Consider the following 72,089-nt stretch of genomic DNA (forward strand, 5'->3'; position numbering starts at 1 on the left):
TTGATTTCATTTGTTTGTTATTTTCTTCAATGTTTCTCATTCTAACACTTTTCATCGTATTGCATAGGGACGAAAGCTTGACACACGTGTCTAAGGAAACCACTTTGGTATAAGGAACTGTTCTTATTCCCTTCTTTTTGTTTAATGAACAATTATCCAAGTAAGCCGTTCCACATTGTTGATTTTCTTGGGCTCGGATGTCACGCAGGTAGCTGTAATCTCCCACGTGGTAAGGTCAATTGCTGCTGTAACCACGAATGCACGACTGACTTCTGTTGTTGATTTCATTTGTTTGTTATTTCCTTCTATGTTTCTCATTCTAACACTTTTCATCGTATTGCACAGGGACGAAAGCTTGACACACATGTCTGAGAAAACCACTTTGGTATGAGGGACTGTTCTTATTCCCTTTTTTTTGTTTAATCAACAATTATCCAAGTGAGCCATTCCACATTGTTGATTTTCTTGGACTCGGATGTCACGCATGTAGCTACAATCTCTCAATTGGTAAGGTCAATTGCTGCTGTAACCAAAACTGGACGGCTGACTTCTGTTGTTGATTTCATTTGTTTGTTATTTCCTCCAATATTTCTTATTAAGCCATTCCACATTTTTGATTTCCTCCCACGTGGTAAGGTCAATTGCTGCTGTAACCAAAACTGGACGTTTGACTTCTGTTGTTGATTTCATTCGTTTGTTATTTCCTTCAATGTTTCTTACTCTAACACTTTTTGTCGTATTGCTGAGGGATGAAAGCTTGACACACGTGTCTAAGGAAACCACTTTGGTATGAAGGACTGTTCTTATTTCCTTTTTTTTGTTTAATCAACAATTATCCGAGTAGGCCATTCCACATTGTTGATTTTCTTGGACTCGGATGTCTCGCAGGTAGCTATAATCTCCGACGTGGTAAGGTCAATTGCTGCTGTAACCACAAATGCACGAATGACTTCTGTTGTTGATTTCATTCGTTTGTTATTTTCTTCAATGTTTCTCATTCTAACACTTCTCATCGTATTGCACAGGGACGAAAGCTTGACACACGTGTCTATGGAAACCACATTGGTATAAGGGACTGTTCTTATTCCCTTCTTTCTGTATAATGATCAATTATCCAAGTAAGCCATTCCACATTGTTGATTTTCTTGGACTCGGATGACACGCAGGTAGCTATAATCTTTTACGTGGTAAGGTCAATTGCTGCTGTAACCACAAATGCACGACTGACTTCTGTTGTTGATTTGATTTGTTTGTTATTTCCTTCAATGTTTCTCATTCTAACACTTCTCATCGTATTGCACAGGGACGAAAGCTTGACACACGTGTCTATGGAAACCACATTGGTATAAGGGACTGTTCTTATTCCCTTCTTTCTGTATAATGATCAATTATCCAAGTAAGCCATTCCGCATTGTTGATTTTCTTGGACTCGGATGACACGCAGGTAGCTATAATCTTTTACGTGGTTAGGTAAATTGCTGCTGTATCCACAAATGCACGACTGACTTCTGTTGTTGATTTCATTTGTTTGTTATTTCCTTCTATGTTTCTCATTCTAACACTTTTCATCGTATTGCACAGGGACGAAAGCTTGACACGCGTGTCTAAGGAAACCACATTGGTATAAGGGACTGTTCTTATTCCCTTCTTTCTGTATAATGATCAATTATCCAAGTAAGCCATTCCACATTGTTGATTTTCTTGGACTCGGATGACACGCAGGTAGCTATAATCTTTTACGTGGTTAGGTAAATTGCTGCTGTATCCACAAATGCACGACTGACTTCTGTTGTTGATTTCATTTGTTTGTTATTTCCTTCTATGTTTCTCATTCTAACACTTTTCATCGTATTGCACAGGGACGAAAGCTTGACACGCGTGTCTAAGGAAACCACTTTGGTATAAGGGACTGTTCTTATTCCCTTCGTTTTGTTTAATGAACAATTATCCAAGTAAGCCATTCCACATTGTTGATTTTCTTGGACTCGGATGTCACGCAGGTAGCTATAATCTCCCACGTGGTAAGGTCAATTGCTGCTGTAACCACATACCTCCATATTCAAACAATTAACTATTTAAACATGAAACTTTCCACTAGAAATATCACTTCAACAACTGTTTAAGAAGTAACTCTTGGAAGAATGTTCGCTGAACTGAGGTTACTTACAATTTGTCAACCTGGCATGGTTGACAAGCATAGAATATTTTTCTTCTTCTTAACTATGTACAGGTCGAGCCATATACCTAATATTAGGGGCAAGTTGCACCATTTGCCTAAACATTGATTAAAATTTAAACATTGATTAATTTCTGATTTCTCTTGAGAAATCATAGAGTAATAAACGTTTAAATTTTTAATTAATGTTTAGGCAAATGGTGCAACTGGCTCTTTGTCTATTGGGTGAAATATAGAAGTGCGCGTGCGCCGCATATTTTTTTGGTCATTCAGTCAATTTTACGTAGATATAAAAAGAGAGGGGTCTCAAGCAAATTCTTTACTTAAGGAGTTTTCGAGGAAAAACTCCAACTAAGGAAAACTGCAATTTCTCATTGAATGGAGTAGTCTATGACTTCCAGAAAACATGAAAAGAAACTCAAAAGTCGAAATTTCATGAATTGTAATAAATTTTTCGTTATGATGGTGGAAAATCCATTAACCAATAAAAAAAAACTAACTACATGAAATATAACTGATATTTGAAAATATTCGAATAAATTGAAACAAACCTAAGCTAGTATTAAAAAAATTACCCCCATATTCAAACAATTTTTTTTTTAAACATGAAACTTTCCACTAGAAATATCACTTCAACAACTGTTTATAAAGTAACTCTTGGAAGAATCTTCGCTGAACTGAGGTTACTTGTCAACCCGGCATGGTTGACGAACATAGAATATTTTTCTTCGTCTTAACTATGTACAGGTCGAGCCATATACCTTATATTAGGGGCCAGTTGTACAATTTGCCTAAACATTGATTATAATTTAAACATTGATTAATTTCTGATTTCTCTTGAGAAATCATAGAGTAATCAACGTTTAAATTTTTAATTAATGTTTAGGCAAATGGTGCAACTTGCCCTTAGTCTATTAGGTAGAATATAGAAGTACGCGTGCGCCTCATATTAAATTTCAATAATAATATATATAATAATAATAATAATTTTCAAACAGATAATTTTTAAACTGTGCTCGAAATAAAAAATTCCAATCCCACAAAATTATCTGTATTTCGTTTCTTCATTTCCAGCTTAATTTTATTGTAATCTATGGTCCACAGTTCGCATTGAAAAAGTGTCCAGCGGACAGGATAAATAGAAGGCGCTAGTGTAGCTAGAGGGAATATTTGTATTTTGTGGTTTCTGTAATCTGCATTCCGTGGTTTCAGTAGGAGGAAGTAGTGGTGGAAGTAGGAGAACGTAACGCCGCTGAACACAGGGGAAAATTATAAAGTTTGGTCAAGTTTTTTTTCATTATATTGAGCGAAATTCACCTGATTTCAAGAGCAAAGAAAAAAGAATAAAGAGTCCAAAGTCCTGAAATAGCTAATACTGTTTAATTTTTAATTTTTTCAAGTTTTTAATTTTTAGTTTCTTTTCATGTTTTCTGGAAGTCATAGACTACTCCATTCAATGAGAAATTGCAGTTTTCCTTAGTTGAAGTTTTTCCTCGAAAACTCTTCAAGTATAGAGTTTGCTTGAGGCCCCTCTCTTTTTATATCTACGTAAATTTGACTGAATGAATAAAAAAATAAAGATTTTTCCGAAAAACTTTTCATTAGATATCTATAGGAATCTCTTCAACTTATGAACTGTTCAGCTTATACTCAAGTATTGCCATATTGCTGAAATTATCATCAACCAAGCTATCTGATAATGCACTAATATACTGGGTGTGCCGTTTGAAATAAGAAGGTAGTAATCTGAAATTGATTAAATTTTCAGCACAAAATTATTATTAGTTTTCCATTAACAATAAGCCATCGCGGTGAATCACTCTGTACATCATTATCATTCAGCCTTCTGCTTCCACTAAGGGATATAAATTTCGCCTTACTGGTTTATGACTGTTTTGTATATATATATATATATATATATATATATATATATATATATATATATATATATATATATATATATATATATATAACATTGTATAGTCAATTTATCATATTCTCCCGAAATACAATTCATGGCATCACTCATGAAACAACAGAAAAATATTTCAATGTTCAGCATCCTTAAATCTAATCTGTACAAATTAAAAACTTTATCAATGAATCTTCACACTTCACACCGTATCACTCCTTCGATAAAATAATAAATAAGGAACTCTATCTCCTTGACGTTTAAGAACATCTTCTTCCGTAACTCTGTTTATTTTAGAGTCATCAAACCTCAACCATGTATTATACCCCGAATGGAAAGTATCTGCTATATAATGCCCATAGCTGGCCTCCTTTCCTACATGGTATACTACAGATATTAATTTATATTGTCTCTCCGCTGAAGTATTCGTCCTTCCAGATAATATTTTAGAATCAATCTGCAGATTGATGGGAAATTCTATAGTCTTCATTATTTCAGTGCAGCCATTCATTCTGTATTCGAAGCATTTCAAATGTAATACTAAAACTACAGGCAACTTCTCTATCATCACTTGCTGCCATGCTTCAACCGTTTCTTTCGTTTTCGATGATGTTAGACCCTCTAGTTTGTTCTTGGTTGTAAGGCCTTCTAATGCTTCAGCTATGTTATTTGCTTTCTTAATATTTAATGGCAATGTTAGGAATGGTTCAATATTTTCTGAAGTTTCGTCTCCGGTTTTATGGATTCTTGAACAGAGAAGTCCTCCGAATATATCACTAATCGGTGTCTTGTCCATTTGTATTTCTCTTGTTACATTCCCTTCGTTCCTAGGACCAATAACTTTCCAATCATCCACATCTATTATCACTTCTTTTTTAGCTGCTTGAATATTTTCGTCATGGCTAATCAATTTCATTATTCCCATCATTTCATCATTGAGTCCATTCAACAGAAGGCCCAAGAATTCTTCGGCGTCTTCTTGTCGGCCTTCAACAAGGAAAGAATCGCTACGTGTTCCGTTTAGCATCGTATAAAACGATGAGGCCTCAAACGAATTGCCATTGTCTATATTGACGAAAGTTTGCTTCTTGTTCTTCTTCTTTGAACGTGACTTGCGTCTTACATTGGGCAGATTATCGAAGTTATTCATAAATTTACACCTGGATTAGTTGAATAATGAAAATACATATATAAAATTGTTATTCAACCAAAGTTGCAAATTATATTAATTTATACTTACATATTTTCACTCATTGTTATTGATTTCAGTGCATTATTGTGAGTGAAGTTCTCTGAAAGCCGTTTGAGGAGATTACAAAGTGGTGGGCAAGCAAGTAAGGCTTGTAATATTGAGTTTATATAACAAAAAATACTTTTATTTCGTAAACACCTGGATTTAAAACTGGTTTGCGTCCCAGCAATTTAATAGTTCTTTAGAAATTCTGAAAATTTAAAAATATTACTAACCATGATGGAAACTTGAATTTTCACTGATATCTGTAGGTGAAAACCAAAGCATTCCACTTTTCATCGAGTAAAATGGGTTCAACTAAGTAAAATAATTATCTACTGTAGATGTAAGCAAATTGTTAGTTGAAAGTAAGATAAATATATAAAAAAAGATATGGTTTTGAACTCACCTCCTAACATATGAGTGGCTGAATCTATTTTTTTGACTACTTTTGTATGTTTTAAAGATGTTACATGTGGATCATTAATTTTATTGTCTATTTTCTCATTCGATATTGTTTAAACATCTTTATCAAATAGACTAGCCCATGATTTTTTCCATACATTTACTGTGGGCTCCTCAATTTTAGATTCATTTTCATTCGAGATGCTACTTTCAATTTTTTCAATTGTCCTATTGGAAATTGTATCATTTTTGATTATCTCTGTATTATCTCCTGCAATAATTTCAACTGTTTTTACAGCTGAACTAGGGGGAGTTGAAGGTTTCGAATGTTTTCCTGTCATCTCATTCTGGATAAAAGGTTTTGTAATTGATAATCCATTGTAATTGATTACAGATTTTCTACACTCATTTTCTGAAAAAGTTGATATTAGTTGACTCATTATTATATTACATATTCATATTGACCATGAATAATTCTTTTAAGATCTCTATACTTACTTGCAGAAATTTTTTGTTTAACTCTACAGGGTAATTTGTATTCACTAGAATTGGTAAATAATATATTATTAATAATACCTCTTCTTCTTCTAACTGAGTTAACTCCAAGAAATGTAGATTCTGAAAAAAAAAATAACAATATAATAGTGGAAATCATTTTGGAAATTATAATATTTCTGTATATAGTATATCCAAAGTCCCTTGAAATAGTCTATAAAAACGCTTGGCCAGAGATAATTGCAAAACAGTCATAAACCAGTAAGGCGAAATTTATATCCCTTAGTGGAAGCAGAAGGCTGAATGATAATGATGTACAGAGTGATTCACCGCGATGGCTTATTGTTAATGGAAAACTAATAATAATTTTGTGCTGAAAATTTAATCAATTTCAGATTACTACCTTCTTATTTCAAACGGCACACCCAGTATATTAGTGCATTATCAGATAGCTTGGTTGATGATAATTTCAGCAATATGGCAATACTTGAGTATAAGCTGAACAGTTCATAAGTTGAAGAGATTCCTATAGATATCTAATGAAAAGTTTTTCGGAAAAATCTTTATTTTTTTATTCATTCAGTCAAATTTACGTAGATATAAAAAGAGAGGGGTCTCAAGCAAACTTTATACTTGAAGAGTTTTCGAGGAAAAACTTCAACTAAGGAAAACTGCAATTTCTCATTGAATGGAGTAGTCTATGACTTCCAGAAAACATGAAAAGAAACTAAAAATTAAAAACTTGAAAAAATTAAAAATTAAACAGTATTAGCTATTTCAGGACTTTGGACTCTTTATTCTTTTTTCTTTGCTCTTGAAATCAGGTGGATTTCGCTCAATATAATAAAAAAAAACTTGACCAAACTTTATAATTTTCCCCTGTGTTCAGCGGCGTTACGTTCTCCTACCTCCACCACTACTTCCTCCTACTGAAACCACGGAATGCAGATTACAGAAACCACAAAATACAAATATACCCTCTAGCTACACTAGCGCCTTCTATTTATCCTGTCCGCTGGACACTTTTTCAATGCGAACTGTGGACCATAGATTACAATAAAATTAAGCTGGAAATGAAGAAACGAAATACAGATAATTTTGTGGGATTGGAATTTTTTATTTCGAGCACAGTTTAAAAATTATCTGTTTGAAAATTATTATTATTATTATATATATTATTATTGAAATTTAATATGAGGCGCACGCGCACTTCTATATTCTACCTAATAGACTAAGGGCAAGTTGCACCATTTGCCTAAACATTAATTAAAAATTTAAACGTTGATATCTCTATGATTTCTCAAGAGAAATCAGAAATTAATCAATGTTTAAATTTTAATCAATGTTTAGGCAAATGGTACAACTGGCCCCTAATATAAGGTATATGGCTCGACCTGTACATAGTTAAGACGAAGAAAAATATTCTATGTTCGTCAACCATGCCGGGTTGACAAATTGTAAGTAACCTCAGTTTAGCGAATATTCTTCCAAGAGTTACTTTATAAACAGTTGTTGAAGTGATATTTCTAGTGGAAAGTTTCATGTTTAAAAAAAAAATGTTTCAATATGGGGGTAATTTTTTTTATACTAGCTTAGGGTTGTTTTAATTTATTCGAATATTTTCAAATATCAGTTATATTTCATGTAGTTAGTTTTTTTTATTGGTTTATGGATTTTCCACCATCATAACGAAAAATTTATTACAATTCATGAAATTTCGACTTTTGAGTTTCTTTTCATGTTTTCTGGAAGTCATAGACTACTCCATTCAATGAGAAATTGCAGTTTTCCTTAGTTGAAGTTTTTCCTCGAAAACTCCTTAAGTAAAGAATTTGCTTGAGACCCCTCTCTTTTTATATCTACGTAAAATTGACTGAATGACCAAAAAAATATGCGGCGCACGCGCACTTCTATATTTCACCCAATAGACAAAGAGCCAGTTGCACCATTTGCCTAAACATTAATTAAAAATTTAAACGTTTATTACTCTATGATTTCTCAAGAGAAATCAGAAATTAATCAATGTTTAAATTTTAATCAATGTTTAGGCAAATATTGCAACTTGCCCCTAATATTAGGTATATGGCTCGACCTGTACATAGTTAAGAAGAAGAAAAATATTCTATGCTCGTCAACCATGCCAGGTTGACAAATTGTAAGTAACCTCAGTTCAGCGAACATTCTTCCAAGAGTTACTTCTTAAACAGTTGTTGAAGTGATATTTCTAGTGGAAAGTTTCATGTTTAAATAGTTAATTGTTTGAATATGGAGGTAATTTTTTTAATACTAGCTTAGGGTTATTTTCATTTATTCGAATATTTTCGAATATCAGTTATATTTCATGTAGTTATTTTTTTTTTATTGGTTTATGAATTTTCAACTTTCTTAACGAAAAATTTATTACAATTCAAGAAATTTCGACTTTTTAGTTTCTTTTCATGTTTTCTGGAAGTCATAGACTACTCCATTCAATGAGAAATTGCAGTTTTCCTTAGTTGAAGTTTTTCCTCGAAAACTCTTCAAGTATAGAGTTTGCTTGAGACCCCTCTCTTTTTATATCTACGTAAAATTGACTGAATGAATAAAAAAATATAGATTTTTCCAAAAAACTTTTCATTAGATATCTATAGGAATCTCGTCAACTTATGAACTGTTCAGCTTATACTCAAGTATTGCCATATTGCTGAAATTATCATCAACCAAGCTATCTGATAATGCAATAATATACTGGGTGTGCCGTTTGAAATAAGAAGGTAGTAATCTGAAATTGTTAAAATTTTCAGCAGAAAATTATTATTAGTTTTCCATAAACAATAAGCCATCGCGGTGAATCACCCTGTACATCATTATCATTCAGCCTTCTGCTTCCACTGAGGGATATAAATTTCGCCTTACTGGTTTATGACTGTTTTGCAATTATCTCTGGCCAAGCGTTTTTATAGACTATTTCAAGGGACTTTGGATATACTATATACAGAAATATTATAATTTCCAAAATGATTTCAACTATTATATTGTTATTTTTTTTTTCAGAATCTACATTTCTTGGAGTTAACTGCGTTAGAAGAAGAAGAGGTCCGTATTATAAATAATATATCATTTACCAATTCTAGTGAATACAAATTACCCTGTAGAGTCAAACAAAAATTTTCTGCAAGTAAGTATAGAGATCTTAAAAGAATTATTCATGGTCAATATGAATATGTGATATAATAATGAATCAACTTATATCAACTTTTTCAGAAAATGAGTGTAGAAAATCTGTAATCAATTACAATGGATTATCAATTACAAAACCTATTATCCAGAATGAGATGATAGGAAAACATTCGAAACCTTCAACTCCCCCTAGTTGAGCTGTAAAAACAGTTGAAATTATTGCAAGAGATAATACAGAGATAATCAAAAATGATACAATTTCCAATAGGACAACTGAAAAAATTGAAAGTAGCATCTCGAATAAAAATGAAACTAAAATTGAGGAGCCCACAGTAAATGTATGGAAAATATCATGGGCTAGTCTATTTGATAAAGATGTTAAAACAATATCGATGGAGAAAATAGACAATAAAATTAATGATTCACATGTAACATCTTTAAAACATACAAAAGTAGTCAAAAAAATAGATTCAGCCACTCATATGTTAGGAGGTGAGTTCAAAACCATATCTTTTTTCATATATTTCTCTTACTTTCAACTAACAATTTGCTTACATCTACAGTAGATAATTATTTTACTTAGTTGAACCCATTTTACTTGATGAAAAGTGGAATGCTTTGGTTTTCACCTACAAATATCAGTGAAAATTCAAGTTTCTATCATGGTTAGTAATATTTTTTAATTTTCAGAATTTCTCAAGTACTATAAAATTGATGGGACCCAAACCAGTTTTGAACCCAGGGGTTTACGAAACAAAAGTAACTTTCGTTATATAAACTCAATATTACAAGCCTTACTTGCTTGCCCACCACTTTGTAATCTCCTCAAACGGCTATCAGAGAACTTCACTCACAATAATGCACTGAAATCAATAACAATGAGTGAAAATATGTAAGTATGAATTAATATAATTTGCAACTTTGATTGAATAACAATTTTATATATGTATTTTCATTATTCAACTATTCCAGGTGTAAATTTATGAATAACTTCGATAATCTGCCCAATGTAAGACGCAAGTCACGTTCAAAAAAGAAAAACAAGAAGCAAACTTTCGTCAATATAGACAATGGCAATTCGTTTGAGGCCTCATCGTTTTATACGATGCTAAACGGAACACGTAGCGATTCTTTCCTTGTTGAAGGCCGACAAGAAGACGCCGAAGAATTCTTGGGCCTTCTGTTGAATGGACTCAATGATGAAATGATGGGAATAATGAAATTGATTAGCCATGACGAAAATATTCAAGCAGCTAAAACAGAAGTGAAAATAGATGTGGATGATTGGAAAGTTATTGGTCCTAGGAACGAAGGGAATGTAACAAGAGAAATACAAATGGACAAGACACCGATTAGTGATATATTCGGAGGACTTCTCTGTTCAAGAATCCATAAAACCGGAGACGAAACTTCAGAAAATATTGAACCATTCCTAACATTGCCATTAAATATTAAGAAAGCAAATAACATAGCTGAAGCATTAGAAGGCCTTACAACCAAGAACAAACTAGAGGGTCTGACATCATCGAAAACGAAAGAAACGGTTGAAGCATGGCAGCAAGTGATGATAGAGAAGTTGCCTGTAGTTTTAGTATTACATTTGAAATGCTTCGAATACAGAATGAATGGCTGCACTAAAATAATGAAGACTATAGAATTTCCCATCAATCTGCAGATTGATTCTAAAATATTATCTGGAAGGACGAATACTTCAGCGGAGAGACAATATAAATTAATATCTGTAGTATACCATGTAGGAAAGGAGGCCAGCTATGGGCATTATATAGCAGATACTTTCCATTCGGGGTATAATACATAGTTGAGGTTTGATGACCCTAAAATAAACAGAGTTACGGAAGAAGATGTTCTTAAACGTCAAGGAGATAGAGTTCCTTATTTATTATTTTATCGAAGGAGTGATACGGTGTGAAGTGTAAAGATTCATTGATAAAGTTGTTAATTTGTACAGATTAGATTTAAGGATGCTGAACATTGTAATATTTTTCTGTTGTTTCATGAGTAATGCCATGAATTGTATTTCGGGAGAATATGATAAATTGACTATACAATGTTATATATATATATATATATATATATATATATATATATATGTATATAAAAAATGAATATTATATTTTAATAAACGAACTTTGTATAAATGTAAAATTTTGTTTGTTTTTTTGAAGAAATTTCTTTTCCTAAAACTTGAATTAAATTTTTGCAGGAACTACGATCTCAGAAAGGAAAAGAAGGTCGTCTTCGTGAAAATTCCAATAAACCATTAACAGTATTAGCTATTTCAGGACTTTGGACTCTTTATTCCTTTTTCTTTGCTCATGAAATCAGGTGAATTTCGCTCAATGTAATAAAAAAAAACTTGACCAAACTTTATAATTTTCCCCTGTGTTCAGCGGCGCTACGTTCTCCTACTTCTGTAACCTAGATAAATGAGGATATTTTGGAAGATCGTACCTCATGCACTCGAATCATGTAATTTTTTTTTGTTTCACAAAAATCACAAATATACCTGTCATGAACTCTGAATTAACCTATATCTATAATGACCCAAAACAAAACACTCATTAATTTCCGTTTTATAACCTATTATTCTTTTTTCTGGGTCAGAACAATTTTTTTGGAGAATTCTCGTCTCTGATTACTATAAAATTTCTTTCTTCTATTGGTCCTCTAATTCACTTGGAAATCAAAACTTAGTTGAATAATTACTCAAAAAAAAGTTCTGTCCAAGGTCAAATTGGATTTATTTGAATTTTATCATCCTGGATATTAGACATGAGAACTCAGAATATATTGAATTTCTCTCTTACTACAGTTAAAGGTCTGTGCTTATAATTTACATCTGGTGTACGCTAATAGTTTCGATTGTCTGGGATACCAACTATTCAATGGCATAGGCCTCGATTTGGTAACATTTTGGATGTTCCACCATTTACTAATGTACATGCCTAAAACCTCTAGAATTTGCTTCTGAATAAGGATTGGTCAAGTCTATTCAATTCTTTTACATTTTTAGACCTCAGATTTAAAAGAATAGAAAAATTCGTCGTTTCGAAATTCAGAATCAAACAATGAATAATTGACCAATGAAATAGAGTGATGTCTAGAAATGACAATGCATATGGAATATGAAAGCAAGGTTTCAAATGAATGAACTCTGCAATCGATTAAAAAGACGGCATTGAATTTCGGATGTAGAATCTTATATTGTCATTATTAGAACTCTTTATTGCTAAATTCATATGTTAGAATATCATATTCAAATTTTATATTTTTTTATTTATAAAATCCCAATTCTATTCATGTTTCTTCGGACGAATACCAGTTTCTAGTATGAAATGAATAATAACAATTCAATTGTATCTATCAATTTCAACATATGTGATCTCCAATTTCAATATCTTTTTTCAATTATTCCTGAAAAGTGATCATTCAAACTTTCATTCGTAACTTCACAAATAATTAATTACTCAACTATCTAATCATCATCAGTGAATAGTAACGAATATTCATAAATATCAACTACTCACTGAATAGAAAACTATTCACTGAATAGCTAGAAGGCTAATTTCTTAGAGTATATTCTATGTTCTAAGGTAAATTTCATAGAAAACTTCAAAAAGGATGAAAGTGTGGCGGCTTCTCATAAAGCTCCACATAGCAACAATAAACACAGCATTCGGTAGCCTAGACGTTAAGAGGTAGACTCACTCACCGAGATGCGACAAGGTGCCGGGTTCGAGTCCCGGCGGCTCCCGATAATAATAAATTCCCCAAGCGTCTGTGACACGGCACACACAATTATACCAAAGTCACACTGATGAGTCCGGTGTGTGTGCCAGGGACGAAACGCATGAGTAGGCATATGTGCTATCCAACAAAAGTATGTTCGCTTTCTTGGGTTGGCAGATCGAATGTCCCTATTTTCGGGAACAAAAAATAATTTCGGAAATTTGTACTTTAGTCGGGAGACACAAAAATAATATTAAAGTAAATATAATAATTTAACATAATTGTTATATTCCACTAAAGATCGAAATGTCGAAATATCAACAGACAATGGTTTTCTCATTACCTATGTTATAATTATCAACAGAATTTAATATTTATTTTTCAGCTTGCCACATCTATCAGAATCAATTATAACCACATATAAGGGGTACATTTGTATTTATCTATGAATATAACCACGCTTAAAATGAAACCACGGAATGCAGATTACAGAAACCACAAAATACAAATATACCCCTAGCTACACTAGCGCCATCTATTTATCCTGTCCGCTGGACACTTTTTCAATGCGAACTGTGGACCATAGATTACAATAAAATTAAGCTGGAAATGAAGAAACGAAATACAGATAATTTTGTGGGATTGGAATTTTTTATTTCGAGCACAGTTTAGAAACTATCTGTTTGAAAATTATTATTATTATTATATATATTATTATTGAAATTTAATATGAGGCGCACGCGCACTTCTATATTCTACCTAATAGACTAAGGGCCAGTTGCACCATTTGCCTAAACATTAATTAAAAATTTAAACATTGATTACTCTATGATTTCTCAAGAGAAATCAGAAATTAATCAATGTTTAAATTTTAATCAATGTTTAGGCAAATGGTGCAACTGGCCCCTAATATTAGGTATATGGCTCGACCTGTACATAGTTAAGAAGAAGAAAAATATTCTATGTTCGTCAACCATGCCGGGTTGACAAATTGTAAGTAACCTCAGTTTAGCGAACATTCTTTCAAGAGTTACTTTATAAACAGTTGTTGAAGTGATATTTCTAGTGGAAAGTTTCATGTTTGAATAGAAAAATGTTTGAATATGGAGGTAATTTTTTTAATACTAGCTTAGGGATATTTTCATTTATTCGAATATCTTCAAATATCAGTTATATTTTATGTAGTTATTTTTTTTCATTGTTTCATGAATTTTCAACTTTCTTAACGAAAAATTTATTACAATTCAAGAAATTTCGACGTTTTAGTTTCTTTTCATGTTTTCTGGAAGTCATAGACTACTCCATTCAATGAGAAATTGCAGTTTTCCTTAGTTGAAGTTTTTCCTCGAAAACTCTTCAAGTATAGAGTTTGCTTGAGACCCCTCTCTTTTTATATCTACGTAAAATTGACTGAATGAATAAAAAAATATAGATTTTTCCAAAAAACTTTTCATTAGAAATCTATAGGAATCTCTTCAACTTATGAATTGTTCAGCTTATACTCAAGTTTTGCCATATTGCTGAAATTATCATCAACCAAGCTATCTGATAATGCAATAATATACTGGGTGTGCCGTTTGAAATAAGTAGGTAGTAATCTGAAATTGTTAAAATTTTCAGCAGAAAATTATTATTAGTTTTCCATAAACAATAAGCCATCGCGGTGAATCACCCTCTACATCATTATCATTCAGCCTTCTGCTTCCACTGAGGGATATAAATTTCGCCTTACTGGTTTATGACTGTTTTGCAATTATCTCTGGCCAAGCGTTTTTATAGACTATTTCAAGGGACTTTGGATATACTATATACAGAAATATTATAATTTCCAAAATGATTTCAACTATACTATTGTTATTTTTTTTTTCAGAATCTACATTTCTTGGAGTTAACTCAGTTAGAAGAAGAAGAGGTCCGTATTATAAATAACATATTATTTACCAATTCTAGTGAATACAAATTACCCTGTAGAGTTAAACAAAAATTTTCTGCAAGTAAGTATAGAGATCTTAAAAGAATTATTCATGGTCAATATGAATATGCAATATAATAATGAATCAACTAATATCAACTTTTTCAGAAAATGAGTGTAGAAAATCTGTAATCAATTACAATGGATTATCAATTACAAAACCTATTATCCAGAATGAGATGACAGGAAAACATTCGAAACCTTCAACTCCCCCCAGTTGAGCTGTAAAAACAGTTGAAATTATTGCAAGAGATAATACAGAGATAATCAAAAATGATACAATTTCCAATAGGACAATTGAAAAAATTTAAAGTAGCATCTCGAATAAAAATGAATCTAAAATTGAGGAGCCCACAGTAATTGTATGGAAAAAATCATGGGCTAGTCTATTTGATAAAGATGTTAAAACAATATCGAATGAGAAAATAGACAATAAAATTAATGATTCACATGTAACATCTTTAAAACATACAAAAGTAGTCAAAAAAATAGATTCAGCCACTCATATGTTAGGAGGTGAGTTCAAAACCATATCTTTTTTTATATATTTATCTTACTTTCAACTAACAATTTGCTTACATCTACAGTAGATAATTATTTTACTTAGTTGAACCCATTTTACTTGATGAAAAGTGGTATGCTTTGGTTTTCACCTACAAATATCAGTGAAAATTCAAGTTTCTATCATGGTTAGTAATATTTTTTAATTTTCAGAATTTCTCAAGAACTATAAAATTGATGGGACCCAAACCAGTTTTAAACCCAGGGGTTTACGAAACAAAAGTAACTTTCGTTATATAAACTCAATATTACAAGCCTTACTTGCTTGCCCACCACTTTGTAATCTCCTCAAACGGCTATCAGAGAACTTCACTCACAATAATGCACTGAAATCAATAACAATGAGTGAAAATATGTAAGTATAAATTAATATAATTTGCAACTTTGATTGAATAACAATTTTATATATGTATTTTCATTATTCAACTATTCCAGGTGTAAATTTATGAATAACTTCGATAATCTGCCCAATGTAAGAGGCAAATCACGTTCAAAAAAGAAAAACAAGAAGCAAACTTTCGTCAATATAGACAATGGCAATTCGTTTGAGGCCTCATCGTTTTATACGATGCTAAACGAAACACTTAGCGATTCTTTCCTTGTTGAAGGCCGACAAGAAGACGCCGAAGAATTCTTGGGCCTTCTGTTGAATGGACTCAATGATGAAATGATGGGAATAATGAAATTGATTAGCCATGACGAAAATATTCAAGCAGCTAAAAAAGAAGTGAAAATAGATGTGGATGATTGGAAAGTTATTGGTCCTAGGAACGAAGGGAATGTAACAAGAGAAATACAAATGGACAAGACACCGATTAGTGATATATTCGGACGACTTCTCTGTTCAAGAATCCATAAAACCGGAGACGAAACTTCAGAAAATATTGAACCATTCCTAACATTGCCATTAAATATTAGGAATGCAAATAACATAGCTGAAGCATTAAAAGGCCTTACAACCAAGAACAAACTAAAGGGTCTGACATCATCGAAATGTAAGAAACGGTTGAAGCATGGCAGCAAGTGATGATAGAGAAGTTGCCTGTAGTTTTAGTATTACATTTGAAATGCTTCGAATACAGAATGAATGGCTGCACTAAAATAATGAAGACTATAGAATTTCCCATCAATCTGCAGATTGATTCTAAAATATTATCTGGAAGGACGAATACTTCAGCGGAGAGACAATATAAATTAATATCTGTAGTATACCATGTAGGAAAGGAGGCCAGCTATGGGCATCATATAGCAGATACCTTCCATTCGGGGTATAATACATGGTTGAGGTTTGATGACTCTAAAATAAACAGAGTTACGGAAGAAGATGTTCTTAAACGTCAAGGAGATAGAGTTCCTTATTTATTATTTTATCGAAGGAGTGATACGGTGTGAAGTGTAAAGATTCATTGATATAGTTGTTAATTTGTACAGATTAGATTTAAGGATGCTGAACATTGTAATATTTTTCTGTTGTTTCATGAGAAATGCCATGTCTTGTATTTCGGGAGAATATGATAAATTGACTATACAATGTTATATATATATATATATATATATATATATGTATATAAAAAATGAATATTATATTTTAATAAACGAACTTTGTATAAATGTAAAATTTTGTTTGTTTTTTTGAAGAAATTTCTTTTCCTAAAACTTGAATTAAATTTTTGCAGGAACTACGATCTCAGAAAGGAAAAGAAGGTCGTCTTCGTGAAAATTCCAATCAACCATAAACAGTATTAGCTATTTCAGGACTTTGGACTCTTTATTCCTTTTTCTTTGCTCTTGAAATCAGGTGAATTTTGCTCAATATAATAAAAAAAACTTGACCAAACTTTATAATTTTCCCCTGTGTTCAGCGGCGCTACGTTCTCCTACTTCTGTAACATAGATAAATGAGGATATTTTGGAAGATCGTACCTCATTCACTCGAATCATGTAAATTTTTTTTGTTTCACAAAAATCACAAATATGCCAGTCATGAACTCTGAATTAACCTATATCTATAATGACCCAAAACAAAACACTCATTAATTTCCGTTTTATAACCTATTATTCCTTTTCCTGGGTCAGAACAATTTTTTTGGAGAATTCTCGTCTCTGATTATTATGAAATTTTTTTTTTCTATTGGTCCTCTAATTCACTTGAAAATCGAAACTCAGTTGAATAATTACTCAAAAAAAAGTTCTGTCCAAGGTCAGATTGGATTTCTTCAAATTTTATTATCCTGGATATTAGACATGAGAACTCAGAATATATTGAATTTCTCTCTTACTACAGTTGAAGGTCTGTGCTTATAATTTACATCTGGTGTACGCTAGTAGTTTCGATTGTCTGGGATACCAACTATTCAATGGCATAGGCCTCGATTTGGTAACATTTTGGATGTTCCACCATTTACTAATGTACATGCCTAAAACCTCTAGAATTTGCTTCTGAATAAGGATTGGTTAAGTCTATTCAATTCTTTTACATTTTTAGACCTCAGATTTAAAAGAATAGGAAAATTCGTCGTTTCGCAATTCAGAATCAAACAATAATTGACCAATGAAATAGAGTAATGTCTAGAAATGACAATGCATATGAAATATGAAAGCAAGGTTTCAAATGAATAAACTCTGCAATCGATTAAAAAGACGGCATTAAATTGCGAATGTAGAATCTTATATTGTTATTATTAGAACTCTTCATTGCTAAATTCATATGTTAGAATCTTATATTCAATTTTTATATTTTTTTATTTATAAATTCCCAATTCTATTCATGTTTCTTTGGACGAATACCAGTTTCTACTATGAAATGAATAATTACAATTCAATTGTATCTATCAATTTCAACATATGTGATCTCCAATTTCAATATCTTTCTTCAATTATTCCTGAAAAGTTATCATTCAAACTTTCATTCTTAACTTCACAAATGATTAATTACTCAACTATCTAATCATCATCAGTGAATAGTAACGAATATTCATAAATATCAACTACTCACTGAATAGAAAACTATTCACTGAATAGCTAGAAGGCTAATTTCTTAGAGTAAATTCTATGTTCTAAGGTAAATTTCATAAAAAACTTCAAAAAGGATGAAAGTGTGGCGGCTTCTCATAAAGCTCCACATAGCAACAATAAACACAGCATTCGGTAGCCTAGACGTTAAGAGGTAGACTCACTCACCGAGATGCGACAAGGTGCCGGGTTCGAGTCCCGGCGGCTCCCGATAATAATAAATTTCCCAAGCGTCTGTGACACGGCACACACAATTATACCAAAGTCACCCTGATGAGTCCGGTGTGTGTGCCAGGGACGAAACGCATAAGTAGGCATATGTGCTATCCAACAAAAGTATGTTCGCTTTCTTCGGTTGGCAGATCGAATGTCCCTATTATCGGGAACAAAAAATAATTTCGGAAATTTGTACTTTGGTCGGGAGACACAAAAATAATATTAAAGTAAATATAATAATTTAACATAATTGTTATATTCCGCTAAAGATCGAAATGTCGAAATATCAACAGAAAATGGTTTTCTCATTACCTATGTTATAATTATCAACAGAATTTAATATTTATTTTTCAGCTTGCCACATCTATCAGAATCAATTATAACCATATATAAGGGGTACATTTGTATTTATCTATGAATATAACCACGCTTAACATGAAACCACGGAATGCAGATTACAGAAACCACAAAATACAAATATACCCCTAGCTACACTAGCGCCATCTATTTATCCTGTCCGCTGGACATTTTTTCAATGCGAACTGTGGACCATAGATTACAATAAAATTAAGCTGGAAATGAAGAAACGAAATACAGATAATTTTGTGGGATTGGAATTTTTTATTTCGAGCACAGTTTAGAAACTATCTGTTTGAAAATTATTATTATGATTATATATATTATTATTGAAATTTAATATGAGGCGCACGCGCACTTCTATATTCTACCTAATAGACTAAGGGCCAGTTGCACCATTTGCCTAAACATTAATTAAAAATTTAAACGTTGATTACTCTATGATTTCTCAAGAGAAATCAGAAATTAATCAATGTTTAAATTTTAATCAATGTTTAGGCAAATGGTGCAACTTGCCCCTAATATTAGGTATATGGCTCGACCTGTACATAGTTAAGAAGAAGAAAAATATTCTATGCTCGTCAACCATGCCAGGTTGACAAATTGTAAGTAACCTCAGTTTAGCGAATATTCTTCCAAGAGTTACTTTATGAACAGTTGTTGAAGTGATATTTCTAGTGGAAAGTTTCATGTTTAAATAGAAAATTGTTTGAATATGGAGGTAATTTTTTTAATACTAGCTTAGGGTTGTTTTAATTTATTCGAATATTTTCAAATATCAGTTATATTTCATGTAGTTGGTTTTTTTTTTATTGGTTTATGGATTTTCAACCATCATAACAAAAAATTTATTACAATTCATGAAATTTCGACTTTTTAGTTTGTTTTCATGTTTTCTGGAAGTCATAGACTACTCCATTCAATGAGAAATTGCAGTTTTCCTTAGTTGAAGTTTTTCCTCGAAATCTCCTTAAGTATAGAATTTGCTTGAGACCCCTCTCTTTTTATATCTACGTAAAATTGACTGAATGAACAAAAAAATATGCGGCGCACGCGCACTTCTATATTTTACCCAATAGACAAAGGGCCAGTTGCACCATTTGCCTAAACATTAATTAAAAATTTAAACGTTGATTACTCTATGATTTCTCGAAAGAAATCAGAAATTAATCAATGTTGAAATTTTAATCAATGTTTAGGCAAATGGTGCAACTTGCCCCTAATATTAGGTATATGGCTCGACCTGTACATAGTTAAGAAGAAGCAAAATATTCTATGTTCGTCAACCATGCCGGGTTGACAAATTGTAAGTAACCTCAGTTTAGCGAACATTCTTCAAAGAGTTACTTTATAAACAGTTGTTGAAGTGATATTTCTAGTGGAAAGTTTCATGTTTAAATAGTTAATTGTTTGAATATTGAGGTAATTTTTTTAATACTAGCTTAGGGATATTTTCATTTATTCGAATATTTTCAAAAATCAGTTATATTTTATGTAGTTAGTTTTTTTTTATTGGTTTATGAATTTCCAACTTTCTTAACGAAAAATTTATTACAATTCAAGAAATTTCGATTTTTTAGTTTCTTTTCATGTTTTCTGGAAGTCATAGACTACTCCATTCAATGAGAAATTGCAGTTTTCCTTAGTTGAAGATTTTCCTCGAAAACTCTTCAAGTATAGAGTTTGCTTGAGACCCCTCTCTTTTTATATCTACGTAAAATTGACTGAATGAATAAAAAAATATAGATTTTTCCGAAAAACTTTTCATTAGATATCTATAGGAATCTCTTCAACTTATGAACTGTTCAGCTTATACTCAAGTATTTCCATATTGCTGAAATTATCATCAACCAAGCTATCTGATAATGCAATAATATACTGGGTGTGCCGTTTGAAATAAGTAGGTAGTAATCTGAAATTGTTAAAATTTTCAGCAGAAAATTAATATTTGTTTTCCATAAACAATAAGCCATCGCGGTGAATCACCCTGTACATCATTATCATTCAGCCTTCTGCTTCCACTGAGGGATATAAATTTCGCCTTACTGGTTTATGACTGTTTTGCAATTATCTCTGGCCAAGCGTTTTTATAGACTATTTCAAGGGACTTTGGATATACTATATACAGAAATATTATAATTTCCAAAATGATTTCAACTATTATATTGTTATTTTTTTTTCAGAATCTACATTTCTTGGAGTTAACTGCGTTAGAAGAAGAAGAGGTCCGTATTATAAATAATATATTATTTACCAATTCTAGTGAATACAAATTACCCTTTAGAGTTAAACAAAAATTTTCTGCAAGTAAGTATAGAGATCTTAAAAGAATTATTCATGGTCAATATGAATATGTAATATAATAATGAATCAACTAATATCAACTTTTTCAGAAAATGAGTGTAGAAAATCTGTAATCAATTACAATGGATTATCAATTACAAAACCTTTTATCCAGAATGAGATGACAGGAAAACATTCGAAACCTTCAACTCCCCCTAGTCGAGCTGTAAAAACAGTTGAAATTATTGCAAGAGATAATACAGAGATAATCAAAAATGATACAATTTCCAATAGGACAATTGAAAAAATTGAAAGTAGCATCTCGGATAAAAATGAATCTAAAATTGAGGAGCCCACAGTAAATGTATGGAAAAAATCATGGGCTAGTCTATTTGATAAAGATGTTAAAACAATTTCGAATGAGAAAATAGATAATAAAATTAATGAATACCATACAAAAGTAGTCAAAAAAATAGATTCAGCCACCCATATGTTAGGAGGTGAGTTCAAAACCATATCTTTTTTTATATATTTATCTTACTTTCAACTAACAATTTGCTTACATCTACAGTAGATAATTATTTTACTTAGTTGAACCCATTTTACTTGATGAAAAGTGGAATGCTTTGGTTTTCACCTACAAATATCAGTGAAAATTCAAGTTTCTATCATGGTTAGTAATATTTTTTAATTTTCAGAATTTCTCAAGAACTATAAAATTGATGGGACCCAAACCAGTTTTAAACCCAGGGGTTTACGAAACAAAAGTAACTTTCGTTATATAAACTCAATATTACAAGCCTTACTTGCTTGCCCACCACTTTGTAATCTCCTCAAACGGCTATCAGAGAACTTCACTCACAATAATGCACTGAAATCAATAACAATGAGTGAAAATATGTAAGTATAAATTAATATAATTTGCAACTTTGATTGAATAACAATTTTATATATGTATTTTCATTATTCAACTATTCTAGGTGTAAATTTATGAATAACTTCGATAATCTGCCCAATGTAAGACGCAAGTCACGTTCAAAAAAGAAAAACAAGAAGCAAACTTTCGTCAATATAGACAATGGCAATTCGTTTGAGGCCTCATCGTTTTATACGATGCTAAACGGAACACGTAGCGATTCTTTCCTTGTTGAAGGCCGACAAGAAGACGCCGAAGAAATCTTGGGCCTTCTGTTGAATGGACTCAATGATGAAATGATGGGAATAATGAAATTGATTAGCCATGACGAAAATATTCAAGCAGCTAAAAAAGAAGTGAAAAAAGATGTGGATGATTGGAAAGTTATTGGTCCTAGGAACGAAGGGAATGTAACAAGAGAAATACAAATGGACAAGACACCGATTAGTGATATATTCGGAGGACTTCTCTGTTCAAGAATCCATAAAACCGGAGACGAAACTTCAGGAAATATTGAACCATTCCTAACATTGCCATTAAATATTAAGAAAGCAAATAACATAGCTGAAGCTTTAGAAGGCCTTACAAGCAAGAACAAACTAAAGGGTCTGACATCATCGAAAACGAAAGAAACGGTTGAAGCATGGCAGCAAGTGATGATAGAGAAGTTGCCTGTAGTTTTAGTATTACATTTGAAATGCTTCGAATACAGAATGAAGGGCTGCACTAAAATAATGAAGACTATAGAATTTCCCATCAATCTGCAGATTGATTCTAAAATATTATCTGGAAGGACGAATACTTCAGCGGAGAGACAGAAATACAAATGGACAAGACACCGATTAGTGATATATTCGGAGGACTTCTCTGTTCAAGAATCCATAAAACCGGAGACGAAACTTCAGAAAATATTGAACCATTCCTAACATTGCCATTAAATATTAAGAAAGCAAATAACATAGCTGAAGCATTAGAAGGCCTTACAACCAAGAACAAACTAGAGGGTCTGACATCATCGAAAACGAAAGAAACGGTTGAAGCATGGCAGCAAGTGATGATAGAGAAGTTGCCTGTAGTTTTAGTATTACATTTGAAATGCTTCGAATACAGAATGAATGGCTGCACTAAAATAATGAAGACTATAGAATTTCCCATCAATCTGCAGATTGATTCTAAAATATTATCTGGAAGGACGAATACTTCAGCGGAGAGACAATATAAATTAATATCTGTAGTATACCATGTAGGAAAGGAGGCCAGCTATGGGCATTATATAGCAGATACTTTCCATTCGGGGTATAATACATAGTTGAGGTTTGATGACCCTAAAATAAACAGAGTTACGGAAGAAGATGTTCTTAAACGTCAAGGAGATAGAGTTCCTTATTTATTATTTTATCGAAGGAGTGATACGGTGTGAAGTGTAAAGATTCATTGATAAAGTTGTTAATTTGTACAGATTAGATTTAAGGATGCTGAACATTGTAATATTTTTCTGTTGTTTCATGAGTAATGCCATGAATTGTATTTCGGGAGAATATGATAAATTGACTATACAATGTTATATATATATATATATATATATATATATATATATATGTATATAAAAAATGAATATTATATTTTAATAAACGAACTTTGTATAAATGTAAAATTTTGTTTGTTTTTTTGAAGAAATTTCTTTTCCTAAAACTTGAATTAAATTTTTGCAGGAACTACGATCTCAGAAAGGAAAAGAAGGTCGTCTTCGTGAAAATTCCAATAAACCATTAACAGTATTAGCTATTTCAGGACTTTGGACTCTTTATTCCTTTTTCTTTGCTCATGAAATCAGGTGAATTTCGCTCAATGTAATAAAAAAAAACTTGACCAAACTTTATAATTTTCCCCTGTGTTCAGCGGCGCTACGTTCTCCTACTTCTGTAACCTAGATAAATGAGGATATTTTGGAAGATCGTACCTCATGCACTCGAATCATGTAATTTTTTTTTGTTTCACAAAAATCACAAATATACCTGTCATGAACTCTGAATTAACCTATATCTATAATGACCCAAAACAAAACACTCATTAATTTCCGTTTTATAACCTATTATTCTTTTTTCTGGGTCAGAACAATTTTTTTGGAGAATTCTCGTCTCTGATTACTATAAAATTTCTTTCTTCTATTGGTCCTCTAATTCACTTGGAAATCAAAACTTAGTTGAATAATTACTCAAAAAAAAGTTCTGTCCAAGGTCAAATTGGATTTATTTGAATTTTATCATCCTGGATATTAGACATGAGAACTCAGAATATATTGAATTTCTCTCTTACTACAGTTAAAGGTCTGTGCTTATAATTTACATCTGGTGTACGCTAATAGTTTCGATTGTCTGGGATACCAACTATTCAATGGCATAGGCCTCGATTTGGTAACATTTTGGATGTTCCACCATTTACTAATGTACATGCCTAAAACCTCTAGAATTTGCTTCTGAATAAGGATTGGTCAAGTCTATTCAATTCTTTTACATTTTTAGACCTCAGATTTAAAAGAATAGAAAAATTCGTCGTTTCGAAATTCAGAATCAAACAATGAATAATTGACCAATGAAATAGAGTGATGTCTAGAAATGACAATGCATATGGAATATGAAAGCAAGGTTTCAAATGAATGAACTCTGCAATCGATTAAAAAGACGGCATTGAATTTCGGATGTAGAATCTTATATTGTCATTATTAGAACTCTTTATTGCTAAATTCATATGTTAGAATCTCATATTCAAATTTTATATTTTTTTATTTATAAAATCCCAATTCTATTCATGTTTCTTCGGACGAATACCAGTTTCTAGTATGAAATGAATAATAACAATTCAATTGTATCTATCAATTTCAACATATGTGATCTCCAATTTCAATATCTTTTTTCAATTATTCCTGAAAAGTGATCATTCAAACTTTCATTCGTAACTTCACAAATAATTAATTACTCAACTATCTAATCATCATCAGTGAATAGTAACGAATATTCATAAATATCAACTACTCACTGAATAGAAAACTATTCACTGAATAGCTAGAAGGCTAATTTCTTAGAGTATATTCTATGTTCTAAGGTAAATTTCATAGAAAACTTCAAAAAGGATGAAAGTGTGGCGGCTTCTCATAAAGCTCCACATAGCAACAATAAACACAGCATTCGGTAGCCTAGACGTTAAGAGGTAGACTCACTCACCGAGATGCGACAAGGTGCCGGGTTCGAGTCCCGGCGGCTCCCGATAATAATAAATTCCCCAAGCGTCTGTGACACGGCACACACAATTATACCAAAGTCACACTGATGAGTCCGGTGTGTGTGCCAGGGACGAAACGCATGAGTAGGCATATGTGCTATCCAACAAAAGTATGTTCGCTTTCTTGGGTTGGCAGATCGAATGTCCCTATTATCGGGAACAAAAAATAATTTCGGAAATTTGTACTTTAGTCGGGAGACACAAAAATAATATTAAAGTAAATATAATAATTTAACATAATTGTTATATTCCACTAAAGATCGAAATGTCGAAATATCAACAGACAATGGTTTTCTCATTACCTATGTTATAATTATCAACAGAATTTAATATTTATTTTTCAGCTTGCCACATCTATCAGAATCAATTATAACCACATATAAGGGGTACATTTGTATTTATCTATGAATATAACCACGCTTAAAATGAAACCACGGAATGCAGATTACAGAAACCACAAAATACAAATATACCCCTAGCTACACTAGCGCCATCTATTTATCCTGTCCGCTGGACACTTTTTCAATGCGAACTGTGGACCATAGATTACAATAAAATTAAGCTGGAAATGAAGAAACGAAATACAGATAATTTTGTGGGATTGGAATTTTTTATTTCGAGCACAGTTTAGAAACTATCTGTTTGAAAATTATTATTATTATTATATATATTATTATTGAAATTTAATATGAGGCGCACGCGCACTTCTATATTCTACCTAATAGACTAAGGGCCAGTTGCACCATTTGCCTAAACATTAATTAAAAATTTAAACGTTGATTACTCTATGATTTCTCAAGAGAAATCAGAAATTAATCAATGATTAAATTTTAATCAATGTTTAGGCAAATGGTGCAACTGGCCCCTAATATTAGGTATATGGCTCGACCTGTACATAGTTAAGAAGAAGAAAAATATTCTATGTTCGTCAACCATGCCGGGTTGACAAATTGTAAGTAACCTCAGTTTAGCGAACATTCTTTCAAGAGTTACTTTATAAACAGTTGTTGAAGTGATATTTCTAGTGGAAAGTTTCATGTTTGAATAGAAAAATGTTTGAATATGGAGGTAATTTTTTTAATACTAGCTTAGGGATATTTTCATTTATTCGAATATCTTCAAATATCAGTTATATTTTATGTAGTTATTTTTTTTCATTGGTTTATGAATTTTCAACTTTCTTAACGAAAAATTTATTACAATTCAAGAAATTTCGACTTTTTAGTTTCTTTTCATGTTTTCTGGAAGTCATAGACTACTCCATTCAATGAGAAATTGCAGTTTTCCTTAGTTGAAGTTTTTCCTCGAAAACTCTTCAAGTATAGAGTTTGCTTGAGACCCCTCTCTTTTTATATCTACGTAAAATTGACTGAATGAATAAAAAAATATAGATTTTTCCAAAAAACTTTTCATTAGAAATCTATAGGAATCTCTTCAACTTATGAATTGTTCAGCTTATACTCAAGTTTTGCCATATTGCTGAAATTATCATCAACCAAGCTATCTGATAATGCAATAATATACTGGGTGTGCCGTTTGAAATAAGTAGGTAGTAATCTGAAATTGTTAAAATTTTCAGCAGAAAATTATTATTAGTTTTCCATAAACAATAAGCCATCGCGGTGAATCACCCTCTACATCATTATCATTCAGCCTTCTGCTTCCACTGAGGGATATAAATTTCGCCTTACTGGTTTATGACTGTTTTGCAATTATCTCTGGCCAAGCGTTTTTATAGACTATTTCAAGGGACTTTGGATATACTATATACAGAAATATTATAATTTCCAAAATGATTTCAACTATACTATTGTTATTTTTTTTTTCAGAATCTACATTTCTTGGAGTTAACTCAGTTAGAAGAAGAAGAGGTCCGTATTATAAATAACATATTATTTACCAATTCTAGTGAATACAAATTACCCTGTAGAGTTAAACAAAAATTTTCTGCAAGTAAGTATAGAGATCTTAAAAGAATTATTCATGGTCAATATGAATATGCAATATAATAATGAATCAACTAATATCAACTTTTTCAGAAAATGAGTGTAGAAAATCTGTAATCAATTACAATGGATTATCAATTACAAAACCTATTATCCAGAATGAGATGACAGGAAAACATTCGAAACCTTCAACTCCCCCCAGTTGAGCTGTAAAAACAGTTGAAATTATTGCAAGAGATAATACAGAGATAATCAAAAATGATACAATTTCCAATAGGACAATTGAAAAAATTTAAAGTAGCATCTCGAATAAAAATGAATCTAAAATTGAGGAGCCCACAGTAATTGTATGGAAAAAATCATGGGCTAGTCTATTTGATAAAGATGTTAAAACAATATCGAATGAGAAAATAGACAATAAAATTAATGATTCACATGTAACATCTTTAAAACATACAAAAGTAGTCAAAAAAATAGATTCAGCCACTCATATGTTAGGAGGTGAGTTCAAAACCATATCTTTTTTTATATATTTATCTTACTTTCAACTAACAATTTGCTTACATCTACAGTAGATAATTATTTTACTTAGTTGAACCCATTTTACTTGATGAAAAGTGGTATGCTTTGGTTTTCACCTACAAATATCAGTGAAAATTCAAGTTTCTATCATGGTTAGTAATATTTTTTAATTTTCAGAATTTCTCAAGAACTATAAAATTGATGGGACCCAAACCAGTTTTAAACCCAGGGGTTTACGAAACAAAAGTAACTTTCGTTATATAAACTCAATATTACAAGCCTTACTTGCTTGCCCACCACTTTGTAATCTCCTCAAACGGCTATCAGAGAACTTCACTCACAATAATGCACTGAAATCAATAACAATGAGTGAAAATATGTAAGTATAAATTAATATAATTTGCAACTTTGATTGAATAACAATTTTATATATGTATTTTCATTATTCAACTATTCCAGGTGTAAATTTATGAATAACTTCGATAATCTGCCCAATGTAAGAGGCAAATCACGTTCAAAAAAGAAAAACAAGAAGCAAACTTTCGTCAATATAGACAATGGCAATTCGTTTGAGGCCTCATCGTTTTATACGATGCTAAACGAAACACTTAGCGATTCTTTCCTTGTTGAAGGCCGACAAGAAGACGCCGAAGAATTCTTGGGCCTTCTGTTGAATGGACTCAATGATGAAATGATGGGAATAATGAAATTGATTAGCCATGACGAAAATATTCAAGCAGCTAAAAAAGAAGTGAAAATAGATGTGGATGATTGGAAAGTTATTGGTCCTAGGAACGAAGGGAATGTAACAAGAGAAATACAAATGGACAAGACACCGATTAGTGATATATTCGGACGACTTCTCTGTTCAAGAACCCATAAAACCGGAGACGAAACTTCAGAAAATATTGAACCATTCCTAACATTGCCATTAAATATTAGGAAAGCAAATAACATAGCTGAAGCATTAAAAGGCCTTACAACCAAGAACAAACTAAAGGGTCTGACATCATCGAAATGTAAGAAACGGTTGAAGCATGGCAGCAAGTGATGATAGAGAAGTTGCCTGTAGTTTTAGTATTACATTTGAAATGCTTCGAATACAGAATGAATGGCTGCACTAATATAATGAAGACTATAGAATTTCCCATCAATCTGCAGATTGATTCTAAAATATTATCTGGAAGGACGAATACTTCAGCGGAGAGACAATATAAATTAATATCTGTAGTATACCATGTAGGAAAGGAGGCCAGCTATGGGCATCATATAGCAGATACCTTCCATTCGGGGTATAATACATGGTTGAGGTTTGATGACTCTAAAATAAACAGAGTTACGGAAGAAGATGTTCTTAAACGTCAAGGAGATAGAGTTCCTTATTTATTATTTTATCGAAGGAGTGATACGGTGTGAAGTGTAAAGATTCATTGATATAGTTGTTAATTTGTACAGATTAGATTTAAGGATGCTGAACATTGTAATATTTTTCTGTTGTTTCATGAGAAATGCCATGTCTTGTATTTCGGGAGAATATGATAAATTGACTCTACAATGTTATATATATATATATATATATATATATATATATATATGTATATAAAAAATGAATATTATATTTTAATAAACGACCTTTGTATAAATGTAAAATTTTGTTTGTTTTTTTGAAGAAATTTCTTTTCCTAAAACTTGAATTAAATTTTTGCAGGAACTACGATCTCAGAAAGGAAAAGAAGGTCGTCTTCGTGAAAATTCCAATCAACCATAAACAGTATTAGCTATTTCAGGACTTTGGACTCTTTATTCCTTTTTCTTTGCTCTTGAAATCAGGTGAATTTTGCTCAATATAATAAAAAAAACTTGACCAAACTTTATAATTTTCCCCTGTGTTCAGCGGCGCTACGTTCTCCTACTTCTGTAACCTAGATAAATGAGGATATTTTGGAAGATCGTACCTCATTCACTCGAATCATGTAAATTTTTTTTGTTTCACAAAAATCACAAATATGCCAGTCATGAACTCTGAATTAACCTATATCTATAATGACCCAAAACAAAACACTCATTAATTTCCGTTTTATAACCTATTATTCCTTTTCCTGGGTCAGAACAATTTTTTTGGAGAATTCTCGTCTCTGATTATTATGAAATTTTTTTTTTCTATTGGTCCTCTAATTCACTTGAAAATCGAAACTCAGTTGAATAATTACTCAAAAAAAAAGTTCTGTCCAAGGTCAGATTGGATTTCTTCAAATTTTATTATCCTGGATATTAGACATGAGAACTCAGAATATATTGAATTTCTCTCTTACTACAGTTGAAGGTCTGTGCTTATAATTTACATCTGGTGTACGCTAGTAGTTTCGATTGTCTGGGATACCAACTATTCAATGGCATAGGCCTCGATTTGGTAACATTTTGGATGTTCCACCATTTACTAATGTACATGCCTAAAACCTCTAGAATTTGCTTCTGAATAAGGATTGGTTAAGTCTATTCAATTCTTTTACATTTTTAGACCTCAGATTTAAAAGAATAGGAAAATTCGTCGTTTCGCAATTCAGAATCAAACAATAATTGACCAATGAAATAGAGTAATGTCTAGAAATGACAATGCATATGAAATATGAAAGCAAGGTTTCAAATGAATAAACTCTGCAATCGATTAAAAAGACGGCATTAAATTGCGAATGTAGAATCTTATATTGTTATTATTAGAACTCTTCATTGCTAAATTCATATGTTAGAATCTTATATTCAATTTTTATATTTTTTTATTTATAAATTCCCAATTCTATTCATGTTTCTTTGGACGAATACCAGTTTCTACTATGAAATGAATAATTACAATTCAATTGTATCTATCAATTTCAACATATGTGATCTCCAATTTCAATATCTTTCTTCAATTATTCCTGAAAAGTGATCATTCAAACTTTCATTCTTAACTTCACAAATGATTAATTACTCAACTATCTAATCATCATCAGTGAATAGTAACGAATATTCATAAATATCAACTACTCACTGAATAGAAAACTATTCACTGAATAGCTAGAAGGCTAATTTCTTAGAGTAAATTCTATGTTCTAAGGTAAATTTCATAAAAAACTTCAAAAAGGATGAAAGTGTGGCGGCTTCTCATAAAGCTCCACATAGCAACAATAAACACAGCATTCGGTAGCCTAGACGTTAAGAGGTAGACTCACTCACCGAGATGCGACAAGGTGCCGGGTTCGAGTCCCGGCGGCTCCCGATAATAATAAATTTCCCAAGCGTCTGTGACACGGCACACACAATTATACCAAAGTCACCCTGATGAGTCCGGTGTGTGTGCCAGGGACGAAACGCATAAGTAGGCATATGTGCTATCCAACAAAAGTATGTTCGCTTTCTTCGGTTGGCAGATCGAATGTCCCTATTATCGGGAACAAAAAATAATTTCGGAAATTTGTACTTTGGTCGGGAGACACAAAAATAATATTAAAGTAAATATAATAATTTAACATAATTGTTATATTCCGCTAAAGATCGAAATGTCGAAATATCAACAGAAAATGGTTTTCTCATTACCTATGTTATAATTATCAACAGAATTTAATATTTATTTTTCAGCTTGCCACATCTATCAGAATCAATTATAACCATATATAAGGGGTACATTTGTATTTATCTATGAATATAACCACGCTTAACATGAAACCACGGAATGCAGATTACAGAAACCACAAAATACAAATATACCCCTAGCTACACTAGCGCCATCTATTTATCCTGTCCGCTGGACATTTTTTCAATGCGAACTGTGGACCATAGATTACAATAAAATTAAGCTGGAAATGAAGAAACGAAATACAGATAATTTTGTGGGATTGGAATTTTTTATTTCGAGCACAGTTTAGAAACTATCTGTTTGAAAATTATTATTATGATTATATATATTATTATTGAAATTTAATATGAGGCGCACGCGCACTTCTATATTCTACCTAATAGACTAAGGGCCAGTTGCACCATTTGCCTAAACATTAATTAAATTTTAAACGTTGATTACTCTATGATTTCTCAAGAGAAATCAGAAATTAATCAATGTTTAAATTTTAATCAATGTTTAGGCAAATGGTGCAACTTGCCCCTAATATTAGGTATATGGCTCGACCTGTACATAGTTAAGAAGAAGAAAAATATTCTATGCTCGTCAACCATGCCAGGTTGACAAATTGTAAGTAACCTCAGTTTAGCGAATATTCTTCCAAGAGTTACTTTATAAACAGTTGTTGAAGTGATATTTCTAGTGGAAAGTTTCATGTTTAAATAGAAAATTGTTTGAATATGGAGGTAATTTTTTTAATACTAGCTTAGGGTTGTTTTAATTTATTCGAATATTTTCAAATATCAGTTATATTTCATGTAGTTGGTTTTTTTTTTATTGGTTTATGGATTTTCAACCATCATAACAAAAAATTTATTACAATTCATGAAATTTCGACTTTTTAGTTTGTTTTCATGTTTTCTGGAAGTCATAGACTACTCCATTCAATGAGAAATTGCAGTTTTCCTTAGTTGAAGTTTTTCCTCGAAATCTCCTTAAGTATAGAATTTGCTTGAGACCCCTCTCTTTTTATATCTACGTAAAATTGACTGAATGAACAAAAAAATATGCGGCGCACGCGCACTTCTATATTTTACCCAATAGACAAAGGGCCAGTTGCACCATTTGCCTAAACATTAATTAAAAATTTAAACGTTGATTACTCTATGATTTCTCGAAAGAAATCAGAAATTAATCAATGTTGAAATTTTAATCAATGTTTAGGCAAATGGTGCAACTTGCCCCTAATATTAGGTATATGGCTCGACCTGTACATAGTTAAGAAGAAGCAAAATATTCTATGTTCGTCAACCATGCCGGGTTGACAAATTGTAAGTAACCTCAGTTTAGCGAACATTCTTCAAAGAGTTACTTTATAAACAGTTGTTGAAGTGATATTTCTAGTGGAAAGTTTCATGTTTAAATAGTTAATTGTTTGAATATGGAGGTAATTTTTTTAATACTAGCTTAGGGATATTTTCATTTATTCGAATATTTTCAAAAATCAGTTATATTTTATGTAGTTAGTTTTTTTTTATTGGTTTATGAATTTCCAACTTTCTTAACGAAAAATTTATTACAATTCAAGAAATTTCGATTTTTTAGTTTCTTTTCATGTTTTCTGGAAGTCATAGACTACTCCATTCAATGAGAAATTGCAGTTTTCCTTAGTTGAAGATTTTCCTCGAAAACTCTTCAAGTATAGAGTTTGCTTGAGACCCCTCTCTTTTTATATCTACGTAAAATTGACTGAATGAATAAAAAAATATAGATTTTTCCGAAAAACTTTTCATTAGATATCTATAGGAATCTCTTCAACTTATGAACTGTTCAGCTTATACTCAAGTATTTCCATATTGCTGAAATTATCATCAACCAAGCTATCTGATAATGCAATAATATACTGGGTGTGCCGTTTGAAATAAGTAGGTAGTAATCTGAAATTGTTAAAATTTTCAGCAGAAAATTAATATTTGTTTTCCATAAACAATAAGCCATCGCGGTGAATCACCCTGTACATCATTATCATTCAGCCTTCTGCTTCCACTGAGGGATATAAATTTCGCCTTACTGGTTTATGACTGTTTTGCAATTATCTCTGGCCAAGCGTTTTTATAGACTATTTCAAGGGACTTTGGATATACTATATACAGAAATATTATAATTTCCAAAATGATTTCAACTATTATATTGTTATTTTTTTTTTCAGAATCTACATTTCTTGGAGTTAACTGCGTTAGAAGAAGAAGAGGTCCGTATTATAAATAATATATTATTTACCAATTCTAGTGAATACAAATTACCCTGTAGAGTTAAACAAAAATTTTCTGCAAGTAAGTATAGAGATCTTAAAAGAATTATTCATGGTCAATATGAATATGTAATATAATAATGAATCAACTAATATCAACTTTTTCAGAAAATGAGTGTAGAAAATCTGTAATCAATTACAATGGATTATCAATTACAAAACCTTTTATCCAGAATGAGATGACAGGAAAACATTCGAAACCTTCAACTCCCCCTAGTCGAGCTGTAAAAACAGTTGAAATTATTGCAAGAGATAATACAGAGATAATCAAAAATGATACAATTTCCAATAGGACAATTGAAAAAATTGAAAGTAGCATCTCGGATAAAAATGAATCTAAAATTGAGGAGCCCACAGTAAATGTATGGAAAAAATCATGGGCTAGTCTATTTGATAAAGATGTTAAAACAATTTCGAATGAGAAAATAGATAATAAAATTAATGAATACCATACAAAAGTAGTCAAAAAAATAGATTCAGCCACCCATATGTTAGGAGGTGAGTTCAAAACCATATCTTTTTTTATATATTTATCTTACTTTCAACTAACAATTTGCTTACATCTACAGTAGATAATTATTTTACTTAGTTGAACCCATTTTACTTGATGAAAAGTGGAATGCTTTGGTTTTCACCTACAAATATCAGTGAAAATTCAAGTTTCTATCATGGTTAGTAATATTTTTTAATTTTCAGAATTTCTCAAGAACTATAAAATTGATGGGACCCAAACCAGTTTTAAACCCAGGGGTTTACGAAACAAAAGTAACTTTCGTTATATAAACTCAATATTACAAGCCTTACTTGCTTGCCCACCACTTTGTAATCTCCTCAAACGGCTATCAGAGAACTTCACTCACAATAATGCACTGAAATCAATAACAATGAGTGAAAATATGTAAGTATAAATTAATATAATTTGCAACTTTGATTGAATAACAATTTTATATATGTATTTTCATTATTCAACTATTCTAGGTGTAAATTTATGAATAACTTCGATAATCTGCCCAATGTAAGACGCAAGTCACGTTCAAAAAAGAAAAACAAGAAGCAAACTTTCGTCAATATAGACAATGGCAATTCGTTTGAGGCCTCATCGTTTTATACGATGCTAAACGGAACACGTAGCGATTCTTTCCTTGTTGAAGGCCGACAAGAAGACGCCGAAGAAATCTTGGGCCTTCTGTTGAATGGACTCAATGATGAAATGATGGGAATAATGAAATTGATTAGCCATGACGAAAATATTCAAGCAGCTAAAAAAGAAGTGAAAAAAGATGTGGATGATTGGAAAGTTATTGGTCCTAGGAACGAAGGGAATGTAACAAGAGAAATACAAATGGACAAGACACCGATTAGTGATATATTCGGAGGACTTCTCTGTTCAAGAATCCATAAAACCGGAGACGAAACTTCAGGAAATATTGAACCATTCCTAACATTGCCATTAAATATTAAGAAAGCAAATAACATAGCTGAAGCTTTAGAAGGCCTTACAACCAAGAACAAACTAAAGGGTCTGACATCATCGAAAACGAAAGAAACGGTTGAAGCATGGCAGCAAGTGATGATAGAGAAGTTGCCTGTAGTTTTAGTATTACATTTGAAATGCTTCGAATACAGAATGAAGGGCTGCACTAAAATAATGAAGACTATAGAATTTCCCATCAATCTGCAGATTGATTCTAAAATATTATCTGGAAGGACGAATACTTCAGCGGAGAGACAATATAAATTAATATCTGTAGTATACCATGTAGGAAAGGAGGCCAGCTATGGGCATTATATAGCAGATACTTTCCATTCGGGGTATAATACATAGTTGAGGTTAGATGACTCTAAAATAAACAGAGTTACGGAAGAAGATGTTCTTAAACGTCAAGGAGATAGAGTTCCTTATTTATTATTTTATCGAAGGAGTGATACGGTGTGAAGTGTAAAGATTCATTGATATAGTTGTTAATTTGTACAGATTAGATTTAAGGATGCTGAACATTGTAATATTTTTCTGTTGTTTCATGAGAAATGCCATGCATTGTATTTCGGGAGAATATGATAAATTGACTTTACAATGTTATATATATGTATATGTATATAAAAAATGAATATTATATTTTAATAAACGAACTTTGTATAAATGTAAAATTTTGTTTGTTTTTTTCGAAGAAATTTCTTTTCCTAAAATTTAAATTAAATTTTTGCAAGAACTACTATCTCAGAAGGAAAAAAGATCGTCTTCGTGAAAATTCCAATCAACCATAAACAGTATTAGCTATTTCAGGACTTTGGACTCTTTATTCCTTTTTCTTTGCTCTTGAAATCAGGTGAATTTCGCTCAATGTAATAAAAAAAAACTTGACCAAACTATAATTTTTCCCAGTGTTCAGCGGCGCTACGTTCTCCTACTTCTGTAACCTAGATAAATGAGGATATTTTGGAAGATCGTACTTCATGCACTCGAATCATGTAATTTTTTTTGTTTCACAAATATACCAGTCATGAACTCTGAATTAACCTATATCTATAATGACCCAAAACAAAACACTCATAAATTTCCGTTTTATAACCTATTATTCCTTTTCCTTGGTCAGAACAATTTTTTTGGAGAATTCTCGTCTGTGATTACTATAAAATTTTTTTCTTCTATTGGTCCTCTAATTCACTTGAAAATCAAAACTTAGTTGAATAATTACTCAAAAAAAAGTTCTGTCTAAGGTCAGATTGGATTTCTTTAAATTTTATTATCCTGGATATTAGACATGAGAACTCAGAATATATCGAATTTCTCTCTTACTACAGTTAAAGGTCTGTGCTTATAATTTACATCTGGTGTACGCTAGTAGTTTCGATTGTCTGGGATACCAACTATTCAATGGCATAGGCCTCGATTTGGTAACATTTTGGATGTTCCACCATTTACTAATGTAAATGCCTAAAACCTCTAGAATTTGCATCTGAATAAGGATTGGTCAAGTCTATTCAATTCTTTTACATTTTTAGACCTCAGATTTAAAAGAATAGAAAAATTCGTCGTTTCGCAATTCAGAATCAAACAATAATTGACCAATGAAATAGAGTAATGTCTAGAAATGACAATGCATATGAAATATGAAAGCAAGGTTTCAAATGAATAAACTCTGCAATCGATTAAAAAGACGGCATTGAATTTCGAATGTAGAATCTTTTATTGTTATTATAGAACTCTTTATTGCTAAATTCATATGTTAGAATCTTATATTCAATTTTTATATTTTTTTATTTATAAAATCCCAATTCTATTGATGTTTCTTTGGACGAATACCAGTTTCTACTATGAAATGAATAATTACAATTCAATTGTATCTATGAAGGACTGTTCTTATTCCCTTCTTTTTGTTTAAACAACAATTATCCAAGTAAGCCATTCCACATTGTTGATTTTCTTGGACTAGGATGTCACGCAGCTAGCTATAATCTCCCATGTGGTAAGGTCAATTGCTGCTGTAACCACAATTGGACGGCTGACTTCTGTTGTTGATTTCATTTGTTTGTTATTTCCTTCAATGTTTCTCATTCTAACACTTCTCATCATATTGCACAAGGACGCAAGCTTGACACACGTGTCTATGGAAACCACATTGGTATAAGGGACTGTTCTTATTCCCTTCTTTCTGTATAATGATCAATTATCCAAGTAAGCCATTCCACATTGTTGATTTTCTTGAACTCGGATGACACGCGGGTAGCTATAATCTCCCATGTGGTAAGGTCAATTGCTGCTGTAACCACAATTGGACGGCTGACTTCTGTTGTTGATTTCATTTGTTTGTTATTTCCTTCAATGTTTCTCATTCTAACACATCTCATCATATTGCACAAGGACGCAAGCTTGACACACGTGTCTATGGAAACCACATTGGTATAAGGGACTGTTCTTATTCCCTTCTTTCTGTATAATGATCAATTATCCAAGTAAGCCATTCCACATTGTTGATTTTCTTGAACTCGGATGACACGCAGGTAGCTATAATCTCCCATGTGGTAAGGTCAATTGCTGCTGTAACCACAATTGGACGGCTGACTTCTGTTGTTGATTTCATTTGTTTGTTATTTCCTTCAATGTTTCTCATTCTAACACTTCTCATCATATTGCACAAGGACGCAAGCTTGACACACGTGTCTAAGAAAACCACTTTGGTATGAGGGACTGTTCTTATTCCCTTTTTTTTGTTTGATCAACAATTATCCAAGTGGGCCATTCCACATTGTTGATTTTCTTGGACTCGGATGTCACGCAGGTAGCTAGAATCTCCCACGTGGTAAGGTCAATTGCTGCTGTAACCACAAATGCACGACTGACTTCTGTTGTTGATTTCATTTGTTTGTTATTTCCTTCAATCTTCCTCATTCTAACACTTTTTATCGTATAGCACAGAGACGAAAGCTTGACACACGTGTCTATGGAAACCACATTCGTATAAGGGACTGTTCTTACTTCATTCTTTCTGTATAATGATCAATTATCCAAGTAGGTCATTCCACATTGTTGATTTTCTTGGACTCGGATGTCACGCAGGTAGCTATAATCTCCCACGTGGTAAGGTCAATTGCTGCTGTAACCACAAATGCACGACTGACTTCTAATGTTGATTTCATTCGTTTGTTATTTTCTTCAATGTTTCTCATTCTAACACTTTTCATCGTATTGCACAGGGACGAAAGCTTGACACACGTGTCTATGGAAACCACATTCGTATAAGGGACTGTTCTTACTTCATTCTTTCTGTATAATGATCAATTATCCAAGTAGGTCATTCCACATTGTTGATTTTCTTGGACTCGGATGTCACGCAGGTAGCTAGAATCTCCCACGTGGTAAGGTCAATTGCTGCTGTAACCACAAATGCACGACTGACTTCTAATGTTGATTTCATTCGTTTGTTATTTTCTTCAATGTTTCTCATTCTAACACTTTTCATCGTATTGCACAGGGACGAAAGCTTGACACACGTGTCTATGGAAACCACATTCGTATAAGGGACTGTTCTTACTTCATTCTTTCTGTATAATGATCAATTATCCAAGTAGGTCATTCCACATTGTTGATTTTCTTGGACTCGGATGTCACGCAGGTAGCTATAATCTCCCACGTGGTAAGGTCAATTGCTGCTGTAACCACAATTGGACGGCTGACTTCTGTTGTTGATTTCATTTGTTTGTTATTTCCTTCAATGTTTCTCATTCTAACACTTCTCATCATATTGCACAAGGACGCAAGCTTGACACACGTGTCTAAGAAAACCACTTTGGTATGAGGGACTGTTCTTATTCCCTTTTTTTTTGTTTGATCAACAATTATCCAAGTGGGCCATTCCACATTGTTGATTTTCTTGGACTCGGATGTCACGCAGGTAGCTAGAATCTCCCACGTGGTAAGGTCAATTGCTGCTGTAACCACAAATGCACGACTGACTTCTAATGTTGATTTCATTCGTTTGTTATTTTCTTCAATGTTTCTCATTCTAACACTTTTCATCGTATTGCACAGGGACGAAAGCTTGACACACGTGTCTATGGAAACCACATTCGTATAAGGGACTGTTCTTACTTCATTCTTTCTGTATAATGATCAATTATCCAAGTAGGTCATTCCACATTGTTGATTTTCTTGGACTCGGATGTCACGCAGGTAGCTATAATCTCCCACGTGGTAAGGTCAATTGCTGCTGAAACCACAAATGCACGACTGACTTCTGTTGTTGATTTCATTTGTTTGTTATTTCCTTCAATGTTTCTCATTCTAACACTTTTCATCGTATTGCACAGGGACGAAAGCTTGACACACGTGTCTAAGAAAACCACTTTGGTATGAGGGACTGTTCTTATTCCCTTCTTTTTGTTCAATCAACAATTATCCAAGTAAGCCATTCCACATTGTTGATTTTCTTGGACTCGGATGTCACGCTGGTAGCTATAAGCTCCCACGTGGTAAGGTCAATTGCTGCTGTAACCACAAATGCACGACTGACTTCTGTTGTTGATTTCATTTGTTTGTTATTTCCTTCTATGTTTTTCATTCTAACACTTTTCATCGTATTGCACAGGGACGAAAGCTTGACACACGTGTCTAAGGAAACCACTTTGGTATAAGGGACTGTTCTTATTTTTTTTTTGTTTAATCAACAATTATCCAAGTAGGCCATTCCACATTGTTGATTTTCTTGGACTCGGATGTCACGCAGGTAGCTATAATCTCCCACGTGGTAAGGTCAATTGCTGCTGTAACCACAAATGCACGACTGACTTCTAATGTTGATTTCATTTGTTTGTTATTTCCTTCAATGTTTCTCATTCTAACACTTCTCATCGTATTGCACAGGGACGAAAGCTTGACACACTTGTCTAAGTAAACCACTTTGGTATAAGGGACTGTTCTTATTCTCTTTTTTTTGTTTAATCAACAATTATCCAAGTAGGCCATTCCACATTGTTGATTATCTTGGACTCGGATGTCACGCAGGTAGCTATAATCTCCCACGTGGTAAGGTCAATTGCTGCTGTAACCACAAATGCACGACTGACTTCTAATGTTGATTTCATTTGTTTGTTATTTCCTTCAATGTTTCTCATTTTAACACTTCTCATCGTATTGCACAGGGACGAAAGCTTGACACGCGTGTCTAAGGAAACCACTTTGGTATAAGGGACTGTTCTTATTCCCTTCGTTTTGTTCAATCAACAATTATCCAAGTAAGCCATTCCACATTGTTGATTTTCTTGGACTCGAATGTCACGCAGGTAGCTATAATCTCCCACGTGGTAAGGTCAATTGCTGCTGTAACCACAAATGCACGACTGACTTCTGTTGTTGATTTCATTTGTTTGTTATTTCCTTCAATGTTTCTCATTCTAACACTTCTCATCGTATTGCACAGGGACGAAAGCTTGACACGCGTGTCTAAGGAAACCACTTTGGTATAAGGGACTGTTCTTATTCCCTTCGTTTTGTTCAATCAACAATTATCCAAGTAAGCCATTCCACATTGTTGATTTTCTTGGACTCGAATGTCACGCAGGTAGCTATAATCTCCCACGTGGTAAGGTCAATTGCTGCTGTAACCACAAATGCACGACTGACTTCTGTTGTTGATTTCATTTGTTTGTTATTTCCTTCTATGTTTCTCATTCTAACACTTTTCATCGTATTGCACAGGGACGAAAGCTTGACACGCGTGTCTAAGGAAACCACTTTGGTATAAGGGACTGTTCTTATTCCCTTCGTTTTGTTTAATGAACAATTATCCAAGTAAGCCATTCCACATTGTTGATTTTCTTGGACTCGGATGTCACGCAGGTAGCTATAATCTCCCACGTGGTAAGGTCAATTGCTGCTGTAACCACAAATGCACGACTGACTTCTGTTGTTGATTTCATTTGTTTGTTATTTCCTTCTATGTTTCTCATTCTAACACTTTTCATCGTATTGCACAGGGACGAAAGCTTGACACAGGTGTCTAAGGAACCACTTTGGTATAAGAGACTGTTCTTATTCCCTTCAATTTGTTTAATGAACAATTATCCAAGTAAGCCATTCCACATTGTTGATTTTCTTGGACTCGGATGACACGCGGGTAGCTATAATCTCCCACGTGGTAAGGTCAATTGCTGCTGTAACCACAATTGGACGGCTGACTTCTGTTGTTGATTTCATTTGTTTGTTATTTCCTTCAATGTTTCTCATTCTAACACTTCTCATCGTATTGCTCAGGGACGAAAGCTTGACACACGTGTCTATGGAAACCACATTGGTATTAGGGACTGTTCTTATTCCCTTCTTTCTGTAAGATGATCAATTATCCAAGTAAGCCATTCCACATTGTTGATTTTCTTGGACTCGGATGACACGCAGGTAGCTATAATCTGTAACGTGGTGAGGTCAATTGCTGCTGTAACCACAAATGCACGACTGACTTCTGTTGTTGATTTCATTTGTTTGTTATTTCCTTCAATGTTTCTCATTCTAACACTTTTCATCGTATTGCACAGGGACGAAAGCTTGACACACGTGTCTAAGGATACGACTTTGGTATAAGGGACTGTTCTTATTCAATTCTTTTTGTTTAATGAACAATTATCCAAGTAAGCCGTTCCACATTGTTGATTTTCTTGGACTCGGATGTCACGCAGGTAGCTATAATCTCCCACGTGGTAAGGTCAATTGCTGCTGTAACCACAAATGCACGACTGACTTCTGTTGTTGATTTCATTCGTTCGTTATTTTCTTCAATGTTTCTCATTCTAACACTTTTCATCGTAATGCACAGGGACGAAAGCTTGAAACACGTGTCTATGGAAACCACATTGGTATAAGGGACTGTTCTTACTTCATTCTTTCTGTATAATGATCAATTATCCAAGTAAGCCATTCCACATTGTTGATTTTCTTGGACTCGGATGTCACGCAGGTAGCTATAATCTCCCACGTGGTAAGGTCAATTGCTGCTGTAATCACAAATGCACGATTGACTTCTGTTGTTGATTTGATTTGTTTGTTATTTCCTTCAATGTTTCTCATTCTAACACTTCTCATCGTATTGCACAGGGACGAAAGCTTGACACACGTGTCTATGGAAACCACATTGGTATAAGGGACTGTTCTTATTCCCTTCTTTCTGTATAATGATCAATTATCCAAGTAAGCCATTCCACATTGTTGATTTTCTTGGACTCGGATGACACGCAGGTAGCTATTATCTTTTACGTGGTAAGGTCAATTGCTGCTGTAACCACAAATGCACTACTGACTTCTGTTGTTGATTTCATTTGTTTGTTATTTCCTTCTATGTTTCTCATTCTTACACTTTTCATCGTATTGCACAGGGACGAAAGCTTGACACGCGTGTCTAAGGAAACCACTTTGGTATAAGGGACTGTTCTTATTCCCTTCGTTTTGTTCAATCAACAATTATCCAAGTAAGCCATTCCACATTGTTGATTTTCTTGGACTCGAATGTCACGCAGGTAGCTATAATCTCCCACGTGGTAAGGTCAATTGCTGCTGTAACCACAAATGCACGACTGACTTCTGTTGTTGATTTCATTTGTTTGTTATTTCCTTCTATGTTTCTCATTCTAACACTTTTCATCGTATTGCACAGGGACGAAAGCTTGACACGCGTGTCTAAGGAAACCACTTTGGTATAAGGGACTGTTCTCATTCCCTTCTTTTTGTTTAATGAACAATTATCCAAGTAAGCCATTCCACATTGTTGATTTTCTTGGACTCGGATGACACGCGGGTAGCTATAATCTCCCACGTGGTAAGGTCAATTGCTGCTGTAACCACAATTGGACGGCTGACTTCTGTTGTTGATTTCATTTGTTTGTTATTTCCTTCAATGTTTCTCATTCTAAAACTTCTCATCGTATTGCACAGGGACGAAAGCTTGACACACGTGTCTATGGAAACCACATTGGTATAAGGGACTGTTCTTATTCCCTTCTTTCTGTATGATGATCAATTATCCAAGTAAGCCATTCCACATTGTTGATTTTCTTGGACTCGGATGACACGCAGGTAGCTATAATCTGTAACGTGGTGAGGTCAATTGCTGCTGTAACCACAAATGCACGACTGACTTCTGTTGTTGATTTCATTTGTTTGTTATTTCCTTCAATGTTTCTCATTCTAACACTTTTCATCGTATTGCACAGGGACGAAAGCTTGACACTCGTGTCTAAGGATACGACTTTGGTATAAGGGACTGTTCTTATTCAATTCTTTTTGTTTAATGAACAATTATCCAAGTAAGCCGATCCACATTGTTGATTTTCTTGGACTCGGATGTCACGCAGGTAGCTATAATCTCCCACGTGGTAAGGTCAATTGCTGCTGTATCCACAAATGCACGACCGACTTCTGTTGTTGATTTCATTCGTTTGTTATTTTCTTCAATGTTTCTCATTCTAACACTATTCATCGTAATGCACAGGGACGAAAGCTTGACACACGTGTCTATGGAAACCACATTGGTATAAGGGACTGTTCTTACTTCATTCTTTCTGTATAATGATCAATTATCCAAGTAAGCCATTCCACATTGTTTATTTTCTTGGACTCGGATGTCACGCAGGTAGCTATAATCTCCCACGTGGTAAGGTCAATTGCTGCTGTAATCACAAATGCACGACTGACTTCTGTTGTTGATTTGATTTGTTTGTTATTTCCTTCAATGTTTCTCATTCTAACATTTCTCATCGTATTGCACAGGGACGAAAGCTTGACACACGTGTCTAAGGAAACAACTTTGGTATAAGGGACTGTTCTTATTCCCTTCTTTCTGTATAATGATCAATTATCCAAGTAAGCCATTCCACATTGTTGATTTTCTTGGACTCGGATGACACGCAGGTAGCTGTAATCTCCCACGTGGTAAGGTCAATTGCTGCTGTAACCACAAATGCACGACTGACTTCTGTTGTTGATTTCATTCGTTTGTTATTTTCTTCAATGTTTCTCATTCTAACACTTTTCATCATATTGCACAGGGACGAAAGCTTGACACGCGTGTCTAAGGAAACCACTTTGGTATAAGGGACTGTTCTTATTCCCTTCGTTTTGTTTAATGAACAATTATCCAAGTAAGCCATTCCACATTGTTGATTTTCTTGGACTCGGATGACACGCAGGTAGCTATTATCTTTTACGTGGTAAGGTCAATTGCTGCTGTAACCACAAATGCACGACTGAATTCTGTTGTTGATTTCATTTGTTTGTTATTTCCTTCTATGTTTCTCATTCTAACACTTTTCATCGTATTGCACAGGGACGAAAGCTTGACACGCGTGTCTAAGGAAACCACTTTGGTATAAGGGACTGTTCTTATTCCCTTCGTTTTGTTTAATGAACAATTATCCAAGTAAGCCATTCCACATTGTTGATTTTCTTGGACTCAGATGTCACGCAGGTAGCTATAATCTCCCACGTGGTAAGGTCAATTGCTGCTGTAACCACAAATGCACGACTGACTTCTGTTGTTGATTTCATTTGTTTGTTATTTCCTTCTATGTTTCTCATTCTAACACTTTTCATCGTATTGCACAGAAACGAAAGCTTGACACAGGTGTCTAAGGAAACCACTTTGGTATAAGGGACTGTTCTTATTCCCTTCTTTTTGTTTAATGAACAATTATCCAAGTAAGCCATTCCACATTGTTGATTTTCTTGGACTCGGATGACACGCGGGTAGCTATAATCTCCCACGTGGTAAGGTCAATTGCTGCTGTAACCACAATTGGACGGCTGACTTCTGTTGTTGATTTCATTTGTTTGTTATTTCCTTCAATGTTTCTCATTCTAACACTTCTCATCGTATTGCACAGGGACGAAAGCTTGACACACGTGTCTATGGAAACCACATTGGTATAAGGGACTGTTCTTATTCCCTTCTTTCTGTATGATGATCAATTATCCAAGTAAGCCATTCCACATTGTTGATTTTCTTGGACTCGGATGACACGCAGGTAGCTATAATCTGTAACGTGGTGAGGTCAATTGCTGCTGTAACCACAAATGCACGACTGACTTCTGTTGTTGATTTCATTTGTTTGTTATTTCCTTCAATGTTTCTCATTCTAACACTTTTCATCGTATTGCACAGGGACGAAAGCTTGACACACGTGTCTAAGGATACGACTTTGGTATAAGGGACTGTTCTTATTCAATTCTTTTTGTTTAATGAACAATTATCCAAGTAAGCCGTTCCACATTGTTGATTTTCTTGGACTCGGATGTCACGCAGGTAGCTATAATCTCCCACGTGGTAAGGTCAATTGCTGCTGTAACCACAAATGCACGACTGACTTCTGTTGTTGATTTCATTCGTTTGTTATTTCCTTCAATGTTTCTCATTCTAACACTTTTCATCGTATTGCACAGGGACGAAAGCTTGACACGCTTGTCTAAGGAAACCACTTTGGTATAAGGGACTGTTCTTATTCCCTTCTTTTTGTTTAATGAACAATTATCCAAGTAAGCCATTCCACATTGTTGATTTTCTTGGACTCGGATGTCACGCAGGTAGCTATATTCTCCCACGTGGTGAGGTCAATTGCTGCTGTAACCACAAATGCACGACTGACTTCTGTCGTTGATTTCATTCGTTTGTTATTTTCTTCAATGTTTCTCATTCTAACACTTTTCATCGTATTGCACAGGGACGAAAGCTTGACACGCGTGTCTAAGGAAACCACTTTGGTATAAGGGACTGTTCTTATTCCCTTCTTTTTGTTTAATGAACAATTATCCAAGTAAGCAATTCCACATTGTTGATTTTCTTGGACTCGGATGTCACGCCGGTAGCTATAATCTCCCACGTGGTAAGGTCAATTGCTGCTGTAACCACAAATGCACGACTGACTTCTGTTGTTGATTTCATTTGTTTGTTATTTCCTTTAATGTTTCTCATTCTAACACTTTTCATCGTATTGCACAGGGACGAAAGCTTGACACACGTGTCTAAGGAAACCACTTTGGTATAAGGAACTGTTCTTATTCCCTTCTTTTTGTTTAATGAACAATTATCCAAGTAAGCCGTTCCACATTGTTGATTTTCTTGGGCTCGGATGTCACGCAGGTAGCTGTAATCTCCCACGTGGTAAGGTCAATTGCTGCTGTAACCACGAATGCACGACTGACTTCTGTTGTTGATTTCATTTGTTTGTTATTTCCTTCTATGTTTCTCATTCTAACACTTTTCATCGTATTGCACAGGGACGAAAGCTTGACACATATGTCTGAGAAAACCACTTTGGTATGAGGGACTGTTCTTATTCCCTTTTTTTTGTTTAATCAACAATTATCCAAGTGAGCCATTCCACATTGTTGATTTTCTTGGACTCGGATGTCACGCATGTAGCTACAATCTCTCAATTGGTAAGGTCAATTGCTGCTGTAACCAAAACTGGACGGCTGACTTCTGTTGTTGATTTCATTTGTTTGTTATTTCCTCCAATATTTCTTATTAAGCCATTCCACATTTTTGATTTCCTCCCACGTGGTAAGGTCAATTGCTGCTGTAACCAAAACTGGACGTTTGACTTCTGTTGTTGATTTCATTCGTTTGTTATTTCCTTCAATGTTTCTTACTCTAACACTTTTTGTCGTATTGCTGAGGGATGAAAGCTTGACACACGTGTCTAAGGAAACCACTTTGGTATGAAGGACTGTTCTTATTTCCTTTTTTTTGTTTAATCAACAATTATCCGAGTAGGCCATTCCACATTGTTGATTTTCTTGGACTCGGATGTCTCGCAGGTAGCTATAATCTCCCACGTGGTAAGGTCAATTGCTGCTGTAACCACAAATGCACGACTGACTTCTGTTGTTGATTTCATCTGTTTGTTATTTCCTTCTATGTTTCTCATTCTAACACTTTTCATCGTATTGCACAGGGACGAAAGCTTGACACGCGTGTCTAAGGAAACCACTTTGGTATAAGGGACTGTTCTTACTTCATTCTTTCTGTATAATGATCAATTATCCAAGTAAGTCATTCCACATTGTTGATTTTCTTGGACTCGGATGTCACGCAGGTAGCTATAATCTCCCACGTGGTAAGGTCAATTGCTGCTGTAATCACAAATGCACGACTGACTTCTGTTGTTGATTTGATTCGTTTGTTATTTCCTTCAATGTTTCTCATTCTAACACTTCTCATCGTATTGCACAGGGACGAAAGCTTGACACACGTGTCTAAGGAAACCACATTGGTATAAGGGACTGTTCTTATTTCCTTCTTTTTGTTCAATCAACAATTATCCAAGTAAACCATTCCACATTGTCGATTTTCTTGGACTCGGATGTCACGTAGGTAGCTATAATCTCCCACGTGGTAAGGTCAATTGCTGCTGTAACCACAAATGCACGACTGACTTCTGTTGTTGATTTCATTTGTTTGTTATTTCCTTCAATGTTTCTCATTCTAACACTTCTCATCGTATTGCACAGGGACGAAAGCTTGACACACGTGTCTAAGGAAACCACTTTGGTATAAGGGACTGTTCTTACTTCATTCTTTCTGTATAATGATCAATTATCCAAGTAAGCCATTCCACATTGTTGATTTTCTTGGACTCGGATGTCACGCAGGTAGCTATAATCTCCCACGTGGTAAGGTCAATTGCTGCTGTAACCACAAATGCACGACTGACTTCTGTTGTTGATTTCATTTGTTTGTTATTTCCTTCAATGTTTCTCATTCTAACACTTTTCATCGTATTGCACAGGGACGAAAGCTTGACACACGTGTCTAAGGAAACCACTTTGGTATGAGGGACTGTTCTTATTTCCTTCTTTTTGTTCAATCAACAATTATCCAAGTAAACCATTCCACATTGTCGATTTTCTTGGACTCGGATGTCACGTAGGTAGCTATAATCTCCCACGTGGTAAGGTCAATTGCTGCTGTAACCACAAATGCACGACTGACTTCTGTTGTTGATTTCATTTGTTTGTTATTTCCTTCAATGTTTCTCATTCTAACACTTCTCATCGTATTGCACAGGGACGAAAGCTTGACACACGTGTCTAAGGAAACCACTTTGGTATAAGGGACTGTTCTTATTTTTTTTTTGTTTAATCAACAATTATCCAAGTTGGCCATTCCACATTGTTGATTTTCTTGGACTCGGATGTCACGCAGGTAGCTATAATCTCCCACGTGGTAAGGTCAATTGCTTCTGTAACCACAAATGCACGACTGACTTCTAATGTTGATTTCATTTGTTTGTTATTTCCTTCAATGTATCTCATTCTAACACTTCTCATCGTATTGCACAGGGACGAAAGCTTGACACACGTGTCTAAGGAAACCACTTTGGTATGAGGGACTGTTCTTATTCCCTTCTTTTTGTTTAATGAACAATTATCCAAGTAAGCCATTCCACATTGTTGATTTTCTTGGACTCGGATGTCACGTAGGTAGCTATAATCTCCCACGTGGTAAGGTCAATTGCTGCTGTAACCACAAATGCACGACTGACTTCTGTTGTTGATTTCATTTGTTTGTTATTTCCTTCAATGTTTCTCATTCTAACACTTTTCATCGTATTGCACAGGGACGAAAGCTTGACACACGTGTCTAAGGAAACCACTTTGGTATGAGGGACTGTTCTTATTTCCTTCTTTTTGTTCAATCAACAATTATCCAAGTAAACCATTCCACATTGTCGATTTTCTTGGACTCGGATGTCACGTAGGTAGCTATAATCTCCCACGTGGTAAGGTCAATTGCTGCTGTAACCACAAATGCACGACTGACTTCTGTTGTTGATTTCATTTGTTTGTTATTTCCTTCAATGTTTCTCATTCTAACACTTCTCATCGTATTGCACAGGGACGAAAGCTTGACACACGTGTCTAAGGAAACCACTTTGGTATAAGGGACTGTTCTTATTTTTTTTTTTGTTTAATCAACAATTATCCAAGTAGGCCATTCCACATTGTTGATTTTCTTGGACTCGGATGTCACGCAGGTAGCTATAATCTCCAACGTGGTAAGGTCAATTGCTGCTGTAACCACAAATGCACGACTGACTTCTAATGTTGATTTCATTTGTTTGTTATTTCCTGCAATGTTTCTCATTCTAACACTTCTCATCGTATTACACAGGGACGAAAGCTTGACACACGTGTCTAAGGAAACCACTTTGGTATGAGGGACTGTTCTTATTACCTTCTTTTTGTTCAATCAACAATTATCCAAGTAAACCATTCCACATTGTCGATTTTCTTGGACTCGGATGTCACGCAGGTAGCTATAATCTCCAACGTGGTAAGGTCAATTGCTGCTGTAACCACAAATGCACGACTGACTTCTAATGTTGATTTCATTTGTTTGTTATTTCCTTCAATGTTTCTCATTCTAACACTTCTCATCGTATTGCACAGGGACGAAAGCTTGACACACGTGTCTAAGGAAACCACTTTGGTATGAGGGACTGTGCAATACGATGAAAAGTGTTAGAATGAGAAACATTGAAGGAAATAACAAACAAATGAAATCAACATTAGAAGTCAGTCGTGCATTTGTGGTTACAGCAGCAATTGACCGTACCACGTGGGAGATTATAGCTACCTGCGTGACATCCGAGTCCAAGATAATCAACAATGTGGAATGGCTTACTTGGATAATTGTTCATTAAACAAAAAGAAGGGAATAAGAACAGTCCCTTATACCAAAGTGGTTTCCTTAGACACCTGTGTCAAGCTTTCGTTCCGGTGCAATACGATGAAAAGTGTTAGAATGAGAAACATAGAAGGAAATAACAAACAAATGAAATCAACAACAGAAGTCAGTCGTGCATTTGTGGTTACAGCAGCAATTGACCTTACCACGTGGGAGATTATAGCTACCTGCGTGACATTCGAGTCCAAGAAAATCAACAATGTGGAATTGCTCACTTGGATAATTGTTGATTGAACAAAAAGAAGGGAATAAGAACAGTCCCTTATACCAAAGTGGTTTCCTTAGACACGTGTGTCAAGCTTTCGTCCCTGTGCAATACAATGAGAAGTGTAAGAATGAGAAACATTGAAGGAAATAACAAACAATTGAAATCAACATTAGAAGTCAGTCGTGCATTTGTGGTTACAGCAGCAATTGACCTTACCACGTGGGAGATTATAGCTACCTGCGTGACATCTGAGTCCAAGAAAATCAACAATGTGGAATAGCCTACTTGGATAATTGTTGATTGAACAAAAAAAAAAATAAGAACAGTCCCTTATACCAAAGTTGTTCCCTTAGACACGTGTGTCAAGCTTTCGTCCCTGTGCAATACGATGAAAAGTGTTAGAATGAGAAACATAGAAGGAAATAACAAACAAATGAAATCAACAACAGAAGTCAGTCGTGCATTTGTGGTTACAGCAGCAATTGACCTTACCACGTGGGAGATTATAGCTACCTGCGTGACATTCGAGTCCAAGAAAATCAACAATGTGGAATGGCTTACTTGGATAATTGTTGATTGAACAAAAAGAAGGGAATAAAAACAGTCCCTCATACCAAAGTGGTTTCCTTAGACACGTGTGTCAAGCTTTCGTCCCGGTGCAATACGATGAAAAGTGTTAGAATGAGAAACATAGAAGGAAATAACAAACAAATGAAATAAACAACAGAAGTCAGTCGTGCATTTGTGGTTACAGCAGCAATTGACCTTACCACGTGGGAGATTATAGCTACCTGCGTGACATCCGAGTCCAAGAAAATCAACAATGTGGAATAGCCTACTTGGATAATTGTTGATTGAACAAAAAAAAAAATAAGAACAGTCCCTTATACCAAAGTTGTTCCCTTAGACACGTGTGTCAAGCTTTCGTCCCTGTGCAATACGATGAGAAGTGTTAGAATGAGAAACATTGAAGGAAATAACAAACAAATGAAATCAACAACAGAAGTCAGTCGTGCATTTGTGGTTACAGCAGCAATTGACCTTACCACGTGGGAGCTTATAGCTACCTGCGTGACATCCGAGTCCAAGAAAATCAACAATGTGGAATGGCTTACTTGGATAATTGTTCATTAAACAAAAAGAAGGGAATAAGAACAGTCCCTTATACCGAAGTGGTTTCCTTAGACACGTGTGTCAAGCTTTCCTCCCTGTGCAATACGATGAGAAGTGTTAGAATGAGAAACATTGAAGGAAATAACAAACAAATGAAATCAACATTAGAAGTCAATCGTGCATTTGTGGTTACAGCAGCAATTGACCTTACCACGTGGGAGATTATAGCTACCTGCGTGATATCCGAGTCCAAGAAAATCAACAATGTGGAATGGCCTACTTGGATAAGTGTTGATTAAACAAAAAAAAAATAAGAACAGTCCCTTATACCAAAGTGGTTTCCTTAGACACGTGTGTCAAGCTTTCGTCCCTGTGCAATACGATGAGAAGTGTTAGAATGAGAAACATTGAAGGAAATAACAAACAAATGAAATCAACATTAGAAGTCAGTCGTGCATTTGTGGTTACAGCAGCAATTGACCTTACCACGTGGGAGATTATAGCTACCTGCGTGACATCCGAGTCCAAGAAAATCAACAATGTGGAATGGCTTACTTGGATATTTGTTCATTAAACAAAAAGAAGGGAATAAGAACAGTCCCTCATACCAAAGTGGTTTCCTTAGACACGTGTGTCAAGCTTTCGTCCCTGTGCAATACGATGAGAAGTGTTAGAATGAGAAACATTGAAGGAAATAACAAAAAAATGAAATCAACAACTGAAGTCAGTCGTGCATTTGTGGTTACAGCAGCAATTGACCTTACCACGTGGGAGATTATAGCTACCTGCGTGACATCCGAGTCCAAGAAAATCAACAATGTGGAATGGCCTACTTGGATAATTGTTGATTAAACAAAAAAAAAAATAAGAACAGTCCCTTATACCAAAGTGGTTTCCTTAGACACGTGTGTCAAGCTTTCGTCCCTGTGCAATACGATGAGAAGTGTTAGAATGAGAAACATTGAAGGAAATAACAAACAAATGAAATCAACATTAGAAGTCAGTCGTGCATTTGTGGTTACAGCAGCAATTGACCTTACCACGTGGGAGATTATAGCTACCTGCGTGACATCCGAGTCCAAGGAAATCAACAATGTGGAATGGCTTACTTGGATAATTGTTCATTAAACAAAAAGAAGGGAATAAGAACAGTCCCTTTGGTATAAGGGACTGTTCTTATTCCCTTCTTTTTGTTTAATGAACAATTATCCAAGTAAGCAATTCCACATTGTTGATTTTCTTGGACTCGGATGTCACGCCGGTAGCTATAATCTCCCACGTGGTAAGGTCAATTGCTGCTGTAACCACAAATGCACGACTGACTTCTGTTGTTGATTTCATTTGTTTGTTATTTCCTTTAATGTTTCTCATTCTAACACTTTTCATCGTATTGCACAGGGACGAAAGCTTGACACACGTGTCTAAGGAAACCACTTTGGTATAAGGAACTGTTCTTATTCCCTTCTTTTTGTTTAATGAACAATTATCCAAGTAAGCCGTTCCACATTGTTGATTTTCTTGGGCTCGGATGTCACGCAGGTAGCTGTAATCTCCCACGTGGTAAGGTCAATTGCTGCTGTAACCACGAATGCACGACTGACTTCTGTTGTTGATTTCATTTGTTTGTTATTTCCTTCTATGTTTCTCATTCTAACACTTTTCATCGTATTGCACAGGGACGAAAGCTTGACACACATGTCTGAGAAAACCACTTTGGTATGAGGGACTGTTCTTATTCCCTTTTTTTTGTTTAATCAACAATTATCCAAGTGAGCCATTCCACATTGTTGATTTTCTTGGACTCGGATGTCACGCATGTAGCTACAATCTCTCAATTGGTAAGGTCAATTGCTGCTGTAACCAAAACTGGACGGCTGACTTCTGTTGTTGATTTCATTTGTTTGTTATTTCCTCCAATATTTCTTATTAAGCCATTCCACATTTTTGATTTCCTCCCACGTGGTAAGGTCAATTGCTGCTGTAACCAAAACTGGACGTTTGACTTCTGTTGTTGATTTCATTGGTTTGTTATTTCCTTCAATGTTTCTTACTCTAACACTTTTTGTCGTATTGCTGAGGGATGAAAGCTTGACACACGTGTCTAAGGAAACCACTTTGGTATGAAGGACTGTTCTTATTTCCTTTTTTTTGTTTAATCAACAATTATCCGAGTAGGCCATTCCACATTGTTGATTTTCTTGGACTCGGATGTCTCGCAGGTAGCTATAATCTTTTACGTGGTAAGGTCAATTGCTGCTGTAACCACAAATGCACGAATGACTTCTGTTGTTGATTTCATTCGTTTGTTATTTTCTTCAATGTTTCTCATTCTAACACTTCTCATCGTATTGCACAGGGACGAAAGCTTGACACACGTGTCTATGGAAACCACATTGGTATAAGGGACTGTTCTTATTCCCATCTTTCTGTATAATGATCAATTATCCAAGTAAGCCATTCCACATTGTTGATTTTCTTGGACTCGGATGACACGCAGGTAGCTATAATCTTTTACGTGGTAAGGTCAATTGCTGCTGTAACCACAAATGCACGACTGACTTCTGTTGTTGATTTCATTCGTTTGTTATTTTCTTCAATGTTTCTCATTCTAACACTTTTCATCGTATTGCACAGGGACGAAAGCTTGACACACGTGTCTATGGAAACCACATTGGTATAAGGGACTGTTCTTACTTCATTCTTTCTGTATAATGATCAATTATCCAAGTTAGCCGTTCCACATTGTTGATTTTCTTGGACTCGGATGTCACGCAGGTAGCTATAATCTCCCACGTGGTAAGGTCAATTGCTGCTGTAATCACAAATGCACGACTGACTTCTGTTGTTGATTTGATTTGTTTGTTATTTCCTTCAATGTTTCTCATTCTAACACTTCTCATCGTATTGCACAGGGACGAAAGCTTGACACACATGTCTGAGAAAACCACTTTGGTATGAGGGACTGTTCTTATTCCCTTTTTTTTGTTTAATCAACAATTATCCAAGTAAGCCATTCCACATTGTTGATTTTCTTGGACTCGGATGTCACGCATGTAGCTACAATCTCTCAATTGGTAAGGTCAATTGCTGCTGTAATCACAAATGCACGACTGACTTCTGTTGTTGATTTGATTTGTTTGTTATTTCCTTCAATGTTTCTCATTCTAACACTTCTCATCGTATTGCACAGGGACGAAAGCTTGACACACGTGTCTATGGAAACCACATTGGTATAAGGGACTGTTCTTATTCCCTTCTTTCTGTATAATGATCAATTATCCAAGTAAGCCATTCCGCATTGTTGATTTTCTTGGACTCGGATGACACGCAGGTAGCTATAATCTTTTACGTGGTTAGGTAAATTGCTGCTGTATCCACAAATGCACGACTGACTTCTGTTGTTGATTTCATTTGTTTGTTATTTCCTTCTATGTTTCTCATTCTAACACTTTTCATCGTATTGCACAGGGACGAAAGCTTGACACGCGTGTCTAAGGAAACCACATTGGTATAAGGGACTGTTCTTATTCCCTTCTTTCTGTATAATGATCAATTATCCAAGTAAGCCATTCCACATTGTTGATTTTCTTGGACTCGGATGACACGCAGGTAGCTATAATCTTTTACGTGGTTAGGTAAATTGCTGCTGTATCCACAAATGCACGACTGACTTCTGTTGTTGATTTCATTTGTTTGTTATTTCCTTCTATGTTTCTCATTCTAACACTTTTCATCGTATTGCACAGGGACGAAAGCTTGACACGCGTGTCTAAGGAAACCACTTTGGTATAAGGGACTGTTCTTATTCCCTTCGTTTTGTTTAATGAACAATTATCCAAGTAAGCCATTCCACATTGTTGATTTTCTTGGACTCGGATGTCACGCAGGTAGCTATAATCTCCCACGTGGTAAGGTCAATTGCTGCTGTAACCACATACCTCCATATTCAAACAATTAACTATTTAAACATGAAACTTTCCACTAGAAATATCACTTCAACAACTGTTTAAGAAGTAACTCTTGGAAGAATGTTCGCTGAACTGAGGTTACTTACAATTTGTCAACCTGGCATGGTTGACGAGCATAGAATATTTTTCTTCTTCTTAACTATGTACAGGTCGAGCCATATACCTAATATTAGGGGCAAGTTGCACCATTTGCCTAAACATTGATTAAAATTTAAACATTGATTAATTTCTGATTTCTCTTGAGAAATCATAGAGTAATAAACGTTTAAATTTTTAATTAATGTTTAGGCAAATGGTGCAACTGGCTCTTTGTCTATTGGGTGAAATATAGAAGTGCGCGTGCGCCGCATATTTTTTTGGTCATTCAGTCAATTTTACGTAGATATAAAAAGAGAGGGGTCTCAAGCAAATTCTTTACTTAAGGAGTTTTCGAGGAAAAACTTCAACTAAGGAAAACTGCAATTTCTCATTGAATGGAGTAGTCTATGACTTCCAGAAAACATGAAAAGAAACTCAAAAGTCGAAATTTCATGAATTGTAATAAATTTTTCGTTATGATGGTGGAAAATCCATTAACCAATAAAAAAAAACTAACTACATGAAATATAACTGATATTTGAAAATATTCGAATAAATTGAAACAAACCTAAGCTAGTATTAAAAAAATTACCCCCATATTCAAACAATTTTTTTTTTAAACATGAAACTTTCCACTAGAAATATCACTTCAACAACTGTTTATAAAGTAACTCTTGGAAGAATATTCGCTAAACTGAGGTTACTTGTCAACCCGGCATGGTTGACGAACATAGAATATTTTTCTTCGTCTTAACTATGTACAGGTCGAGCCATATACCTTATATTAGGGGCCAGTTGTACAATTTGCCTAAACATTGATTATAATTTAAACATTGATTAATTTCTGATTTCTCTTGAGAAATCATAGAGTAATCAACGTTTAAATTTTTAATTAATGTTTAGGCAAATGGTGCAACTTGCCCTTAGTCTATTAGGTAGAATATAGAAGTACGCGTGCGCCTCATATTAAATTTCAATAATAATATATATAATAATAATAATAATTTTCAAACAGATAATTTTTAAACTGTGCTCGAAATAAAAAATTCCAATCCCACAAAATTATCTGTATTTCGTTTCTTCATTTCCAGCTTAATTTTATTGTAATCTATGGTCCACAGTTCGCATTGAAAAAGTGTCCAGCGGACAGGATAAATAGAAGGCGCTAGTGTAGCTAGAGGGAATATTTGTATTTTGTGGTTTCTGTAATCTGCATTCCGTGGTTTCAGTAGGAGGAAGTAGTGGTGGAAGTAGGAGAACGTAACGCCGCTGAACACAGGGGAAAATTATAAAGTTTGGTCAAGTTTTTTTTCATTATATTGAGCGAAATTCACCTGATTTCAAGAGCAAAGAAAAAAGAATAAAGAGTCCAAAGTCCTGAAATAGCTAATACTGTTTAATTTTTAATTTTTTCAAGTTTTTAATTTTTAGTTTCTTTTCATGTTTTCTGGAAGTCATAGACTACTCCATTCAATGAGAAATTGCAGTTTTCCTTAGTTGAAGTTTTTCCTCGAAAACTCTTCAAGTATAGAGTTTGCTTGAGACCCCTCTCTTTTTATATCTACGTAAATTTGACTGAATGAATAAAAAAATAAAGATTTTTCCGAAAAACTTTTCATTAGATATCTATAGGAATCTCTTCAACTTATGAACTGTTCAGCTTATACTCAAGTATTGCCATATTGCTGAAATTATCATCAACCAAGCTATCTGATAATGCACTAATATACTGGGTGTGCCGTTTGAAATAAGAAGGTAGTAATCTGAAATTGATTAAATTTTCAGCACAAAATTATTATTAGTTTTCCATTAACAATAAGCCATCGCGGTGAATCACTCTGTACATCATTATCATTCAGCCTTCTGCTTCCACTAAGGGATATAAATTTCGCCTTACTGGTTTATGACTGTTTTGTATATATATATATATATATATATATATATATATATATATATATATATATAACATTGTATAGTCAATTTATCATATTCTCCCGAAATACAATTCATGGCATCACTCATGAAACAACAGAAAAATATTACAATGTTCAGCATCCTTAAATCTAATCTGTACAAATTAAAAACTTTATCAATGAATCTTCACACTTCACACCGTATCACTCCTTCGATAAAATAATAAATAAGGAACTCTATCTCCTTGACGTTTAAGAACATCTTCTTCCGTAACTCTGTTTATTTTAGAGTCATCAAACCTCAACCATGTATTATACCCCGAATGGAAAGTATCTGCTATATAATGCCCATAGCTGGCCTCCTTTCCTACATGGTATACTACAGATATTAATTTATATTGTCTCTCCGCTGAAGTATTCGTCCTTCCAGATAATATTTTAGAATCAATCTGCAGATTGATGGGAAATTCTATAGTCTTCATTATTTCAGTGCAGCCATTCATTCTGTATTCGAAGCATTTCAAATGTAATACTAAAACTACAGGCAACTTCTCTATCATCACTTGCTGCCATGCTTCAACCGTTTCTTTCGTTTTCGATGATGTTAGACCCTCTAGTTTGTTCTTGGTTGTAAGGCCTTCTAATGCTTCAGCTATGTTATTTGCTTTCTTAATATTTAATGGCAATGTTAGGAATGGTTCAATATTTTCTGAAGTTTCGTCTCCGGTTTTATGGATTCTTGAACAGAGAAGTCCTCCGAATATATCACTAATCGGTGTCTTGTCCATTTGTATTTCTCTTGTTACATTCCCTTCGTTCCTAGGACCAATAACTTTCCAATCATCCACATCTATTTTCACTTCTTTTTTAGCTGCTTGAATATTTTCGTCATGGCTAATCAATTTCATTATTCCCATCATTTCATCATTGAGTCCATTCAACAGAAGGCCCAAGAATTCTTCGGCGTCTTCTTGTCGGCCTTCAACAAGGAAAGAATCGCTACGTGTTCCGTTTAGCATCGTATAAAACGATGAGGCCTCAAACGAATTGCCATTGTCTATATTGACGAAAGTTTGCTTCTTGTTCTTCTTCTTTGAACGTGACTTGCGTCTTACATTGGGCAGATTATCGAAGTTATTCATAAATTTACACCTGGATTAGTTGAATAATGAAAATACATATATAAAATTGTTATTCAACCAAAGTTGCAAATTATATTAATTTATACTTACATATTTTCACTCATTGTTATTGATTTCAGTGCATTATTGTGAGTGAAGTTCTCTGAAAGCCGTTTGAGGAGATTACAAAGTGGTGGGCAAGCAAGTAAGGCTTGTAATATTGAGTTTATATAACAAAAAATACTTTTATTTCGTAAACACCTGGATTTAAAACTGGTTTGCGTCCCAGCAATTTAATAGTTCTTTAGAAATTCTGAAAATTTAAAAATATTACTAACCATGATGGAAACTTGAATTTTCACTGATATCTGTAGGTGAAAACCAAAGCATTCCACTTTTCATCGAGTAAAATGGGTTCAACTAAGTAAAATAATTATCTACTGTAGATGTAAGCAAATTGTTAGTTGAAAGTAAGATAAATATATAAAAAAAGATATGGTTTTGAACTCACCTCCTAACATATGAGTGGCTGAATCTATTTTTTTGACTACTTTTGTATGTTTTAAAGATGTTACATGTGGATCATTAATTTTATTGTCTATTTTCTCATTCGATATTGTTTAAACATCTTTATCAAATAGACTAGCCCATGATTTTTTCCATACATTTACTGTGGGCTCCTCAATTTTAGATTCATTTTCATTCGAGATGCTACTTTCAATTTTTTCAATTGTCCTATTGGAAATTGTATCATTTTTGATTATCTCTGTATTATCTCCTGCAATAATTTCAACTGTTTTTACAGCTGAACTAGGGGGAGTTGAAGGTTTCGAATGTTTTCCTGTCATCTCATTCTGGATAAAAGGTTTTGTAATTGATAATCCATTGTAATTGATTACAGATTTTCTACACTCATTTTCTGAAAAAGTTGATATTAGTTGACTCATTATTATATTACATATTCATATTGACCATGAATAATTCTTTTAAGATCTCTATACTTACTTGCAGAAATTTTTTGTTTAACTCTACAGGGTAATTTGTATTCACTAGAATTGGTAAATAATATATTATTAATAATACCTCTTCTTCTTCTAACTGAGTTAACTCCAAGAAATGTAGATTCTGAAAAAAAAATAACAATATAATAGTGGAAATCATTTTGGAAATTATAATATTTCTGTATATAGTATATCCAAAGTCCCTTGAAATAGTCTATAAAAACGCTTGGCCAGAGATAATTGCAAAACAGTCATAAACCAGTAAGGCGAAATTTATATCCCTTAGTGGAAGCAGAAGGCTGAATGATAATGATGTACAGAGTGATTCACCGCGATGGCTTATTGTTAATGGAAAACTAATAATAATTTTGTGCTGAAAATTTAATCAATTTCAGATTACTACCTTCTTATTTCAAACGGCACACCCAGTATATTAGTGCATTATCAGATAGCTTGGTTGATGATAATTTCAGCAATATGGCAATACTTGAGTATAAGCTGAACAGTTCATAAGTTGAAGAGATTCCTATAGATATCTAATGAAAAGTTTTTCGGAAAAATCTTTATTTTTTTATTCATTCAGTCAAATTTACGTAGATATAAAAAGAGAGGGGTCTCAAGCAAACTTTATACTTGAAGAGTTTTCGAGGAAAAACTTCAACTAAGGAAAACTGCAATTTCTCATTGAATGGAGTAGTCTATGACTTCCAGAAAACATGAAAAGAAACTAAAAATTAAAAACTTGAAAAAATTAAAAATTAAACAGTATTAGCTATTTCAGGACTTTGGACTCTTTATTCTTTTTTCTTTGCTCTTGAAATCAGGTGGATTTCGCTCAATATAATAAAAAAAAACTTGACCAAACTTTATAATTTTCCCCTGTGTTCAGCGGCGTTACGTTCTCCTACCTCCACCACTACTTCCTCCTACTGAAACCACGGAATGCAGATTACAGAAACCACAAAATACAAATATACCCTCTAGCTACACTAGCGCCTTCTTTTTATCCTGTCCGCTGGACACTTTTTCAATGCGAACTGTGGACCATAGATTACAATAAAATTAAGCTGGAAATGAAGAAACGAAATACAGATAATTTTGTGGGATTGGAATTTTTTATTTCGAGCACAGTTTAAAAATTATCTGTTTGAAAATTATTATTATTATTATATATATTATTATTGAAATTTAATATGAGGCGCACGCGTACTTCTATATTCTACCTAATAGACTAAGGGCAAGTTGCACCATTTGCCTAAACATTAATTAAAAATTTAAACGTTGATATCTCTATGATTTCTCAAGAGAAATCAGAAATTAATCAATGATTAAATTTTAATCAATGTTTAGGCAAATGGTACAACTGGCCCCTAATATAAGGTATATGGCTCGACCTGTACATAGTTAAGACGAAGAAAAATATTCTATGTTCGTCAACCATGCCGGGTTGACAAATTGTAAGTAACCTCAGTTTAGCGAATATTCTTCCAAGAGTTACTTTATAAACAGTTGTTGAAGTGATATTTCTAGTGGAAAGTTTCATGTTTAAAAAAAAATTGTTTCAATATGGGGGTAATTTTTTTTATACTAGCTTAGGGTTGTTTTAATTTATTCGAATATTTTCAAATATCAGTTATATTTCATGTAGTTAGTTTTTTTTTATTGGTTTATGGATTTTCCACCATCATAACGAAAAATTTATTACAATTCATGAAATTTCGACTTTTGAGTTTCTTTTCATGTTTTCTGGAAGTCATAGACTACTCCATTCAATGAGAAATTGCAGTTTTCCTTAGTTGAAGTTTTTCCTCGAAAACTCCTTAAGTAAAGAATTTGCTTGAGACCCCTCTCTTTTTATATCTACGTAAAATTGACTGAATGACCAAAAAAATATGCGGCGCACGCGCACTTCTATATTTCACCCAATAGACAAAGAGCCAGTTGCACCATTTGCCTAAACATTAATTAAAAATTTAAACGTTTATTACTCTATGATTTCTCAAGAGAAATCAGAAATTAATCAATGTTTAAATTTTAATCAATGTTTAGGCAAATATTGCAACTTGCCCCTAATATTAGGTATATGGCTCGACCTGTACATAGTTAAGAAGAAGAAAAATATTCTATGCTCGTCAACCATGCCAGGTTGACAAATTGTAAGTAACCTCAGTTCAGCGAACATTCTTCCAAGAGTTACTTCTTAAACAGTTGTTGAAGTGATATTTCTAGTGGAAAGTTTCATGTTTAAATAGTTAATTGTTTGAATATGGAGGTAATTTTTTTAATACTAGCTTAGGGTTATTTTCATTTATTCGAATATTTTCGAATATCAGTTATATTTCATGGAGTTTTTTTTTTTTTATTGGTTTATGAATTTTCAACTTTCTTAACGAAAAATTTATTACAATTCAAGAAATTTCGACTTTTTAGTTTCTTTTCATGTTTTCTGGAAGTCATAGACTACTCCATTCAATGAGAAATTGCAGTTTTCCTTAGTTGAAGTTTTTCCTCGAAAACTCTTCAAGTATAGAGTTTGCTTGAGACCCCTCTCTTTTTATATCTACGTAAAATTGACTGAATGAATAAAAAAATATAGATTTTTCCAAAAAACTTTTCATTAGATATCTATAGGAATCTCGTCAACTTATGAACTGTTCAGCTTATACTCAAGTATTGCCATATTGCTGAAATTATCATCAACCAAGCTATCTGATAATGCAATAATATACTGGGTGTGCCGTTTGAAATAAGAAGGTAGTAATCTGAAATTGTTAAAATTTTCAGCAGAAAATTATTATTAGTTTTCCATAAACAATAAGCCATCGCGGTGAATCACCCTGTACATCATTATCATTCAGCCTTCTGCTTCCACTGAGGGATATAAATTTCGCCTTACTGGTTTATGACTGTTTTGCAATTATCTCTGGCCAAGCGTTTTTATAGACTATTTCAAGGGACTTTGGATATACTATATACAGAAATATTATAATTTCCAAAATGATTTCAACTATTATATTGTTATTTTTTTTTTCAGAATCTACATTTCTTGGAGTTAACTGCGTTAGAAGAAGATGAGGTCCGTATTATAAATAATATATCATTTACCAATTCTAGTGAATACAAATTACCCTGTAGAGTCAAACAAAAATTTTCTGCAAGTAAGTATAGAGATCTTAAAAGAATTATTCATGGTCAATATGAATATGTGATATAATAATGAATCAACTTATATCAATTTTTTCAGAAAATGAGTGTAGAAAATCTGTAATCAATTACAATGGATTATCAATTACAAAACCTATTATCCAGAATGAGATGATAGGAAAACATTCGAAACCTTCAACTCCCCCTAGTTGAGCTGTAAAAACAGTTGAAATTATTGCAAGAGATAATACAGAGATAATCAAAAATGATACAATTTCCAATAGGACAACTGAAAAAATTGAAAGTAGCATCTCGAATAAAAATGAAACTAAAATTGAGGAGCCCACAGTAAATGTATGGAAAATATCATGGGCTAGTCTATTTGATAAAGATGTTAAAACAATATCGATGGAGAAAATAGACAATAAAATTAATGATTCACATGTAACATCTTTAAAACATACAAAAGTAGTCAAAAAAATAGATTCAGCCACTCATATGTTAGGAGGTGAGTTCAAAACCATATCTTTTTTTATATATTTCTCTCACTTTCAACTAACAATTTGCTTACATCTACAGTAGATAATTATTTTACTTAGTTGAACCCATTTTACTTGATGAAAAGTGGAATGCTTTGGTTTTCACCTACAAATATCAGTGAAAATTCAAGTTTCTATCATGGTTAGTAATAATTTTTAATTTTCAGAATTTCTCAAGTACTATAAAATTGATGGGACCCAAACCAGTTTTGAACCCAGGGGTTTACGAAACAAAAGTAACTTTCGTTATATAAACTCAATATTACAAGCCTTACTTGCTTGCCCACCACTTTGTAATCTCCTCAAACGGCTATCAGAGAACTTCACTCACAATAATGCACTGAAATCAATAACAATGAGTGAAAATATGTAAGTATGAATTAATATAATTTGCAACTTTGATTGAATAACAATTTTATATATGTATTTTCATTATTCAACTATTCCAGGTGTAAATTTATGAATAACTTCGATAATCTGCCCAATGTAAGACGCAAGTCACGTTCAAAAAAGAAAAACAAGAAGCAAACTTTCGTCAATATAGACAATGGCAATTCGTTTGAGGCCTCATCGTTTTATACGATGCTAAACGGAACACGTAGCGATTCTTTCCTTGTTGAAGGCCGACAAGAAGACGCCGAAGAATTCTTGGGCCTTCTGTTGAATGGACTCAATGATGAAATGATGGGAATAATGAAATTGATTAGCCATGACGAAAATATTCAAGCAGCTAAAACAGAAGTGAAAATAGATGTGGATGATTGGAAAGTTATTGGTCCTAGGAACGAAGGGAATGTAACAAGAGAAATACAAATGGACAAGACACCGATTAGTGATATATTCGGAGGACTTCTCTGTTCAAGAATCCATAAAACCGGAGACGAAACTTCAGAAAATATTGAACCATTCCTAACATTGCCATTAAATATTAAGAAAGCAAATAACATAGCTGAAGCATTAAAAGGCCGTACAACCAAGAACAAACTAAAGGGTCTGACATCATCGAAATGTAAGAAACGGTTGAAGCATGGCAGCAAGTGATGATAGAGAAGTTGCCTGTAGTTTTAGTATTACATTTGAAATGCTTCGAATACAGAATGAATGGCTGCACTAAAATAATGAAGACTATAGAATTTCCCATCAATCTGCAGATTGATTCTAAAATATTATCTGGAAGGACGAATACTTCAGCGGAGAGACATCATCGTTTTATACGATGCTAAACGGAACACGTAGCGATTCTTTCCTTGTTGAAGGCCGACAAGAAGACGCCGAAGAATTCTTGGGCCTTCTGTTGAATGGACTCAATGATGAAATGATGGGAATAATGAAATTGATAAGCCATGACGAAAATATTCAACAGCTAAAAAAGAAGTGAAAATAGATGTGGATGATTGGAAAGTTATTGGTCCTAGGAACGAAGGGAATGTAACAAGAGAAATACAAATGGACAAGACACCGATTAGTGATATATTCGGAGGACTTCTCTGTTCAAGAATCCATAAAACCGGAGACGAAACTTCAGAAAATATTGAACCATTCCTAACATTGCCATTAAATATTAAGAAAGCAAATAACATAGCTGAAGCATTAGAAGGCCTTACAACCAAGAACAAACTAGAGGGTCTGACATCATCGAAAACGAAAGAAACGGTTGAAGCATGGCAGCAAGTGATGATAGAGAAGTTGCCTGTAGTTTTAGTATTACATTTGAAATGCTTCGAATACAGAATGAATGGCTGCACTAAAATAATGAAGACTATAGTATTTCCCATCAATCTGCAGATTGATTCTAAAATATTATCTGGAAGGACGAATACTTCAGCGGAGAGACAATATAAATTAATATCTGTAGTATACCATGTAGGAAAGGAGGCCAGCTATGGGCATTATATAGCAGATACTTTCCATTCGGGGTATAATACATAGTTGAGGTTTGATGACCCTAAAATAAACAGAGTTACGGAAGAAGATGTTCTTAAACGTCAAGGAGATAGAGTTCCTTATTTATTATTTTATCGAAGGAGTGATACGGTGTGAAGTGTAAAGATTCATTGATAAAGTTGTTAATTTGTACAGATTAGATTTAAGGATGCTGAACATTGTAATATTTTTCTGTTGTTTCATGAGTAATGCCATGAATTGTATTTCGGGAGAATATGATAAATTGACTATACAATGTTATATATATATATATATATATATATATATATATATGTATATAAAAAATGAATATTATATTTTAATAAACGAACTTTGTATAAATGTAAAATTTTGTTTGTTTTTTTGAAGAAATTTCTTTTCCTAAAACTTGAATTAAATTTTTGCAGGAACTACGATCTCAGAAAGGAAAAGAAGGTCGTCTTCGTGAAAATTCCAATAAACCATTAACAGTATTAGCTATTTCAGGACTTTGGACTCTTTATTCCTTTTTCTTTGCTCATGAAATCAGGTGAATTTCGCTCAATGTAATAAAAAAAAACTTGACCAAACTTTATAATTTTCCCCTGTGTTCAGCGGCGCTACGTTCTCCTACTTCTGTAACCTAGATAAATGAGGATATTTTGGAAGATCGTACCTCATGCACTCGAATCATGTAATTTTTTTTTGTTTCACAAAAATCACAAATATACCTGTCATGAACTCTGAATTAACCTATATCTATAATGACCCAAAACAAAACACTCATTAATTTCCGTTTTATAACCTATTATTCTTTTTTCTGGGTCAGAACAATTTTTTTGGAGAATTATCGTCTCTGATTACTATAAAATTTCTTTCTTCTATTGGTCCTCTAATTCACTTGGAAATCAAAACTTAGTTGAATAATTACTCAAAAAAAAGTTCTGTCCAAGGTCAAATTGGATTTATTTGAATTTTATCATCCTGGATATTAGACATGAGAACTCAGAATATATTGAATTTCTCTCTTACTACAGTTAAAGGTCTGTGCTTATAATTTACATCTGGTGTACGCTAATAGTTTCGATTGTCTGGGATACCAACTATTCAATGGCATAGGCCTCGATTTGGTAACATTTTGGATGTTCCACCATTTACTAATGTACATGCCTAAAACCTCTAGAATTTGCTTCTGAATAAGGATTGGTCAAGTCTATTCAATTCTTTTACATTTTTAGACCTCAGATTTAAAAGAATAGAAAAATTCGTCGTTTCGAAATTCAGAATCAAACAATGAATAATTGACCAATGAAATAGAGTGATGTCTAGAAATGACAATGCATATGGAATATGAAAGCAAGGTTTCAAATGAATGAACTCTGCAATCGATTAAAAAGACGGCATTGAATTTCGGATGTAGAATCTTATATTGTCATTATTAGAACTCTTTATTGCTAAATTCATATGTTAGAATCTCATATTCAAATTTTATATTTTTTTATTTATAAAATCCCAATTCTATTCATGTTTCTTCGGACGAATACCAGTTTCTAGTATGAAATGAATAATAACAATTCAATTGTATCTATCAATTTCAACATATGTGATCTCCAATTTCAATATCTTTTTTCAATTATTCCTGAAAAGTGATCATTCAAACTTTCATTCGTAACTTCACAAATAATTAATTACTCAACTATCTAATCATCATCAGTGAATAGTAACGAATATTCATAAATATCAACTACTCACTGAATAGAAAACTATTCACTGAATAGCTAGAAGGCTAATTTCTTAGAGTATATTCTATGTTCTAAGGTAAATTTCATAGAAAACTTCAAAAAGGATGAAAGTGTGGCGGCTTCTCATAAAGCTCCACACAGCAACAATAAACACAGCATTCGGTAGCCTAGACGTTAAGAGGTAGACTCACTCACCGAGATGCGACAAGGTGCCGGGTTCGAGTCCCGGCGGCTCCCGATAATAATAAATTCCCCAAGCGTCTGTGACACGGCACACACAATTATACCAAAGTCACACTGATGAGTCCGGTGTGTGTGCCAGGGACGAAACGCATGAGTAGGCATATGTGCTATCCAACAAAAGTATGTTCGCTTTCTTGGGTTGGCAGATCGAATGTCCCTATTATCGGGAACAAAAAATAATTTCGGAAATTTGTACTTTAGTCGGGAGACACAAAAATAATATTAAAGTAAATATAATAATTTAACATAATTGTTATATTCCACTAAAGATCGAAATGTCGAAATATCAACAGACAATGGTTTTCTCATTACCTATGTTATAATTATCAACAGAATTTAATATTTATTTTTCAGCTTGCCACATCTATCAGAATCAATTATAACCACATATAAGGGGTACATTTGTATTTATCTATGAATATAACCACGCTTAAAATGAAACCACGGAATGCAGATTACAGAAACCACAAAATACAAATATACCCCTAGCTACACTAGCGCCATCTATTTATCCTGTCCGCTGGACACTTTTTCAATGCGAACTGTGGACCATAGATTACAATAAAATTAAGCTGGAAATGAAGAAACGAAATACAGATAATTTTGTGGGATTGGAATTTTTTATTTCGAGCACAGTTTAGAAACTATCTGTTTGAAAATTATTATTATTATTATATATATTATTATTGAAATTTAATATGAGGCGCACGCGCACTTCTATATTCTACCTAATAGACTAAGGGCCAGTTGCACCATTTGCCTAAACATTAATTAAAAATTTAAACGTTGATTACTCTATGATTTCTCAAGAGAAATCAGAAATTAATCAATGTTTAAATTTTAATCAATGTTTAGGCAAATGGTGCAACTGGCCCCTAATATTAGGTATATGGCTCGACCTGTACATAGTTAAGAAGAAGAAAAATATTCTATGTTCGTCAACCATGCCGGGTTGACAAATTGTAAGTAACCTCAGTTTAGCGAACATTCTTTCAAGAGTTACTTTATAAACAGTTGTTGAAGTGATATTTCTAGTGGAAAGTTTCATGTTTGAATAGAAAAATGTTTGAATATGGAGGTAATTTTTTCAATACTAGCTTAGGGATATTTTCATTTATTCGAATATCTTCAAATATCAGTTATATTTTATGTAGTTATTTTTTTTCATTGGTTCATGAATTTTCAACTTTCTTAACGAAAAATTTATTACAATTCAAGAAATTTCGACTTTTTAGTTTCTTTTCATGTTTTCTGGAAGTCATAGACTACTCCATTCAATGAGAAATTGCAGTTTTCCTTAGTTGAAGTTTTTCCTCGAAAACTCTTCAAGTATAGAGTTTGCTTGAGACCCCTCTCTTTTTATATCTACGTAAAATTGACTGAATGAATAAAAAAATATAGATTTTTCCAAAAAACTTTTCATTAGAAATCTATAGGAATCTCTTCAACTTATGAATTGTTCAGCTTATACTCAAGTTTTGCCATATTGCTGAAATTATCATCAACCAAGCTATCTGATAATGCAATAATATACTGGGTGTGCCGTTTGAAATAAGTAGGTAGTAATCTGAAATTGTTAAAATTTTCAGCAGAAAATTATTATTAGTTTTCCATAAACAATAAGCCATCGCGGTGAATCACCCTCTACATCATTATCATTCAGCCTTCTGCTTCCACTGAGGGATATAAATTTCGCCTTACTGGTTTATGACTGTTTTGCAATTATCTCTGGCCAAGCGTTTTTATAGACTATTTCAAGGGACTTTGGATATACTATATACAGAAATATTATAATTTCCAAAATGATTTCAACTATACTATTGTTTTTTTTTTTTCAGAATCTACATTTCTTGGAGTTAACTCAGTTAGAAGAAGAAGAGGTCCGTATTATAAATAACATATTATTTACCAATTCTAGTGAATACAAATTACCCTGTAGAGTTAAACAAAAATTTTCTGCAAGTAAGTATAGAGATCTTAAAAGAATTATTCATGGTCAATATGAATATGCAATATAATAATGAATCAACTAATATCAACTTTTTCAGAAAATGAGTGTAGAAAATCTGTAATCAATTACAATGGATTATCAATTACAAAACCTATTATCCAGAATGAGATGACAGGAAAACATTCGAAACCTTCAACTCCCCCCAGTTGAGCTGTAAAAACAGTTGAAATTATTGCAAGAGATAATACAGAGATAATCAAAAATGATACAATTTCCAATAGGACAATTGAAAAAATTTAAAGTAGCATCTCGAATAAAAATGAATCTAAAATTGAGGAGCCCACAGTAATTGTATGGAAAAAATCATGGGCTAGTCTATTTGATAAAGATGTTAAAACAATATCGAATGAGAAAATAGACAATAAAATTAATGATTCACATGTAACATCTTTAAAAAATACAAAAGTAGTCAAAAAAATAGATTCAGCCACTCATATGTTAGGAGGTGAGTTCAAAACCATATCTTTTTTTATATATTTATCTTACTTTCAACTAACAATTTGCTTACATCTACAGTAGATAATTATTTTACTTAGTTGAACCCATTTTACTTGATGAAAAGTGGTATGCTTTGGTTTTCACCTACAAATATCAGTGAAAATTCAAGTTTCTATCATGGTTAGTAATATTTTTTAATTTTCAGAATTTCTCAAGAACTATAAAATTGATGGGACCCAAACCAGTTTTAAACCCAGGGGTTTACGAAACAAAAGTAACTTTCGTTATATAAACTCAATATTACAAGCCTTACTTGCTTGCCCACCACTTTGTAATCTCCTCAAACGGCTATCAGAGAACTTCACTCACAATAATGCACTGAAATCAATAACAATGAGTGAAAATATGTAAGTATAAATTAATATAATTTGCAACTTTGATTGAATAACAATTTTATATATGTATTTTCATTATTCAACTATTCCAGGTGTAAATTTATGAATAACTTCGATAATCTGCCCAATGTAAGAGGCAAATCACGTTCAAAAAAGAAAAACAAGAAGCAAACTTTCGTCAATATAGACAATGGCAATTCGTTTGAGGCCTCATCGTTTTATACGATGCTAAACGAAACACTTAGCGATTCTTTCCTTGTTGAAGGCCGACAAGAAGACGCCGAAGAATTCTTGGGCCTTCTGTTTAATGGACTCAATGATGAAATGATGGGAATAATGAAATTGATTAGCCATGACGAAAATATTCAAGCAGCTAAAAAAGAAGTGAAAATAGATGTGGATGATTGGAAAGTTATTGGTCCTAGGAACGAAGGGAATGTAACAAGAGAAATACAAATGGACAAGACACCGATTAGTGATATATTCGGACGACTTCTCTGTTCAAGAATCCATAAAACCGGAGACGAAACTTCAGAAAATATTGAACCATTCCTAACATTGCCATTAAATATTAGGAAAGCAAATAACATAGCTGAAGCATTAAAAGGCCTTACAACCAAGAACAAACTAAAGGGTCTGACATCATCGAAATGTAAGAAACGGTTGAAGCATGGCAGCAAGTGATGATAGAGAAGTTGCCTGTAGTTTTAGTATTACATTTGAAATGCTTCGAATACAGAATGAATGGCTGCACTAAAATAATGAAGACTATAGAATTTCCCATCAATCTGCAGATTGATTCTAAAATATTATCTGGAAGGACGAATACTTCAGCGGAGAGACAATATAAATTAATATCTGTAGTATACCATGTAGGAAAGGAGGCCAGCTATGGGCATCATATAGCAGATACCTTCCATTCGGGGTATAATACATGGTTGAGGTTTGATGACTCTAAAATAAACAGAGTTACGGAAGAAGATGTTCTTAAACGTCAAGGAGATAGAGTTCCTTATTTATTATTTTATCGAAGGAGTGATACGGTGTGAAGTGTAAAGATTCATTGATATAGTTGTTAATTTGTACAGATTAGATTTAAGGATGCTGAACATTGTAATATTTTTCTGTTGTTTCATGAGAAATGCCATGTCTTGTATTTCGGGAGAATATGATAAATTGACTATACAATGTTATATATATATATATATATATATATATATATATATATATATATATATATATATATATATATATGTATATAAAAAATGAATATTATATTTTAATAAACGAACTTTGTATAAATGTAAAATTTTGTTTGTTTTTTTGAAGAAATTTCTTTTCCTAAAACTTGAATTAAATTTTTGCAGGAACTACGATCTCAGAAAGGAAAAGAAGGTCGTCTTCGTGAAAATTCCAATCAACCATAAACAGTATTAGCTATTTCAGGACTTTGGACTCTTTATTCCTTTTTCTTTGCTCTTGAAATCAGGTGAATTTTGCTCAATATAATAAAAAAAACTTGACCAAACTTTATAATTTTCCCCTGTGTTCAGCGGCGCTACGTTCTCCTACTTCTGTAACCTAGATAAATGAGGATATTTTGGAAGATCGTACCTCATTCACTCGAATCATGTAAATTTTTTTTGTTTCACAAAAATCACAAATATGCCAGTCATGAACTCTGAATTAACCTATATCTATAATGACCCAAAACAAAACACTCATTAATTTCCGTTTTATAACCTATTATTCCTTTTCCTGGGTCAGAACAATTTTTTTGGAGAATTCTCGTCTCTGATTATTATGAAATTTTTTTTTTCTATTGGTCCTCTAATTCACTTGAAAATCGAAACTCAGTTGAATAATTACTCAAAAAAAAAGTTCTGTCCAAGGTCAGATTGGATTTCTTCAAATTTTATTATCCTGGATATTAGACATGAGAACTCAGA

This window comes from Harmonia axyridis, chromosome 2 (assembly GCF_914767665.1).
Source record: "Harmonia axyridis chromosome 2, icHarAxyr1.1, whole genome shotgun sequence".
NCBI classification, from domain to species: domain Eukaryota; kingdom Metazoa; phylum Arthropoda; class Insecta; order Coleoptera; family Coccinellidae; genus Harmonia; species Harmonia axyridis.